At 35.9% G+C, this 72,089-nt stretch overlaps 4 protein-coding genes and 1 long non-coding RNA gene across 5 annotated transcripts in view; 3 read left to right on the forward strand and 2 right to left on the reverse strand.

Moving 5' to 3' along the window:
* The first annotated feature begins 11,874 nt into the window (after positions 1 to 11,874).
* On the forward strand, positions 11,875 to 17,826 carry LOC112021666 (DNA gyrase subunit A, chloroplastic/mitochondrial). Its single transcript, XM_024054219.2, has 4 exons — positions 11,875 to 12,515; positions 14,195 to 14,264; positions 14,416 to 14,481; positions 17,279 to 17,826. The coding sequence occupies exons 1-4, from the start codon at positions 12,058 to 12,060 to the stop codon at positions 17,396 to 17,398; spliced, it is 714 nt and encodes a 237-aa protein (XP_023909987.1). The 5' UTR covers positions 11,875 to 12,057; the 3' UTR covers positions 17,399 to 17,826.
* An 8,118-nt stretch (positions 17,827 to 25,944) lies between these two features.
* On the reverse strand, positions 25,945 to 26,776 carry LOC136062409 (uncharacterized). Its single transcript, XR_010624158.1, has 3 exons — positions 26,692 to 26,776; positions 26,507 to 26,603; positions 25,945 to 26,396 (listed from the first exon to the last, which is right to left on the reverse strand). It is a non-coding gene; the product is annotated as an uncharacterized LOC136062409 (long non-coding RNA).
* A 3,813-nt stretch (positions 26,777 to 30,589) lies between these two features.
* Positions 30,590 to 56,015, forward strand: LOC111992684 (DNA gyrase subunit A, chloroplastic/mitochondrial). Its single transcript, XM_065761422.1, has 20 exons — positions 30,590 to 30,688; positions 35,591 to 35,699; positions 35,804 to 35,866; positions 36,175 to 36,240; positions 36,386 to 36,474; positions 43,380 to 43,428; positions 44,228 to 44,314; positions 44,995 to 45,088; positions 46,071 to 46,141; positions 46,439 to 46,528; positions 48,137 to 48,262; positions 48,507 to 48,664; positions 49,556 to 49,637; positions 49,734 to 49,898; positions 49,999 to 50,100; positions 52,517 to 52,653; positions 54,430 to 54,550; positions 54,646 to 54,700; positions 54,819 to 54,918; positions 55,643 to 56,015. Exons 1-20 carry the CDS (start codon positions 30,639 to 30,641, stop codon positions 55,755 to 55,757), a joined length of 1,929 nt encoding a protein of 642 aa, XP_065617494.1. The 5' UTR covers positions 30,590 to 30,638; the 3' UTR covers positions 55,758 to 56,015.
* Positions 56,016 to 62,780: 6,765 nt separating this feature from the next.
* LOC111992683 (uncharacterized) lies at positions 62,781 to 67,217 on the reverse strand. Its single transcript, XM_065761406.1, has 2 exons — positions 67,087 to 67,217; positions 62,781 to 64,498 (listed from the first exon to the last, which is right to left on the reverse strand). The coding sequence occupies exon 2, from the start codon at positions 64,464 to 64,466 to the stop codon at positions 63,249 to 63,251; it is 1,218 nt and encodes a 405-aa protein (XP_065617478.1). The 5' UTR covers positions 64,467 to 64,498; positions 67,087 to 67,217; the 3' UTR covers positions 62,781 to 63,248.
* Positions 67,218 to 70,587: 3,370 nt separating this feature from the next.
* LOC111992671 (uncharacterized) overlaps positions 70,588 to 72,089 on the forward strand; it is a 5,079-nt gene continuing 3,577 nt past the window's right edge. The window contains exons 1-3 of the mRNA XM_065761419.1: positions 70,588 to 70,721; positions 71,469 to 71,625; positions 71,761 to 72,017. Coding sequence (XP_065617491.1) covers positions 71,601 to 71,625; positions 71,761 to 72,017 — 282 coding nt within the window. The 5' untranslated portion in view covers positions 70,588 to 70,721; positions 71,469 to 71,600. The remainder of the gene's footprint in view (positions 70,722 to 71,468; positions 71,626 to 71,760; positions 72,018 to 72,089) is intronic.

Genomic DNA, 72,089 nt, shown 5'->3' on the forward strand with positions numbered 1-72,089 from the left:
CACAAACAGAACAAAACACTTTCTTCCAACTTCCCATGCCCTTTTAACAGCCCCGCCGGAATTGTTCCCGGGACTGACAAAAACCGGTATGGCCGCAGCCCCCACTGGGCTTTTGGTGTGGCAGAGTCTAGGCGTAACCCTGATGGTGCCCTTCGAGGTATCCCAGAGGGATGTTGCTAGAGAACCTAACGTCTTTCCTCGGAGCGCACCCCCGACGAGGAAGGCGTGCGAATTCACCTCATGGGCGGTGCTCGAGTGTTGCCGTTCCCAACGGCCAACACTTGAGAGGAACGGAGAGAATTGAGGGAACATCATGGGGGAGGGTATCCCGGAGCCCCTGCATCTGCTCCTCTCTTTGTTCCAGCTCCGCCTAGCCGAGGAGGGAGTGGTTGGGGGCCTGAGAGCATGATTGTCCTTCACCTCCTCCGCCGCGTGTCAAGCTCTCCCATTCTCTTGGTGCCAAATAAAAGCACGAGTTGACACTTCCCTCCGGCTAGCTTCTCCTTAGGGCGGCTCCACCTGGGCCTCTGATTGTAGGAATAGCAGGTGGCTATTAGCTCGTAAATTTGCTTGTAGAACAGGCCTACCTGAGCCTCTGATTGTAATATGTAATTTTTCTATGTATGAAATACTAATATCAAGATCTTTCTTTGTTTGTTTTGTTTTCTCTTTTTTTTTTACTGCCAAATCTTTCATATACCTTCTTTTTTTTTTTAACTTACTCTAAAACCAATACTTAGAACTTAGAACACTTATCTTTTTTAACCTACTGTAAAACGAATACTTAGAACTTAGAACACTTATCTGGTGCGCCGGCCAGCACCCCAATCCTTTCCCACAGACGGCGCCAATTGTAAGGACTCAATTTGGATGGACCCTGAGTGATGGGTTTTCAGCCCAAAAAGCCCAAACAATAAATTTATAGAGAGTGGGTTGAAAGGTTTAGGCGCTGGCCGTCGATCACCATGCATCAACTTTTCTTATAAAAAGTGCTAAGAGTTTCTTTACAATTGGGGGGATGCTCCTCGGCCACAGGCCGAGGAGGCCTTATTGTTCTCCCTTTCTCCCCCCTCCTTTTTTACTTTACTAACTTTTCTTTTATAGTTTTCATCTTCCTATCCCCTCCTTCCATCTGTTGATCATCTATTTGCCTTCTTTTCTGGCCGTCCGTCTCATCAGAGGCCTTATCGGTACTCAAGTGGTTCACTCTGATCAACGTTATCCTGTCAAGGGGTTACCTCCCCATTAATGCGGCCAGGGGGAGTTAGTTGAATGCATTAAATGTGAGAGTGACAGCTTACTTTGGGATTAGTCTCTCTCCCCAAAATCACCTTCGTCAGGCCGAGGATAAAGTGGTCCTCGGTGTGGATTGGGAAAAAAGGCTCTCCCTCACCTTGGCCCTGAATAGCCTGTGCTCCTCGGCCTGGGCCTCGGGCCTGCTACATGATGGGCCGAGGCCATCAGGCCCATGGGCCCCACAATACCTATATGAAGTATTTTTGCAGTGAATGAATAGTTTAGTTTCAAAATTTTTATACTTATTTTCTAATTGCATCGTATCTGTTCTTGTAAAATTCTTGCATTTACTTTTGCCTTTGGAAGTAAAAAATATGTGATTGTAAATCTTTGGATCCAGTTCCTTAAAAAATAAAAACAAATAGGACACAGTCCCAAGCTACTTCATGTCCCATAAGAGAGCTGAATATGCAAAATAGTCCGGGCCCACGGTAGGTAATATAATACATATATGTCTACTTTAGGACAATAATAATACATAACTGACAATCACATACACAGTGACACTTACACAACATTACCACTGTATGATATCTCTTTTTTTTTTTTTGAGAAGCAGTATGATATCTCTTTCTTCAACAAAAGTAGGGGAAGGGAAGTTGTCACGGATGCTCATAATATTTTTTACATTCATCCTCTATATAGTGAAGCTTAATGGCATCACTCGGATAAAGTTGACATGTACTTCACTGGCGAGAAACAACTTTTTTGAATTAAATATAACAGCATCTGGAAATGCCTGCATAAAAATAACCCAAATCATTATTTTGAATACAAGTCAAATAAATAATTTTATAACTAACCATTTTAACTATTTTTTTAACTAAAAAAATTAAATAATAGTAAAACTTTATTAACTTACCAACTTTTGGACCACTTTAACAAAATTCAACCCAAAAAATAAAAACCACAAAGAAGTCAGGTGTACCAATATGACATTTTACCCACCTATTCTACAATACCGTTTATATCACACTCACCACACATTTTGCAAAACGTGTATTTGTTTCATATGTGAGTTTTGTATTTGTTTTAAGCTATGAAAAAATTGGTTAGGGATTCCAATATTATATTGCACACAGGGTTTATGTTTTGACTCAAATTTTCATTTATATCAAAAATATTTTTTATTATACAAAGTTTGTCTACCAAATTGGGGCCAAAATGACCAAATACCACATTTATTCGAAATTTTAGCAAAAAACCACTGTTTCATAAATAAATGGTAATTTATCACTTTTTCTAGTACTCGAGTTTGGTGAACTCGAGTACCCTATTTTATAGTTCCACTGTGGCACTGCTGAGCTGAAATTGAGCAATTAAAAAAAAATAATGTGGTACTCGAGTTTGGTAAACTCGAGTACCATGCAACACAATACTCAAGTATACCAGGTTCGAGTACCTTTTATAAATAAAATACAGAAAATTTTTATTATACAGTACTTGAGTTTACCAAACTTGAGTACCGTGTAATTTTTTTTTTTTTTGTTTTTTTTTTTTTTTTTTTTTTTTTGTTTGAGGATAATAGACAAATAAACATAAAGATAAAAATAAGTAGTTTTTTTTTATATTTTTATTTATTTAAATAGAAGCATTGTAAAATATAGAGATTTTAATTATGAAATATAAATTGAATTTCTACATTGATTAAAATTGTTCATTGTTTTTTCATAAAAATTGTTCACTTTTTTCTGTATAAACTATTTCTACGATTTTGCATAAAATTATTTTCTGTTCAGCATTATTTAAGAAATTGTTCACTCTCTTTTTTGCATAAATTATTTTTTGTTCACTATTTAAAAAATTATTCACTGTTTTCTCATAAAACACTTAGTGAAATCGTGTTTTTTAAATTTAAACGCCAAATCTGAATGCTTTTTCATGTTTGAATTTCCCAATAATCAAATATATTTTCTGCATTGATAAAATCTGTTTCTACATTAATGAAATTTTCTCTCTGCACATCAGATTTACTATATATTTGAATTTGTTTACTGCATTCATAAAATCTGTTTTTTGTATTAATTAAAAATATTCACTGTTTTGTCATAAAAATTGTTCATTGTTTTCTGCATAAACTATTTTTAGCATGAGCGCAGTTATTGCACTTAAATGGTTTTTGTGTTTTTTTAAATATGTAACCATATGAATAATGGACAAACTCCATAAAAGAAAATGAATGATTCATATAAATCACCTAATGGTAAATGCCTCGAAAAATTCGAATTTGTAAAAATGTTCGAATTAGTTGAATGTAGAAATTCGAGAAAAATCGATGGAAAATCAATGAACGTACCAAATCGTGAAGGTGTACATAAGATGTACAGATAGTCTAGACTTGCTGAGAAATTTGATTTCGTTGAAAGTACAAAATGATGAAAATTCAATGGAAAAGTATGTACGTTAGATGTATAGATTGTATGAATTTGTTTAAAAATTTGAATTCGTTGAATGTACAAAACTGTGAAAACTTAAGGGAAAAATTGTATATATTAGATGTACAGATAGTACGAATTTATGAAAATTTGAATTCGTTAAACGTGTAAAATCGTCAAAATTCAAATGAAAATTGAAAAACATACCAAATTGAGTAAACTTAATGGAAAATTAATTACATTAGATGTACAGGTCATCCAAATTTGAAGTCGTCAAATGTACAAAATTGCAAAATCTTAATGGAAAATCGAAATTGTTGAACGTACCAAATCGTGAAGATTCAATGAAAAGTTGTGTACATTAAATGTACAAATATTCTGGACTTGTTGAGAAATTTGATTTCGTTGAAAGTAGAAAATCGTGAAAATTCAAGAGAAAATTGTGTACATTAGATGTACAGATCGTTTAAATTTGTAAAAACAAAATTTAGATGTACAGATCGTTCGAATTTGTTGATTGTATAAAATCTTGAAAGTACAAAATAAAATTGTGTAAATTAGATGTACAGATAGTCCGAATTTGTTGAAAAGTTTGAATTTGTTGAATGTACAAAATCGTGAAAATTAAATGGAAAACTGTGTACTAATGTATTGATCATCCGAATTTGTTGAAAATTCAAAATCGTTGAATGAACAAGATCGTGTAAACTCAACAGTTAATGAACAGTTAATCTTTAGATTTGCAAAAGTTTAATGTACATAATCATCAGTTGCCAGACATTAACAACATTTTGTATTGCACAGAACGTATAGACATTAACAATAACGTCTAATGTTCGTAGGTAGAAATTTTTGGAAATCATCATTACTTGAATCTGAGAAGTCTGAAATATCTTTTTCATCATCTAACGCAGTAACTTCATTAATAGAATTGATGGCTCGCTCTTGCGCCTTCCCCTTTAGATGCCGTAGGAACTTGTAACCCATGCCATCAACAATACACCTCCAACTCACACCTCTTCTTGTATAGGGTAAACCATGGTGGTTCTGCTATGGTGAACTCTATTGCGGTGGTATACAAAAAAAAGTGAACAATCTTTATGAGAAAACAATGAACAATTTTAATCAATGTAGATATTAAATTCATATTTCTAAATTAAAATCTCTATATTTTACAATGCTTCTATTTAAATAAATAAAAACATTAAAAAAAAACTACTTATTTTTATCTTTATGTTTATTCGTCGATTATCCTCAAATAAAAAAAAAAAAAAACAAACACAAAAAAAAAATAATAATAATAATTTACATGGTACTCGAGTTTGGTAAACTCGAGTACTGTAGAAATAAAATTTTTTGCATTTTATTTATAGAAGGTACTCGAGCTTGATATACTCAAGTATTGTGTTGCATGGTACTCGAGTTTACCAAGCTTGAGTACCACATTATTTTTTTTTATCACCCAATTTCCAGCTCAGCAGTTCCATGGTGGAACTATAAAATAGGGTACTCGAGTTCACCAAACTCGAGTATTAGGAAAAGTGGTAGATTGCCATTTATTTCTGAAACAGTGGTTTTTTGCTAAATTTTTTGAAAAAATGTGGTATTTGGCCATTTTGGCCACCAAATTGGTTACAGTTTTATGTCGCAACCTTACTCAATATCCCTTCGTGCTTGCAAAATTTCTAAAAAATTAAATGTCAATAGCTATGTCATCAATAAATTGTTTAAATTGAGTTTTTGTAGTTTATAATTATGTATAAAATATAAGTTTATAGATCATATAATAAATATTCGATTGATATAAAATTTGACATGTATATTAAGAGCATAAAGAACATGCAATTCAACGATTAGATTTTCAAAATATGTAGTAATATTATTTTATTCGGCTATTACGAATTTTGCTGCTAAACTTTGTCCTTTTTTATTTTGTCCTATAATCAAGTTAGTATTTTTCATCTAAAACTTGATGGTATAGACTATTTTAATATTTGAACCTTTTTTTTTTTTGAGAAGGAACATAATGCATATTATTAAGAAAAGCTGAAAATGTCAGTGTTAAGAATGCTATAAGCATATGAATAATAATTGTTGTATTGAGATTTAGTTAGTTAGTTAGTTACAATTTCAAACATGTTAATCACATTTAGCACATGATATAATTATTAATGCACTGGGGAATAATAGAACCAATAGGATGAGGCCTTGTTGGTCAACGAGATTAGAGTTAGTCTTTTATAAATACATGATTGTAATTCAACATTAGATATCAATGAAGAATTAATCAATTCCTTAGTGTATTAGTGCATCTCTCTCTCTCTCTCTCTCTTTCTCTATGGAGGGTAACTACCTCGAATTAAATCAATTTCCCTACAATTTCTATCAATTCCCCTATAATTCCTATCCATCTCCATTAGGAACCACTGGATTTTTAACAGTTAGCAAGGACAACATAAAGAAAATGTGGTGGAATATCCTCCATCTACACAACAAAATTCAAAACACTATGTCTAGCCAAATTATGAGCAACGTTATTACATTCTCTCTTTACATGAGAGTAACGTAATTGATCAAAAAAACCTAACATTAAAACGTACATCATCAATAAGCAAATCAGAGGGAAAAAAATACACTTTGATTAGAGCTGTTATAAGGACCTGAGAATCTCCTTCTAGAATCACATGTTTAAAACCCAAATCTACAGCAAAACAAGAGCTGCTGCTACTATAGCTTCAATCTCCAAAGGGCTATAGACCTGTGACACTTTCTGAGATAAGGAGGCCAACACTAACCTGTGGTCATCTCTGAGCACCACACCAATTCCAGATTTATGCTCCTTATTGAAGATAGCTTCATCAAAGTTTGCTTTTATCATACCCATCGGTGGAGGGCGCCACGGACCTCGAGGCACAAGGGATCAAACTCAAAGGGTTGGCTACACTGCTAGAAATTCTGCAAGTCATTCTTTTGCCAAGGAAGCGAGATGATGGGGACTACAACTAGGCTAGTGCATGCGAACTTGGTTTCGTTGATGCCATATGGACAACACCGTGATAGAGAAAACGTCTAGATGTTGTTGTTTCTTAATAAGCTATAAGAGCAAATCCTTAAAGTTGAGGAACACATGCAAGTCGCATTTGATTTTGTAGGTTCAGAAGGACTGGTTACATGTTTTATCAAGCAACAATTGGTGGGATTGGAATTTTTATATGTTTGAATGTCCATAAGTGTAAATGCAAGATTAGGTGTCCCCTAATGGCATCACAATTTGAAAATTGTTACACTTGTAAGGAATGAAGATACTCTCTTCACATATCAATAATCGAATACCATATCTTCCACGGGTTATTTATGTATATGCTTGTATGTAGCAAACAGTTTGCCTAAAATCTTTTAGGAATAAAATATAGCCTATTCATTGTCAAACATTGATATTCTTCTATTTATTAATTGCCCACATCAGATGTACCTGACCAAATTAACAGATCAACTAAAATCAGTCAACATATGAACCTCAACCATGTAACCACAAAGCAGGTCAAATAGCTATCAGACTTCCATGCTTTTCTTCTTTCATTGTTGCATTTACTTGTGGAAATCCTCTTTCGTTCATCAAGTTTCTTATCAAAATAAGGGGTGCAAGCAATCGATTGATGTTTCTTCCTAAAAAGAACCATTTACATTAATTTGACACATCGTATGAAATCAACTAACACATTGATGAAATTTTCTCCTTCTAGTCCAGGAAGGAGTTTCTTACAAACAAGTTAGAAACTATAATTTAGGAACGAATTCTTTCTGTGCTCTCTGTAGCACCCCTAACCCAGAGCTAGTCTCTGTCGTCCACCTGGCCTCTCATCCATAGGAGCAATACATTACATTGATACACACATAATAAACAACTTGGAATTCTGCGCTGAGACTTTCTTCTTCTTCTCCTTCTATTTCTCTTTTTCCCAACTTCTTTTACTTCTTTTTATCTCATTCCCAGTCAACAATTTCGGGATCCAATCCTATCAGAACTCTCTATGACCAACCAACAAACAAAACCATCTTCACTGTAGAGAGAGAGAGAGAGAGAGAGAGAGAGAGAGAGAGAGAGAGAGAGAGAGATTTGCTTTTTTGATAATACTGTGATTGCTTTATTCCATGTTAGTACTTAGTAAACAACTACCCTTGGTTATTGCAAAAGCAAATGCATAGCAGATTCCATTCTCTTAAAAAATAATAATCCCATTAGAATTACAATAATGGCATAATAATAATCATAATAAGCAATAATGACAAATTAGACTTAGGCTATGGATGATATTCCTAAAAGATTTTAGGCAAACTGTTTGCTACATACAAGCATATACACAAATAACCCGTGGAAGATATAGTATTGGATTATTGATATGTGAAGAGAGCATCTTCATTCCTTACAAGTGTAACAATTTTCAAATTGTGATGCCATTGGGGGACACCTAATCTTGCATCTACACTTATGGACATTCAACCATATAACAATTCCAATCCCACCAATTGTTGCTTGATAAAACATGTAACCAATCCTTCCGAACCTACAAAATCAAATGTAACCAGTCCATTCAAAATCATAAGCCATATGGACTATCTGACTCAAGCCTCCTAAATGAACCCTTCGACCCCTGCATAGAGGAATCGAGATATCTATCATCACCCTTATACGCATGAAGTTTCCAAGACAAAACCCCTTTTTCATTCACGTTTACTTTTTCCACAGTTCCAAGAGTAGCTCCAATGCTATACCCCACCTTCTTGGTTTGGTACATGGTTGGGATGCCGTGAATTTGAATCCAAAATGATATTTTGTCGAATTTGACCTTGCTCACTGCCTCCCCTGCTTCCAACTTATGCGAGGCAAGGAGGTATTTTTCAAAAGACCACAGACTGAGCAACTAGACTTTATCTACATCATCATCATTCTAGAAAAGAAAAAGAGCCCTGCTATCTCCTAAATCACTAACCTCAAAATTCTGAGTCATTTTCCAAACTGATCTTAGAACTTGCGCCACCGATTCCAAATTAACTAGTCGTTTCGTAAAGAACTTCCTAGCCAACACTCTACGACTGTCTATCACCGGAGTGCCTATAACAATCTATGTTTCCTCCTTCTTTGATAACTATAAACCCGCATATCTATTCAAAATATCATCCATAGCCTCCTTGAGAAGTGTTTAACAACCGTTTTTACTGTAAAGCGGAGAGAGCCGTTCGTACTAAGACGATAGAGTTTTTCACCTCTTGGGCTCTACATAGAACCTAGAGAGAAGATCTACTATGAATTTTTTTTCTTCATTTAAGGGTTCAAATAGGTCGCAAATGCGACTTGCATGTGTTACCATACTTTATAATTACTTACTAAAGATTTAGACTAACAAATAGGTCACCGACCAAATCCCTTATAGTTGGACTAGGTAATTGAGCTCCCTCAAAATCAAATGTAACCAGTCCTTCTGAACCTACAAAATCATCATCCCCCTCCTTCGATGCCACTAGAGATGGCAAAGACACCAGTTCCGACACACTCGAGTCATTAAGGGTCAAGACTGGTTCCGATAACGTGGCCGGTGACACCTCCGGCACCCACCTAGACCCACTCGGAGCACTAATCGGCAATATCTGCTCGTGGGAGTCTTGAGCCACCTCCGCTGGTCCTATCGGCACCATGGGTGGCTGATCTATGCCTATCAGTGACATCACATGTTGCTTCGATGCAATGGGTGGCTGAGTTAAGAAAGAAAATCCCTTCGGCGACGTCACTTGTTGCTCCAATGTGATGGGTGAGACCCTTGAACACTCAAACTCCTTTGTGGCAGTGAGTTCACTCCTACTTGAGCTCGACATAGTGAACCTCGTCAGGTAAGAAGACTCCAGCTCCTTTTGTCCACTTAAAGAACTCTCGCCAGCCTCAAAACTTAATGGGCTTGACAAACCAAGGCCCAAAATGGGTGCTTTATTTGCTAACAAGGGCATTCTGCTTGGATGGGCCCAGACCCTTATGGACCTTATTCAACATAACCCATTTGCCAACTTGTTTCCCACCTTTAGCACCATCCCAAGATACCCTTTCTTTCCATATTCATTTACATACACAGTCAACCCTCTCCCTAGCCAACGTGCCTTCCTACTATCACTAGCTTTCCAAACTCAACCATTTTTGAATTCAAATTGGGCTTTAGAGGAATATTGACATTATTTCCTTTTGAGATTTTCTCCTTAATTTTATTCTTACCATTAATACCACCCTTACCACCTCCCATGGCTGATTGTGGAAAACTTCTGGCCTGAGTTTCAGAAACTACTACCTGTGTGCAATAATTGTCACTCAGAAACTCCATAATATTCTTCACGCTACCAACTTTAACCTTTTCGTTGATAAGGGGCTGTTGAACATGCTTTTCCGCATAGGACCTGACATGATGAGATTTTGGGATCTGCTTAGACCTGTATGGTACAAACTTCAATCCACCCAACGCATATTGAGAAGGTTCCAATATCCTTCTTAATTCAATCCCAAAAGATCTCCATCCTTGTTGTGATTTTTCGGTAGGAATAATGATAGTTCGCTATAGCCCACCTACCTTAAGCACTATCACTGCTAAGTACTACCCAAGGGAGTTGCACCCTCGTTGCAAAGTGTAAGCAGCAGCACCATCCCTTAACGTGAAAAATTGCTTAGGACTAGCCCCAATCACGGTGTGTTCCAAACTTCTCATTGTTCAAAGAGCTGCATTCTTGCCCATAAACACCGATTGCATGTAGTATTTTCCCCGTTCAAAAATCTTAAGGGAGAAAAAATTCCCTCCTTCCTCAACCACCAATTGAAACAACTTAGATTCAATAAAGAAACTTTGAAATCCCCCCATACTGATCCTAGAAAATGCAAACTAAAACAGGATTTCTGGCTAATTCAAGGTAGCTGGGCCTCCTCTCATCCTAGGCAGAGAGAGAGAGAGAGAGAGAGAGAGAGAGAGAGAGCATTTAAATTCAAAATTGCTGCTTTAGTTTTTTGACTTCTTGTTGTTGAAATTTAATACATCCAAACATGGAACCTCCCCTGCAGTGGAAACATCCAATCAAGGTTACTTCATTCTATTCAATTTCATTATTTTCCATTCCTTTCCCTTACTTAAATACATTCTATTACATTCCATTCTATTCCCTTATGAACTCCCAAACGGAGCCTAAAAGATTGTTTTTAAAATCCAAAACTCTATTTTGCAACCACGACTCTTAGTAGTTTTTTTTTCTTCCTAAAATTGCTTAATTTAAACTCAAAATACAGTTTTCTAACAGCTTATACAAATACACCCTTGGTTTGAGAGTATTTAAATTTTATTTTCAAACAGTGCGGCACATGACAAAATTTCATACTTTTCCGAATGCAGTCTTACAGAGAGAGAGAGAGAGAGAGAGAGAGAGAGATTTCTGTTGTCAATTTTGGTGTGCCTCTATACTTAGATGCCTTATAAGTAGGAGTGTGCATGATGCAGTTAGTGTGGTTATTGGGCAAATATGCCACTGCACTATAAGGTTCAGTTATCCCTTCACCGTCTCTGCTCAACACCATTGGAAGTCGGTTCTCCAGCCTCTATCTATGTGATTTTCCTACATTGGGGTGGGGTGGGTCAATCAGTTTGAAATATTTGAGTTGGGGTTGAGTTGAGAACCATATCAAACAACATAGCAAACCACAACCACAACAAAAATCAAACAACCCACAAATTGTACCTCACAACCACAAACAATCAAAAACATCGAAATCCATAAACGAAATCAAAACCTAAAGATCAAAAACCCACAATTCAAAAAATTTACCCACAAATCACAACTACTATACCTAGAACAAATCAAAATCCACAAATCTCAAACTCAAATCCAAAAATGAAAAAAACATACCTTTAGATCATGAACAAATCACAAGCACACTACGCCAATGCTAGAACCAACCTCATTCTTTGATAACCGACTTCAAGTTAGTCAGTTGACCTATTGAACGGTGCGACTTCATTCGTATCGTGGCGGAGCATTGGTTCGAATAGGTGCTTGCCCAACCCTACCATAAGTAAGAAAATTATTGAAAAAAATATAATCAGTAAAAACTATAAACACGTGAGATGCACGTGCACTCATAATTAAGAAATAAACAAAATTGCTACATAAAAATAAAATCTCCAACTTGGCGCGCAACCACAGCACCTACATTTAGGGTTTTTCACTCCACTCCACTCCACTCAATCCATTCCATTTTCCCCCCAAAAGCTTAAACCCTATCTTACTCTTATTCACACCCAAAAAAAAACCAAAGAAGGAGAAGAAGATAAAACAAGTCCCGCCGGCAAATGCCACCGCCACCTCTATGAAACCATCCTTTCCTCCTCCTTCTTCTTCTTCTTCTTATCCTTCCACAATGGCTTTCTCTTCAGGACTCCGCTTCTCCACAATCCTCCTCCGCCACCGCCCTTACTCTCTCTTAACCGCTCCGACCCGCTTCTCCTCATCCTCAAGGCTCCGCCACAGCCTCTCGGACCTCCGTTTTCTCTCCACCGCCTCCTCCTCCTCCTCTTCTAAGTCGGTGGTGAAAGCAGCCAGACGCAGCGGCGACGACGACGACGGCGGCGGGAACGGCAGCGTCTGGGTGAAGGGCAGAGTCGGAAATGACGACGGCGGCGATGGAGATGGCGGAGGGAGAATCGTGCCTTTTGAGCTACACAAGGAGGCCACCGAGGCGTACATGTCCTACGCCATGTCAGTCCTCCTCGGCCGTGCTCTGCCCGACGTTCGCGACGGTCTTAAACCCGTCCATCGCCGAATCCTGTCAGTTTTTCTACTTTTCTGTATCTTAATCAGAAACGAATTTCAAAATTTTTGATTCTAAAAATATGAATTTCTACAATTTGTTACTGAATTTTAAGTAAATAGAGGACTAAGTACACTATAAAATGTAAATATACGTTACTAGCAAGGAGTCAATTTCTTACCGAGTCTGTTTCGGTACCGTTTGATACAGGATCGCCGCTATATATATATATATTATATTATTTATGTAAGTATGAATTTTAATTTTTAATTTTTATGTTTATCTACATAAAATTTAAAATCCACATATTATAAGCCTACTAAATAGCTTAACTACATTAACCAATATATTAGATTAAATAATTTTTTTTAATAATTTAAAATGTTTTTTTTATTTCGTATCCATGTTGTACCGGTTGTTTCATGTTATAATTTTTCAGAAATTCTTGTGTTGTAACCCCCAAACCAGTGTTAGTATCCGTGATTTCTAGTGCGTACTATAAAAAAAAAATCTACTAAACAAAACAAATTTTGTAAATATTGGTAAAAAGATTTGATATTTTCAACCATACAAAAGCTAAGTGTGTTTATTTAAAATATAAGCCATTAAAGTGTAAGGACTAGAACCTCTATTTGTTTTTCTTTTACTATTTGAGAGCTGTGTGTTCATTATAATTTAATGGGTGTCCAATTAATTTATGTAATTGATGTATACAACTTATCAATAATGAGGCTGTGGCTCTCTCTATATATAAAACAATGTACTTTTTATTATCTTTTTATTTTATTTTTTATAAAGAGATTAAATTCTATAAGGATGTGGTGTGAAACCCAAGTTTTACATCTTCCAATCCTAACATGCTACATTATCTTATTACATATTTAAGAATAAGCACAACCACAATCAATCAATTCTAATACCCATCTATAAATCCAACCAAATTGAGAGTTTATTGATATGTTATTAGGTGTGGTAGGATGTATTGAATTTTAAGTAAAAATTTGATGTGGAAATCTTTTATTGGATGGTGTAAAACGTGGGTTTTTTTATCCCATCCTTATCAAATTCAGACTCTTTTTTAAGTAGGGTTATAAGCCTAGCTACTTTGCCATTTCATATGTATAAGATTTGGGTGAGCTATGGCCCTAATGTAGCTCCACCAATGCCTAATGGATTATTTCAAGTTCATGCATGATTAAGGTATTAGTTGTAAAGCATGTTTTATAAATGTATGTAATTTTTAATACCTACTCTGATTTGTTAAGTAATTTATGTTGTTGCATGTAATGTGTGCTATGGTGATGTTTGTGCATTTTTTTATTTATTACTCATTTACTCATATTCTAAATTCTGTAATTTTGAGCTAGCTGATGGCATATGTAATCTGTGTTTGTGCTTAATTGTGTCATTTTTATTTTAATTTAATATATGTATCATCACATATATGTTTTAATTATCTGTTATTTTAGCTGCTGCATGTGATATGTGCTATGGTAAAACCTGGGCAGGGCAGTCATTTTTTATATTGTTCTAATTTTAGATTTTGTAATTTAGAGTAAGTTGTTGTCATATGATGATTGTGTGAATGTATTTATATTTTTATCCTTACATGTTTTATTTTTCATGCATGGATATTATACATCATTTATTTGGGTAAACAGTGTGACTGATATGTTCTCAAAAATTATGGCTACAGATTTGCAATGCATGAATTGGGCCTTTCATCTCGGAAACCATTCAAGAAATGTGCTAGAGTTGTTGGAGAGGTTAAATTTTGACTATGATGTACTGTTTCACTTTATTTGAGGCAATGCATATGTTTTCTTTTCCTAAAAATATTGTTATTGCGGTTTGTTCTTTTGTCTATCATTGTTTGCATAATTTGATGATTAAAATTTGTAGTTCCTTTTATTGTAGGTTCTAGGAAAATTTCACCCGCATGGAGACTCTGCTGTCTACGATTCCTTAGTGCGAATGGCACAGGTAAATTGGGATTGTAATTTGTATTCATGGAGGGGTAAAAAGAAGTTGATTTGTGAATTGCAGGTCAAAGCTGTCCATCTAGTATTGGGTGCGTATTTTATGTTTTATTTGCATATATAAACTAGCATCATAATGAAGTAACAAAATAACTATATTCACACACACACACACACACACACACACACATATAAATTGTGTCACAGTTACCCTTTTTACTAATTTATATGACTACCTCTTGAAGGCCATTGAATCATCAAAAACTTGACAAACATAAACTTGTAACGTAAATATAGTGTGTTTTGGTGTGTTTGAAGTTGTGCATTTTAGGAAACTGTTCTTTTATACTGACTGGAGTAGTGGTTGTGTTAAAGCCAACAAAGAGCCCAAGAAAATAAAAAAAGATCAAATACAAAAATATTCTAGAATTGTGGTCTAGTTTTGCTAGAATCTCCCCTTCCCCCTCCACTTGGGGCCAAAGCTTGCTTACAAAAAAAGGGGATTGTGGTCTAGTTTCAATGTGGGGCCACGTTCTTGGCACCTTCCATAGGCTACTTCAATTATTATTGAGTCTTTAGTATTAAGTTTCTCGGCACATTCAATTTGTTCAAGCTTTCAACAATTGGGAATCAAATAGTTGATGAGCATTCCTAGAGTAGGGCTCAAATCATTTGAGGTGTGGAGCGTGGAGGTTGAATAGCAATGGTAAGTCTGATGTTCAGTCTTATTATGAGGCGTTACAAGGTTCCATGGGAGTGAACTTCCTTGGAAGAGGATTTAGTGTACTAAGGCTTTAAAAAGGTGGCATTTGTTGTGTGAGCAGCAAAATGGGATAATAATTAACAAAAAATTAACAGGTGGATAATCATGTTAGGAGAATCACAATATTGGTGGATTGATGTTGCATGTGTGAATGCCCTGGTGAAACTGTGGATAATTAGTGCATTGTGCTGTTGCTCAGGAATTGTGGTTTTTTGGGTTTTCATTGATTAAAGTTCCTTGGGTGATGCCTAAGTGAGTTGCGGATATACTCTTTAGATGGAAGAACTTGTTTGGTAAATTTGCCAAGAGCTACTTCGCTTGGAATGGAGGCTCTTAGTAGAATGTTGGAGAAAGCGAGGAGAGGTAAATTATATATTGGGTTTTGCAGTAGGTTATCATCCTGCTAGCTGGCTAGTTATCTCTCACCTCCTATTTGCAGAAGACACTTTGATTTTCTGAGGGGCGGATTGAGAGCAAATTTGGTATTTGAAAGCTGTGTTTATATGGTTTCAGATTATCTCTGGGTTGAAGATAACTTGGGAAGTCCGAATTGGTTCCAGTTGGTAATGTGCCAAATATGGATGAGCTGGCTATTGTAATGAGCTGCAGGGTTGGTCAGTTACCCATGACATACCTGGGTCTCCCTCTCAGCTCCACTTTCATGGAGAGACAATTGTCTGGTTGGAAAATAATGTATCTATTCAAAGGGGGCTGTCTTATGCTGATGAAGAGCACCTTATCAAACTTACCTACTTATTATCTCTCTTTTCCTATCCCTATGAGTGTTGCTCTGTATATTAAAAAGCTTCAACAAGACTTCCTTTGGGGTGATTTACGGGATGAGTTTAAGTATCATTTGGTGGGTTGGAGAGAGGTATGCATACCAATTCCAAGTGGGGGTCTGGGCATCTGTGATTTGGCCCTATTTAATCAAGGTTTACTAGGTAAATGGCTATGGAGGTTTGCAATGGAGAGAGATGCTTTGTGGGGGAGGGTGGTGGTTGCTAAATATGGCAGTGTGTGGGCTGGAGCTCTATCACTGTACAGAGGCCTTATGGAGTTTGCCTTTGGAAAAGTATTAGGAAGGGGTGGGACACTTATCAGTATTTTGTTAGATTTAAGGTGGGAGATGGATCCTCTATTAAATTTTGGCATGATCCATGGTTTAGGGGGCTCTCTTTAAAGGATAACTTCCCTGAATTGTATATCATTGCTTGTAACAGGGATGCTTCAGTGGCTGAATTGTTAGCTTTAAGCTGGCCTAGTAAATTCAACAGGCAGGCACAGATCTGGAGTGATTTGGGCCATGATCCCTCATTGTCTCATGTGGGGTATTTGGTGGGAACAAATGCTCGTACTTTCGAAGGAAATGAGAGATCAATCCATGACGTGATACTGCTTTTCCTCCAGACCTTACTCGAGTGGTCAAATGCCTCAAGCTTATATTTTTGTTTCTTTAGTTGATTTGCTTGAGTGTTGTAATTTTTATGTTTTGTTTTTGCTGTATCCTTTGCACACTGCCTGTGTGCTTTGGTTCTTTTGTTACTCTCTTTCTTCAATGAAGTCTTTTTTATTTATAAAAAAAAAAAAGGTAGTTCCTCTATGACTAATGAGGGCAATGAGGTGTAAGATAAGCAGTCGCACAATTAATGGTATGGAGGTCTTAGTTATTGAGCTAAAATCGTTGTTTTTAAGATCTCAGTTTTAATGGTTACTTACTCTTGGAACTAGCAATATTCATTTGATTGTAGTTTCTATAGAGTCTCTTGCCTTTAAATTGTATTTCTTTTATGATATTTTTTTAGGAGAGCTTGCGTAGACATCTTGTGTACGTAGAGTCTCTCCTCCATTTCAATAAAGGTTATTAGTTATAAAAAAAGTGAAGCTTAATTTTGATTTATTACCATGTTCTCAATTTCATCTACTGTTTGCTTTTCCATTCCTATATATATGTACACACACATTGTAGTTATTTTCTTGCCTTTTGAGTATCTTGTAGTCTTATTTTTATTTTTATTTATTTTTAATTTTTTTTCAGGATTTCTCCTTACGATGTCCACTTATAAATGGGCATGGGAATTTTGGTTCAATAGATGCAGATCCAGCTGCTGCCATGCGTTACACAGAGTGTAGATTGGAAGTAAGTTCCAATTCTTAGTTTCTCTTTACAAGTCATCTTGTTTTTACAAGCTATGCTTGCATGGGATTGGTTATATTCTAGAACATCTGGATGTTGTGAATTAGGCAGTTAGTGAACTTTTTGGTTTCTTTTGAAATAAAAATAAATGATCAATGTTAATATTTTTTTACTTATAAAAGAATTGAAATAAAAAAAATGATATTCCAGCCTCTGTGGTTTATCTTTGATGGATGCTATTTACCTAAATTTTTGTAATAAAAATATGAAAAGAAGAAAGGATCCAAGGACTTAGGTGATGTTTGTATTTCAGCAGAATGCAGTCTTAAGAATACATTATGGCAGAACATATTTTTCTAAAAAATTGTGTTTGGTATTATGCTGAAACTTATGCTGAAAAATATTTATACTATATGTAATTGTGTTTGATTATGAATTCTGGTGGAATGAATTTTTTGCCAATAAGGTAATGGTCCCAAATTTAAAAAAAAAGAAAAAAAAAAAGAACTTAATTGTACATGCATATAGCCCTATTCGAAATACATATAAAGAGTAAAGTATAAAAAGTAATATTCCTGCACAAACAAATTTTAAATTAAACAATTTCTATAATTTCACTTATCAAAAAAAGTTCCACAATTTCCTATTACAAGCAAAATTTTTTAGTTTATGTTTAAATTGATAATTTTGTTCACAAGGAAATTGCTAATAAAAAACAATATATCTAGTAAAAATTTTCTTCATTTCTTCAAAAAATTCAACCAGTTTATACAAATTTTCTATAATTCTTTGCATTTCTCTACTAATTTTCCATGATTTCTACAATTTTCAATCATATGCACAAACAAATTTCCACATTCAAAACCCCAAAAAATTAGTGACAGGGCCACCGTGCACAAATTTCTAACTTAAGAAAAAAAGTTTGCCTCATTGCCAATAGTTGACACAGCCACTGTGCATAGCCCCAAATCTTCACCAATTGAACCTAATTGATGAATCGCAACTAAGCCCAGTCACTCCATCGAACCTAATCAAATCCATTGAATGAATCTACCACCATTGGTAGCTTTGGTCTTGAACCATATTGGTGACCTCAACACCATGTGGACTTGCTACAAGAATGCCCCTAAGCACTGTTGATATCATAAGATTTATAGTTGAGTAAACTGAGAAAAATAAAATGAATTAAGAGATTTTCTTGTAGTTCCTTGGGAAAAAAACAAACTATCTGATATTTGAAAATTATTCAAGTCATTGAAAAAAATGATTTATGATATATATATATACATATCTATCAATCTATCTATCTATCTATAAATTGATTTAGAGCATAGAGAGTGAGTTGAATCAGGTCTGAGGTGCGGCTGAAGGGGAAGGGTTGAAGTAATTATCTGAGTGCTAAGAGTGAGAGTGATGAAAACGCTGAAGGCACGTTTGGTTGCTGTGGATCATAGAGAAACCCAAGGGAGAAGAAGAAAGGGGAGGAGCATAAAACAAGAATAAAAGAAATGGGCTGGAAAGTGATATTGGGTCTAATTTGATGTGCAAGAAGTGGGCCCCACAGTCTTTGGCAAAAATTAGAAAGATAATGCAAAATGAGAATCTTCAGTTTTGGCTTAAAAAATTGAGAAATGCAAAATGTGTTATTCATAAAATGCATTTCACAGGATTAAAAAAACTTGTCAAACACACTCAGAAATTATAAAATGCATTTTGCTTTATAGAAACCTGTGAAATGCATTTGGAGAAGAGATACCAAACAGGGGCTTGGTAACTTAAGTGAAAAGATTAGCAAATAAATTGCAGGTGCTATGTAGCTAATCCGGTAGAAAATATTAAGGTGGCTACAAATAAATTGGAAAACAATTAGCTCTTAATTAATATTCTCTACTATTCTTAATTAAGATTACTCTATCGAGCTTGCTTACCTATTTCCTTTCTTTATTTCCTATCCCGGTAGATGTGGCTAACCATAATGAAAAATTGCAGCGAAAATTTTTAAGGGGTGGTACGGGGGAAGTGACTAAACTTCATTTGGATTCTAGTTAAATGGGCAGACGTTTGTACTCCTCTTTCTGCAGGTGGTTGGGGTATTAGAAGATTTATGCTTTTTAATGAATCTTTGTTAGGGAAATGGTTGTGGCGTTATAGTCATGAGAGGAATGCATTATGGAGAAGAGTGATAGAAGGGAAGTATGGTAGCGAATGGGGGGATGGCTAGGAAGCACGTGTGCTGATTCGAGTTTGGGTGTGGGTGCGGTGTGGCGACTCGGCAATTTTTGAAAAAGTAGGGTGCAGGGGATACATTTATTAATAAATTTTTAAATATATTTTTATTTATATTTTCTATATGTTTCTAAGTATATTTTTTTCATATAATTCTAAACATATACCAATTTAAGAGAAATAGTAGATAATAAAGTGACAAAATTTAGGGTTTGTTTTTTTTGATAGGCAATCAGAAAACTATTATAAAAGAGAGAAAAATGAAAAATACAAGAAGTTCATGATGATGAACAACAAGAAATAAAAGAAACAAACAGTACAACAACACAACAAACAGAGGATAGTTAGGAAACTAAGCTAAGGGAGGACAAAAACTCAGAGAGAGAAGAACAATCAGTAAAACCCCAGCAACGAGACCACTCCAAAAGACCACGATGGTATAAAACCTTTAACTCATCCAACGTCTTCTCTTTGTCCTCAAATGATTGACGATTTCGTTCCAACCACACAATCCACATTAAGCACCCTGGAACCAAGTTCCAAATGTTCGAATTATGCTTCCCAAGCCACTGATGCCAACAAGATAACAAACCCACCATCGATCCTGGCATAACCCAATGAATACCAAAGGCCTGAAGTGTAAAAGTCCATAGGGAATGGGTAACAGGACAATGAAGAAGAAGGTGGTTTACTGTCTCCCCAACATAGTAGCACATACAACACCTATTAGCCAAAGGGCGACTCTTAAGCATTAGATTATCCAAAGTGAGGATCTGACCATGTACAGTTGTCCACAAAAAGAACGCCATGTGCTTAGGAATCTTTGGTTTCCAAACAGCTTTCCAAGGAAACAAAGAATTTAAAGCACCCTGAATCGCATGGTAGTGTCAAACTTACCATCACCTTTTAGCCGCCAGTAAAGAGTATCTCTTCTATCACCCCGACGAATACGAGTTTGGATAAGCTAAAGTAGAGAATAAGATGCAGCCAACTCCCAATCTTCAAAAGCTCTATAAAACCTTAAATTCCACTCTAACAGAACCCCTTCTGGAATCCACAAAACCTCAGAGATACAAGCATCCTTGATCACTGGGCACACATAGAGTTTAGGATAGAGATCTTTTAGAGTATTGTCACCAATCCACCTATCATGCCAACAGCAGATACGAGTGCCTTCACACACTACAAAGTCAGATGCTTAGAAAAGCTCTCCCACCCTTCATTAATGCTTTTCCATAGGCCACACCCATGAGTCCTCTTGCAAACATTAGTACTCCACCCCCCTTGACCCTCACCATATTTATTGGAGATAACTCGCCGCCAGAGATGGGTAACTTTGTGACCATATCTCCACAGCCATTTCCCTAATAAAGCTTGATTAAAAGGCACCACACTTCTTATCCCCAAACCACCCATCTCAACGGGTAAACACACATTTTCTCAATCCACCAAAGGATATTTGAAACTCCCTTCAGAAGACCCCAAAGGAAATTCCTCTGAATACTTTCCAATGTAGCAGCCATAGCTTTAGGAATAGTAAAAAGAGATAAAAAGTACGTTGGGAGACTTGAGAGAGTACTCTTAAGTAACATGAGCCTACCACCCTTAGATAAATAGAGACGCTTCCACCCAGATAGCTTCTTTTCCATTTTCTCCGAAATAGGATTCCAAATCGAGGCTATCTTAAAAGAAGTTCCCAACGGCATCCACAAATATTTCATAGGCAAACAACCCACTCTACATTGAAGAATATTAGCCAGAGCATCTAGATTATTCACCTCCCCAACAGGAACAATCTCACTTTTCCCTACATTGACCTTCAAACCCGTAAAAGCCTGAAAACAAGACAACACCAACCTTATGGACAACAGTTGTTCCCTAGAGGCATCACAAAATAAGATAGTGTCATTAGCAAATAACAGATAGGAAATACGCACACTAACAGAGTTCACAGCTCCCACATGAAAACCCCGAATAAGATTACACTCCTTTGTCTTCTTCAACAGTCTACTTAAGACCTCTATTCTCAAAAGAAACAAAAGCGGGGATAGTGGGTCCCCTTGTCTCAACCCACGAGAGGTCCCAAAAAAACCTTCAGGGGATCCATTTACCAAGATTGAAAAACGGGCAGACGAAACACAAGCCTTAATCCACCCCCTCCATTTCAACCCAAAATCCATCTAGCCTAACAAATAAAACAAGGCCTCCCAGTTCACATGGATATCCAGCTTGCAAACCACACTCGATATTCTGCTCTTCAACCTACTATCCAGGCATTCATTAGCAATAAGTTTGAATACTGAATTTTTTTTTTTTTTTTTTTTTTGATAGGTAAGAAAAAATATATAAAAAACTGCTAGATGCAAAAAAAGCACCAGCAAAGCATAAGTACAAAAAAGAAGTAAAAGCAAAGACATAAAAAACCTAAATTACAAAGAAAGAGAGCTAAGGAAAAGAGGAAGAGAGTCACTAGAATGTGAGTTCCAAGCCCTAGCCCAATCAAACAGAGAACTAGAAAAGAAAGCATGATTCAGTCCTCAGATCTATCCAAATCCTCAAATGTATGCTGATTGCGTTCCTTCCAAATACACCACATCAAATACAACGGAACTAAGTTCCAATGTAAGATGAATGCTTCCCCAACCAATTCCACCAACTAAATAGAAAATTTGACACCGTAAATGAGGAAACCCATGAGATCCCAAAATCCTAAAGATAAAGCACACAGCCGATAAGCTTTCCATAATGTAACAACAAATGATCCCTGTCTCACCACAGCAACGACACATAACGCAAGTTATCAACCTGAGGATTCTATTCCATGCGGCTGTCCAAACAAAGAAAGAACACGCTGGGGTGCCTTAACTTTCCAAATACCTTTCCATGAAAAAACAGCAGAAGAAGGGCTATGTAACTTATGATAATATGAGCGGATGGTAAATCCCCGTTTTTGGTAACTTCCATCTCAACTGATCACCATCAGTCCCTGAAGGTAAATTGGCTGCCAAGAATCGAAAGAAATCAGCCACCACAGCTGCCTCCCAATCATTAGGACCTCGATTAAAACGAACATCCCAAGTTCTCCCTTCCCCTGCTCCTTGACTTATCAAAGATGATTCTATGGAAGCCTCTCTGTTTGCAGCAAAATTGTATAAGATTGGAAAAGCCAATTGGAGAGAAAGATCTCCACACCACCTGTCTGTCTAAAATTTCACTCTATCCCCCACCCAACCTTGTACTGGACATATTTGTTGAAAACTTCCCAACCTTTCCGGATACTTCTCCACAAACCACAACCATGAGCTCCCCTATCCAACTTAGAGGTCCACCCCCCCATTCTTCCCCAATTTCAAAGCTATCACCCTCCTTCAAAGCCTATTCTCCTCAATCCCAAAACGCCAAAACCACTTTCCTAGCAAAGTTTTATTGAAAGTAGTCAATTTCCTAATACCCAAGCCACCATTAGCAATAGGTAAACACACCTTATGCCATCTCAATAAATGATTCTTAGGTCTTCTCACAAGAAATCCCTTTGGAACTTCTCAATTTTGTTTGCCACATGTGTAGGGATGGTGAAAAGAGATAAAAAATATGTGGGAAGGCTGGATAGTGTGCTTTTAAAGCAATGTCATTCTACCTCCTTTCGACAAATACAACTTCTTCCACCTAGCTAGCTTCTATTCGATTTTTTCCAAAATAAGGTTCCAAATAGAGGGGGACTTATGAGACGCCCCCAACGGCATATCAAGATAAGTCATTGGCAAAGCCCCAACCCTACAACCCAATATCTCTGCCAAAGCATGCACATTCTTTACCTCCCCTATAAGAACCATTTCGCTTTAGCTACATTAACCTTTAAGCCAGTCAAGCTGAAAACAAAGTAACAGCAATCGAACATGTAGGACTTGCTCAGAATTTGCCTTCCGCCAACAAACGAAGTTTGAGTCTCAGAGATGAGATTATCCAAAACCACCCTCAACCTATTAGCCAACACCTGGACAGCAGCTTGTACACACTACCCACCAAACTGATGGGCGAAAGTCCTTAATGTTAACGGCATTACACTTCTTAGGAATTTAAGTGAGGAACGAAGCATTCATAGACCGTTCAAACACAGAGTGCCGATGAAAGTTATCAAAAAAATCCATGACATCCTTTTCCACAACACTCCAACATTTTTGAAAGTAGCCATGGTGAAATCAACAGGACATGAGTTTAGGGTGTTTTTTTTTTTTTTTTTTTTTTTTTTTTTTTTTTTTTTTTTTTTTTTTTTAAACTAGGATGTCAAAATGGTGTGTTTTGGCAAATTTTTTTACTTTTTTTTTTTTTAAAAAAACACTTATTTCGGCCCATATTGGACTGATTCAGGGCTTGTTTCAGCCTGTTTTGGACCGAATTGGATAGAATCGGACTGTATCATCCCAAATCAGACTGTATCAGGCTGAATTGGAAAACGAAAAAAAAAAAGGGTTCATGGATGCCTGTGCAGCCGCATCCATGGCCGCATGGCGCATTCGTGCGTATCATACTTGGGTGCGCCGACCCAATTAGCGAACCCATGCTTTCCAGGGGGATGGTGTTCTAATTCAGTTCTTGATCCTTATGGAGTTGGTATGTGGAGAACTATTAGATAGGGATGGCCATCTGTGTCAAGCCACCATTATGTATGAAGTTGGGGATGTAACACAGGTGAACTTTTGGCAAGATTGATGGAGTGGGGAGAGTTCTCTTGTTGTTTGCTACCTTGAGTTATTTTGGATCTGTCGTAATAAGGAGGCAAGTGTGGCAGATTTAATGCATTTCACCAATGGAATTCTTCATTGGAGTCTATACTTTGTATGGGCCATACAAGATTAGGAATTGGAGACTTTGATGACCTTTATGAATACCATTTATGGTTTGGGCATTTAGGGGGATTGGGGAGGATAAGATGTGCTGGAAACCCAATGAGAAAAAGGGCTTCAAGGTTGGTACTCACTGCCATCTTTTGGATGCCGTTGCAATCACCAGTGAGCAGCCATTCCCTTGGAAAAGAGATCAAAAGCCCCTTTGAGAGTAGCCTTCTTTGTATGGACTACAGCTTTGGGTTAAATTTTGACAATTGACAACTTAAGGAAGAGAAAGGGAAGGTTGTTTTGGTTGTCATCTAAATGGTCATGTTTGGATGGTTATCCCCCATTGCTTGATGTGGTGCATCTAGAGGGAAAGAAATGGTAGGATTTTTGAAGAACCCAAAGTTCTATGCCTGGTCTTAAGTTTATCTTTTTTAGAACTTTGTTGGATTGGCTGTCAGTCATGAGAAACCTCTGTTAACTTTCTATTATTGATTAATCAGATTTATGCAATTTTTTTAACTGATTGTCTACCCCAGTATATTTCTGTATACTTGGGTACTCATTTTCTGATTTATATAATCTTATTGCTTATTAAAAAAAAATTACCTACTAATTTAGAAGTCAGTGGAGGCTTAGCTTTATGTAATCAAAGGTCATTCAAGTGTCAAAAATTGGGGCCCATTCATTTCTAGTTTACAAATTTTGCATGAACAAATGCCATTAATGTTCCTAAAGATTTGCAGATGAGCTCCAACACTAGATGTCTGTGGATGAGATGATAGGTTCAAGATCCACTGGGTGCATTTAATTTCCAACAATAAAAAAATGTTCCTGAAGATTGTCTCTGAATGTCAAAGTGTCTTCTGTAATTGTGAAACTTGATCATGAACTAGAAAAGAAACATTGCTGGTAGCTCTATTCTGCTCAAAACCTGTCTCTTGTAAAAGAGGGAGGTGGGTAGGGAATGAGCCTCTGACCTCAGTCTTTAGTAATTCCCAGAGAAGACAGCAACTGGTCCAAATGAGAAGGAAACAAAGCCCTCTTTCAACTCTTTTGTCAGTCAGGGTGGTAACCCATTTCAAGAAATAGACATGATTGTGTGCATTTCATCTCTTTCTGATACAGAGAGCTTTGGGTATATTTTCGGTGCCCTTCTTATTTTTCAACAATCCAAAAAGAATCATTCTTCCTAATTTAGATAAAGTTTTGAACACTGCCCGTTTGACTAATGGAAATGGGTTCTTCATATGGTTGCAAATAAGCTACTTCTTTGCCTTCCTTTATTGCCATTTGATAAAGGGAGAAAAGGAAAAATTAACCGGACAAGATCTATATGTGTTCTTGTCTCATAGTCTCTTGAACCGTTCATTCAAGTTCCATGTAAAATGATTCAACCTTAGCGCGCTTCATCTGATATTTACCTTGTGAGATGTGTAACTGGTATTAGGAAAAATCTTATTGATTGTTCACTCTGTCCATTACTTGTTTTGTGGGTGTCTCCAAAAAAATTGGGGGTAACATTGCCTACCATACATCTCTCCAAACCTCGCAAAAGTGGAAGTTGTTGTGCACTGGGGTATGATTTTTTATAATATTTCAATTGAAATGGTGAGCATCAAATTCATTACAATATATTCATTCCAAGTATATTGTAAGAAGAATATATATATACACACACACTCACACATATAGAGCAGCAATTTGGCCACATGTATAAATACCATGCTGGTGAGGGTCACTATCCCTACAGTTATTGTTGTTTGAAACACAACAATAATAAACAATACTTGAGTAAAAAAAATGAAATACCTTTGAACATTGGTCATGTATTCTAATTTAATGTAAAACAAGGACTAAAAATTTTGGGTGCTTACTGTAGCTTCAGGATTATGAATCAGTGCACGGAGCACATCTACCAACTCCCAAGATTATGAGGAGGTGTTGGTTGCCATGCCAACCTGCAAATGATTACCCACATTTAAGCATAAAGAACACGCTATTGTTGACAAAGAAAGTTTTTTTTTTTTTTTTTTTCTTGGGGGTGGGGGGTGGGGGCAGGAAAGTTCACCGCAATCCCAGAAGCACCATTCAACAATAAAGTTGGAAGCCGAGCAGAAGAAGGGATGGTTCTTTTTGTGAATTATCAAAGTTGGAACAAAGTCAACCTGCAAATAGGTGAAGCATATGATACAAAATTACATTAATGATGAAAACATGCTGACTACAAATCACAATGTATGGAATGGCACTAACGGTGTCTTGTTCTAGATCTGCCAATAACATTGCTTCTGTGAGTGCCTGCAAAAATAAACCTGAAATACATGAATATCCTCAAAAATGCTTATTTCTTTACAATAAATTGTGAAAACCAGACTTAATTGGATTATCTAATGCACTACAGAACAATCACACCAGCAACAAGTTTACACCATTAAAATTACATTGCATACAGTTAATCAAGAATTTGGCAACAGAGTCCAGAACACAATCAACAAGAAACACACTTTAAAGCAGGATCCAACACAGCTGGCTTAGGCTGTTTCTAGCATCTGGGAGATTATCTAGAAATTATTTTCCAGGCAGAAGGCATCAAGACAATTTAAATTGCCAAAGCCAACACAGCACAGGGGTCAGGCATGGCTTCTAAAAGAAAGGGCTTCAAATCTTTAGCATAGACCCCAGAAAACTAAAAATCCCAACTAAGACACAGAATCATTCGCATACTCGCCAACAAGTAAGGGACAACACGAACACTAGACAAGATTTTTTTTTTTTTACATTTATTTTTTTGATAAGTAACGAAACTTTATTGAAACCAAAGCAAGTACACTGAGGATGTACTATGGGGCAATAGAATAATTAAAACAGTTAACATAGAAACTATTATACTTTAGACACATATCAATAAAAGAGCGACAAAAGGGAAGTTCCCCCCCCCCCCCCACACAAAACAAGTAATGGACAGAGTGNATTTTTTTTTTTTTTTTTTTTTTTTTTTTTTTTTTGAGTCTAAGGCTTTGTGGTTGTAAGAAAGCTTATCTTTCCTCTTGACACAATGAGGACATATGCAGAAATGTCTTTGGCATGTCCATGGGCAGCACATGTCCAACACGGATGCATTGGAAGTTGAAAATTTTGGAGTGTTCGTGCTTCTTAGGTTGACAATGTGCATGTGTGGGAGGAGGATATGAGAGGGAGGTGATGCTGGTCTGAGGGATGAAAAGAGGGAGATGTTGTCAACACGAAAGAGTGGGAGAGGGAGAGGTGGCGGTGGTGGTGTGGCATGGTGTGGGGGAATGGGGAGGTGGAGGTGGTGGTAGAAGGGTGAGGGAGTAGAGAAGATGGAGGTGGTGGTGGCAGCATGAGGGAGAAGAGGAAGGTGGTGGTGGCGGCGGCATAGGGGAGGGGGAGTGAGGTGACAGTTGGACATGGAGGAGTGGAGGATAAGGGATGTGGAAGGGTCACATGGTCTAGGAAATGGTTTATGCTGTTCAAAGCCATTATCTGCCATTTTGGTGTAAATTTTTGTTGACTATGAAAATGTTTTTCTTTGACTAATGATTTTTGGTTGCACAACATCGGAAGTATGGTCCTTCATTCTGTTTCAAATTCTGTTGATCATGAAATTGTTTGCCATTGACAAACAATTGTTGCTTTCACCAAATGTTCGAACCTATGTTTTTGACTGCTTTTATGGATTTAATCTACCAAAAATTTACCATTTTGGAGAAATTTTTTCAAAAAATTACCCATAATAAGGAGATTTCTGTAGCGGGGGTCATGCATTTCCATAATGGGATACTTCACTGGGATGTTCAGTTCTCTAGACTAGACAAAGAATGGGGGTTGGAGTCTTCGACTGCTTTTATGGATTTAATATACTCTAGATTAGTGAAGGGTGACGGGCTAGATAAACTCTATTGGAGGCTTGCTAAGAGTCGGGGTTTTGAGGTGTGTAGTTACTACTACTCCGTATCCTTGCCTAGGAAAATATCATTTCCTTGGAAGGTAGGGTGGTGATCTAAGGTTCCTCCTTGGGTGGCTTTCTTTTCGTGAACTGTTGCCTTAGGGAAGATTTGTCTACAGATAATTTAAGGAAGCAAGGCATTATTGTTATTGATTGGTGCTATATATGTAAAATGAGTGGGGAATCGGTGTTTCATTTACTTCTTCACTGTCCTATAGTGTATGAATTGTGGACAATGGTACGGAGTTTGGTTGGTCTTATACGGGTTATGCTGCAGAGGGTTATTGATTTGTTAGCAGCATGGCAAGGTCCCTTTGGTTGACATCAAAATATAGCCCTCTAGAGGGCTGTACCACATTACATTATGTTGTGTCTTTGGCGGGAAAGGAATGCAAGATGCTTTGAGGGTAGTGAATGGTCTATTCTTGAGATTAAAATTTTCTTCTTTCACACTCTATTGTATTGGAATGTTGCTTTCAACCTCTTCACTGTTCTCCTTTGCTAGATTTGCTTGAGCATTGTAATTTGAGTGATTGATTTTAAACCCCAAGTATACCCCATGTACATTGGAAGCTCTTTTTTTTATCAATAAAATTTTTGTTACTTATAATTTTTTTTTGGCAAGAAACCTCTTCAAGAAAGGACAGCTTCGTGTACTTTAAAAAAAAAAATGCAGGACCTTTTTGTGTACCCACCCCTATTGAGTAAAACCCTGGACACGTGACCCTGCATGCAAGAACCTTGTCTTTTGTAATTCTAGGACTTAAGCTTTAGACCTTGTTAGAAATATGTGGTTAAATGATTAAATTTACCATATCCTAATAGCTTAAGCTTTTGGAACAATCGGTAATTTAACATAGTATCAGAGCATGAGATCCTGGGATCGATCTATGTCTCTTCCACTCTACCTCTCATTTAAATTCTCACGTGTTGGGCCTCACCTATTAAAAGGTAGTTTTGGCCCACACGTGAGAGGGAGTGTTAAAAATATACGGTTAAATGATTAAATTTACTATATCGCAATAGTTTAAGCTTTTTGGACAATCGGTAATTTAACAGACCTCATGGGGGTTCTCATGAGGCCAATGAATTGAGCTACCCTCTGGGAGCTTGGAAAACATTTTACATAGAAACAAATGGAGCCTAAAGGTAAAAAAATGCAGCATAATTTTGGTATCCTACTAGCTTTCGATTTTGTAGGCCTGCTATGTTGAGAAATGCATGTAGGCAGAAACTAAAAGGCCATTTTCTTCCTATTTGGTGGGGGGGGGGGTTGTGGGGGTGGGTGTAAACGAACAATTTTGATGCAGCTAGCAAAGAGCTTAAGGGGAAAAAAAGATCAAATGCCTATAGATTCTATAAATTGTGGTTTAGATTTGATGTGGGACCTAATTGGAATTTTTTAGATTACTGTAATTAATATTGACTGCTAGTATTGATTTTCTTTTGATTAGAAAGTTCCTGGTTTAGCTTTAATATGGTTTTAGTAAGTGTGGTTGATCTGGTGATTTGTAGATTTTCTACAATGGCTTTATGGTAGCCCATGAGTCTTCATATATGTTTTTGAGCCCTTTTTCAATTGTTTATTAGTTTTCTATGTGATGTAGAAGTTCTTTTAATTACTTTTCTCTGTCATTTGAGAGTCCTAGTCTTTCCTATGTCATGGCCGTATGTAATCAATCAAATACATAGAGAGATTTAGTTCAATTATTTCCAGAAGCATTTTTTATCTTCTCCCCCCTTCCTTTCATTTAATTCTTTCTTCTTCTTTTTTTATTTTTCATTTCAAAAGGCCATCAAATTTTTTCTAGATCAAAATTCAGTCTTTTTCATTAATTAACTGTGCATAAATCCTTAGACATCAAACCACTTCCAAAAAACCTAATCTAGTGTTGAATTCTTGAAATTCCTGGCATCATGCATCAAATTGATATCAAAGTACTTTAAATTCTCTATCTTGTGTCAACTTGGTCAGCTTTAATTGGCATTAGTAAAATAATTGGTTAGTCAAATATTTCTCATTTATGCAACTAGATCAGAATACACGATAGTTTATTGCGATTTGATTGTCATCATTGCTCTGGTTCAGTTAGAAGTAACTATATTAATATTAAACTCATTGCGTTGGTAAGTTAGAACTAACTATATTGACATTAAAACTGGAAGGTATATAGTACTTTAAGTTGTGTAATTTGTTATTGCTTCGTCTTAGTTGCAAGAATTGTTGGAATACATGCCTGGACCTGACTTTCCAACTGGTGGACTCATTATGGGAAACATTGGGTAAGTATAATTTTATCCTTCCACTTTACAAACATAAGCATCATGCTGAGTAGTTCAGATAGAATTGATCGTTGATTTTCTCCTTTACAAACTTTAGTTGGTATTCTCTTCCCCCCCTGATTTCTTAAATTATTTTAAGTTACAGAATTCATCTCATTTTTTTATAAGATAAATTTTATTATTGAAGATGCACTGCCTCATGTACACAGGATGTGCAGTCCTAAAGGATTACAAAGAATGATTTTTATGATAAATAAACAAATTCATTAAGAACAGAAAGAGATGTAATCGTTGTGCAATGGGAGTATACAAGATATGCCCCAGAAATGAAGAAAAAATAAAAACATCAAAAAATTCTAACAAATTAAAACACCACTAGTATGCATCTAATCAGAAGGGGTTTTCAATAGTAGGAGCTTTGATTCCAAAGTCATTTTCTCACTATCATGTAAGCCTCTCTATTCCATGATACAATTCTCTTCTTTGTTGGATAAAATTTGAACCCCTTCTCTTCTTTTCCCTTATGGTGGTTTTGCATTTAGCCTCATAATTCAAAGACCACTCTAAATTCTTCAGTTCTCTTTTGCCTTTGGTGGCCCAATTAACTGATCTATTTTGAGAAAAGCCACGTGCCGTGTTCTGTTTCTATTTTGCCTCAGTTGCTACAAAAAGCTCACAACTGCTCCTCAAAGTCTTCGAAGTCTTCACAAGACACCCCATATATCTAGTGAACCTGTTGATCTTTTGTCTAACCCACTCTGAAATCAATGGTTTAGTGGACTTGAGGTAGCTTGGATTGGGGGGCTTTTGGGTTCATTATGCCAAAAAATTGTAATGGCTCATTTGGCCTGACAGGTCTCCAATTTGCCTGACTTGAACGTCTTACAGCCCACTTAAACCACCTGGTTTTCATTGACCCTTAAATGACTCTTCGTGTTTTTGTTTTTTCACAGTGACTGACATTACCAAGTCTTCAGTAAAAATCTGAAGATGTAATATTCTGCAGGAATCTTGTTGTCTTTCTATTTTGTCCCCTTCTCTGTAATCTACGCTGCTTACCTTTCAGGACTGTTTTGCATACGAGATACACACCTCCTCATCTATAGTCTGTTTGGTTTCTAAGGTCATATTTGGCAACTTCAAGGTATTTTTCGTGCGTGTTGGTGCTTTTTTGGGCCATGAAAGCTTTTTTACCCTCCTTGGTTGTTTTGATGAACTGTCTAAAGCAATTGACGCCAACCAAATCCTCTAAAGTGGTTAAGAGCCATTTTCAGCCTTTTGTCCCTCACCCTCTTTCAAAGACTCGTAAAGTGAGTACAAAATCCCTTGCATTGTGACTTCTAAACTTTGATTCATTAAAGAGAATCTCAAAGCAGCTACTGTTCCCGCACAAAATTGTTGCACAGAAAAGAATTAGGATGAAAAATAAAAGAATCTAAAAGAAAAGAAACAAATTGTGGAATAAAGATCAACTTGGAATTCTGTGAGATTGGTTCCCAAAGATTACTGCTCCCAACAACTTTGATATTTGCCATCAAATGGTGGCGGAGGAGGTAATGAGTTCATGGGCTCAAGCTATTCCTCTCTTTGACTCTGGGTTTTTACAAAAAATGAAAGTAACAATTGAAATCACTAATGGACTTGATGGCATCCTTAGCAGCTGTAATTGCATACAACTCTGGGTATGCCTATTTCAAAGATTGCTCTCCACACCCCTGGTTGTGCCAAAACCTTGCTCAAGCTATTCTGCTCTCTTTGACTATTGGGTTTTTACAGAGAATAAAAGTTACAATTTAAATCACGAATTAACATGATGGCATACTTAGCAGCTTTAATTGCATACAACTTTGGGTATCTCTCTTTCAAAGATTGCTCTCCACACCATTGGTTGTGCCAAAACCTTATTCGACTGCCATCCTTTACCTCAAACTGCATACAACCCCCAAATATATCCTTAGGCGTGCTAATACTCCTCCATAAACATCCATGGGTGCCTCTAACCCCATCATTGACTATTGACCTCAATACTCTGTATATTTAAAAAGGATTCTCTTGGGATGTTGGAGTACAAAGTAAACAACGAGTACAAACTCCATTCCTCAATTTTTAAAATCACGAACGAACTTGATTGCATCCTTAGCATCTGTAATTGCGTATAACCCTGGGTATGTCTCTTACCTTACCTGACTGCAATCCTTTACCTCAAACTGCAATCAATCCACAAATCTATTTTTACCTGTGCTTATACTCCTCCATAAACATTATCCATGGGTGCATCGAACCCCCTTTGTTGATCATTGACCTCAATCCTTTGTATATTTAAAAGCATTCTCTTGGTATGTTGGGAGTACAAAGTATCAAAGGAGTCTATCGGCTCCAATTCTCAGTTAAAATCACGAATGAACGTGATGGCACTCTTAGCAGTTGTAATTAAATACAACTCTAGGTACGTCTCTTGCAAAGACTGCTCTCCACACCACTGGTTGTGCCAAAATCTCACTTGGTTTTCATCCCTTACCACAAACTTCATACAATCCACAGTCTGGTGAAAAGGGGAGAGAAAATAGGAAATTAAAGGGGGGTGGGGGGTGTCTGGTTGGGGTGATTTTGGAGGGGAGAAAATGGGGGTTGGGGGAGTTTTCTCCTTGGGCTCGCCACTTTTCTATACCCCCAAATTGGAGAAAATTGTGGGGGAAAGAGGGGGGACTTATGGTAATTACCATTCTACCCCAATTATTTGTCATCAATTTTTTATACCCCAATCTACTTTTTCCATCCTCTTACTTTTCTTCTCAACCAAACAAATGAGTTTTCTATTCCTCCACTTTTCACCCTCCCAACCAAACACCTTGAGAACTAAAAAAATCTCTTCTATCCTCACTTTTCCATTCCCCCCAACTAAACATACCCTAATAGCTGTAATTGCACTCTAGGTACGTCATTTTTAGAGATTCCTCTCCACACCACTAGTTGTGCCAAAACCTTACTCGACTGCCATCCTTTACCTCAAATTGCATACAATTGATGATGGGTTGTGGTGTTGCACATTATTATTATTATTTTTTTGATAAGTAATAAAAAAGTATTTTAAAAAACACTACCTTATGCGGAAAAACATAAGGCAAAGAGAAAAATACATAGAGATAAGAAACACAAGAGAGGAAAAGAGAAGGAAAAGAAACTAATTATAAAGGAGAGAGCTAATTAACATGGGGAGAGAATCACTAGAGGTGAGTCCCCAAGCCCTAGACCAGTCAAACAGAGAGCCACTGAAAGAAGCCAATAACTGGTCATCTGAACTTTCTATGTCCTCAAACGTCCTCCTATTTCGCTCTCTCCAAAGACACCACATTAAGCACAACGGAGCTAAATTCCAAATGCTAGACGAATGCTTTTCAAGCCAATTCCGCCAGCCAAAAAGCGTATCCGCAACCGATCTTGGCAAGACCTAAGAAATCCCAAACAATCTAAAGACCAAACTCCACAACCGATAAGCCTTACCACAATGAAGTAGCAAATGATCCACCGTCTCCCCATTACAACGGCACATAATGCGCCAGTCAACAAAATCCATCCCTTTACCCCTCAAATTGTCACATGTAAGGATCTTATCCCATACAGTAGTCCACACAAAGAAGGAGACACGCCGAGGAGCCTTAACTTTCCAGACTCCTTTCCAAGGAAAAATTATGGGTAAGGGACTTCGTAACTCATTATAGAACGATTGGACATCAAAATCCCAATTCTTTGTCAACTTCCATCGCAAATGATCACCATTCTCGTTGGGAGGTAAATTTGAAGCTAATGTACAGAGAAATTCCTCCACTCCACCCATTTCCCAATCATTTGGTCTCCGAATAAACCAAACACCCCAACTTCTCCGTTCCTCTATCCCCAACTGATCAAGAGAAGAGGCCACCGATGCCTCTTTATTGGAGGCAATCCCATACACATTCGGATAAATCAAATGAAGTGGAGAATCCCCACACCATTGATCTGTCCAAAACTTAACTCTATCTCCCGCCCCTACCTCAAACTGAATATTTTTGCTAAATTCCTCCCAACCCATATGTATACTTCTCCACAAACCGCACCCATGAACCCCTCTATCTAGCTTGGAGGTCTATCCCCCCCATTCTACCCCAAACTTTAGAGCTACAACCCTTCTCCAAAGCCTTGTCTTCTCAATCCCAAACTGCCAGAACCACTTCCCTAGTAGGGCTTTATTAAAAGTAGTTAATTTTCTTACTCCTAACCCACCATTTTCCAAAGGTGCACACACCTTGTTCCATCCCACCAAATGTGTCTTGGAATCCCCCCACAAAAATTCCCTTTGCAGCCTCTCAATTTTATTGGCCACATGCGTAGGGATGGTAAAAAGAGATAGAAAATAAGTGGGAAGACTCGCTAATGTACTTTTAAGCAACGTCAGTCTTCCACCTTTTGACAAATACATCTTCTTCCATCCGGCCAACTTACGCTCAATTTTCTCGAAGATAGGATTCCAAATAGTAGGAGACTTATGGGATGCCACCAATGGCATATATGCATATGTTATATTAATGCTGTAATGCATGTACAAACTGGGTGGCATTCCCTGCTTTATGATTTATGTAATTAGAAGCACAGGAGATACAACGTAGATGAAGAGAGTTTTAAGAGCAAACCATAATGAATGCTGGGGCTAAAACTACCCATTATTATTATGGAGACTCCATTGTTTGTATGTATACATGTTTGTGTGTATGCAAATGCAGACTCATTACATAATCTGCTACACATGTATATGTGCAATGTGTACGTCAATTGTTTCTCACAAAATTGCTTAGCCTTCCTTATGGATCTTATTGAATTTATCCAATTATTTGCAATGAATGATCTGATATTTGTTCCTTTGTCAAGCATCTTAGAGGCATATCGTAGTGGGCGTGGACGTGTAACAGTCAGAGGGAAAACTGATGTTGAATTGCTTGATTCAAAAACAAAACGTACTGCCATTATCATAAAAGAGGTGATGATCTTGGACTCTTTTGTATGATTTGGCATTAAGCATGCACATTTATTGTCATTAAATTGTTGGAGCGGTAGTTTCATTGTTGGTATTGAATGAAACAGGTCCCTTATCAGACAAACAAATCTGCCCTTGTGGAGAAGATAGCTGAACTTGTGGAAAACAAGGTAATGTTATGGTGAAAAGTAGACAACGGAATTTGGAAAATGTCAATTTGTATGTGCTTATGAAACACAACCTGTTATTGGTGAGTTTTCAGTTTTTAGATGATTGACAACCATTTCTAGTTTTGGATCAACCATTTCTAGTTTTGGATTATTATGTTCTATGTTCCACATGGTTTTACTATGTTGTTTGCCTGCAGTGCTATCACACACTATTGTAATAATCTTAATTAATTCCAAGTTGAACTGTACTGTTCACCGCAACTACAGATTTTAAATTTCTTGTTTGTAATTGTTTTATTTGTATACAGAGTTTAGACGGAATAAGTGATATTCGGGATGAGAGTGATCGATCCGGAATGCGTATAGTCATTGAGGTATAAAAATGTCAAAGTGCTAATATATCTGAATATTTACTAATAGATACTGGAAATTATTCTTAACAACTCAAACACTATGGAAAGATCTATTACTTAAAAATATGTGCATATTAGATATGACTCATTTTTATCCATTTTTCAGCTAAAACGGGGATCAGACCCATCAATTGTCCTGAATAATCTTTATCGTCTCACATCACTTCAGTCTGGTTTCAGCTGCAACATGGTTGGGTGAGTATTTTCACTGCTCACTATAAAATATGGACAGAAAGTAAAGATGCTGATTTTCCATTACATTTCTATGAAGTGAAGCAAATATGATATCACTCAGTTTTTTCTACTTTTTTTTTTTGATAGATAATAAGAGTTTTATTGATGAAAAGGAACAATGTGTTTACGATAGTAAACTCACTGCCCTTGGAACAAATACAATCAAATTATAAGGAAAGTCTAATAGAAATAAGAAAATTAGACAATGAACTACTTTGCGTAAGACCCCAAATACGGGACTACTCAAACAAAGTCCTAGCAAGCAAGTTCTTCAACATATCTATAGGTCTCTCAATGTCCTCAAAAGTTCGGGCATTGCGTTCCTTCCATACTAACCACATAAGGCATGCTGGTACCATATTCCAAACCTTTGAAGAGTAAGTTCCCAACCAATTCCTCCAAGCAAAAAGAAGAGAAACAATAGTATCCGGCATCACCCACTGAACCCCAAACATAATAAGGACCTCACTCCACAAAGCAGATGCAAACTTACAGTGAAGCAAAAGGTGATCCACAGTTTCCTCATCACACCTACATAGACAACACCAATTAACAAGGGGCAAGTCCTTCTTAACAAGGTTATCTATTGTAAGAATCCCACCCCTAGCAGCAGTCCATAAAAAGAAAGATACCCTTTTAGGTACCTTTACACACCAAATGCTCTGCCAAGGGAAAGAAATAGAAGGGGCTTTCAATAGAGCAATGTAAAAGGATCGCACATCAAAAACACCATTGAAGCGATTGTATTTGTCAAAAGGAGGTAAGCTTACTTTATTGAAGAGTACTTTGTCGAGTCTCCCAGCTTATTATCTATCGTTGTTTATATTCTCTTCCGCATCACATAGAGATAGACTAGAGAGGATTCAGAGGAATTTCCTTTTGGGGGAGTTCTAATGAAGTTTTCAGATATCGCTAGTTGCTTGGGATAAGGTTGTTTGGCCGGTGGAGATAGGGGTTTGGGGATTCGGAAGATTGGGCTTTTTAAGCAAGCTCTTCTTGGGAAGTGGCTTTGGCGGTATGGGAAGGAAGCTACCCGTTTATGGCGTCAGGTGATAGCCACCAAATATGGAGAGGGTAGTGGAGGTTGGTGCACTAGAGTTGTGAGAGGGACTCATGGTTGTGGTTATGGAAGAATATTAGGAAAGGTGCAGATAAATTTTTCGATCATGTGGTGTATGTAGTGGGAGAGGGCAATCATATTCGGTTTTGGCATGACCCTTGGAGTGGTCCTATTCCTTTGAAAGAATTATACCCGGATTTGTTTGCCTGTGCCGTGGGTCAGGAAGCTCTGATTTCTGACATGGTTATTTCTGCACCAGACGGGGGTGGTAGGAGTTGGAACTTCATTTTCCGTCGCTATCTTAATGAATGGGAATTGCAAAGATTTTATTTTTTCTATAAGCATGTCTCAGCCAGGATTCCTAGTGGGGAGGGTGAGGATAGGTTGAGTTGGCAGTTGAATCACAATGGTGTTTTTGATGTGCGATCCTTTTACATTGCTCTATTGAAAGCCCCTTCTATTTCTTTCCCTTGGCAGAGCATTTGGTGTGTAAAGGTACCTAAAAGGGTATCTTTCTTTTTATGGACTGCTGCTAGGGGTGGGATTCTTACAATAGATAACCTTGTTAAGAAGGACTTGCCCCTTGTTAATTGGTGTTGTCTATGTAGGTGTGATGAGGAAACTGTGGATCACCTTTTGCTTCACTGTAAGTTTGCATCTGCTTTGTGGAGTGAGGTCCTTATTATGTTTGGGGTTCAGTGGGTGATGCCGGATACTATTGTTTCTCTTCTTTTTGCTTGGAGGAATTGGTTGGGAACTTACTCTTCAAAGGTTTGGAATATGGTACCAGCATGCCTTATGTGGTTAGTATGGAAGGAACGCAATGCCCGAACTTTTGAGGACATTGAGAGACCTATAGATATGTTGAAGAACTTGCTTGCTAGGACTTTGTTTGAGTGGTCCCGTATTTGGGGTCTTACGCAAAGTAGTTCNTTTTTTTTTTTAATAAATATGGTGTAAGGTTTAAATAGACAAAAATTATGCACATAAGAAACTGCAACATGATAAAATGAGCTTTTCAAATCTAAAAAGAACTTTGTTATAATCCATGCACTGGTACATACCATCTTGAAGAGGCAAGATATTTACATCTGTCCGAGCCATAATTCATACTACAAGCTTATTTGCATTTCCATACATACAGATGCACAGCAGTACACCACATGTAGACACGTGCATACAGCCATACACACACACACACACACACACCCAGTCATGTAAAGTTGTAAACAAATAACAACAAAACTCAGGAGAACTAAGTCATTGACCACAGAAGTCCACAGACACATAATACGAAAATTAAAACTCCTTTTTTTTTGGAAGCACATCCACAAGAGATTCCAAATTACAGGGAAAAATAAACACAAAAATCATTTTTTTCATCATCTTAGACTTTGTTTTCTTGCTCTTTGTAGGAAGCCTGCGATCTATATGATTAATAAAAAGATATGCCTCTCTAACTAGGGGCTTCCATGAAAAACAACACAACAGTCACATACTGTCCATCTTTTCACTGTCAGATAGTGAACAATCATAATGATTATCCAAGACACCACCCTGATAAGTGAAACAGGAATTTAGGAAAACCAATAGACAGCAAACAGCCAGAGCAGCAAATAACCCAATGCCAGAGCCACATTTGTGACATTCAACAGGCCATAGATTTCATCCCAAGCGCAACCCTCCCAAATCAGCTTCAATATTACAGGACACTGAGTTGGATGAACTTCATCGAAAGGGTTTTGTTCATCAGAGTTAGTCCATGTGCAATGCCTATAATGGATTGGCCTGAACCAAAAAACATCTAAGATATTCAAAGTTTTCATGGGCTCTCTACTTTTTGTTGGCGATTCGTACAATGACTTAGTACACTCATGGCTTCCATTACATATTGTATGTAACAAGGTGAGGTTAAGTTGTCAAATGCTAGTCTTAAGAAGTGCTCTTTCTATACTAATAAAGTCATCTAAGATTCCGTAGTCTCCTCAAAGGGAGGGTTCACCGACCTACAAAAGGTTCAGGCAATAGCGGCCTAAGCCATTGAACATCCATGATATTCAAAGTAGTCATGGGCTCACTGCTTTTTATTAGCTACTCATTCAATAATTTAGTACTATCATGGCCCCCATTACATATTGTATGAAACAACGTGAGTTTAAGTGGTCAAATGCTATATCAAAGGCAATCACGGAAATCAATAAAAAGAAGTCTGAAGGTCTGGTCATGTACCTACGCATTTCACAAAGGTTTTGAAGAGTGCAGTGACGTGTCTGGTATTGGTACAGGTGAGGTGCCAAGAGCATCACCCAATCAGCTATTTTAGTGAAAATTTGAATGAGGCTTACCAAAGTACGACAATGAACTTTACACACCCAACAAAACTTCCACCTATTCCTCATGCCTTTTAACTAACCGCAATTATCACTAAATTTCGCTCTAAGAACCTGTCTCCATAAATATCTCACTCCACATTGAAAAAAGATACTTTCACTTTTCACTATATACATACATATACCAAATATGCTCTCTTCAATGTTATATTGGGTTTTGAAGTTATAACATCCATTGAAACCACTGAATTCCAGAGAAACTATTGTTTCTTTTAAGGCTCAAACTACATCAAGTTCTAATTCCAACTAAGAATGGTATGCCTCAAAAACATTATTTTTATAAATAAATAAATAAAATTTAAAAAAAAAAAAAAGTAACAAAAAATTTTGATGCAAAAAATAATTTAAACTAAGTACCATTTGTAAAACCCACCGGATTTCCAAGGAACCAAGTTTGGAAAGAAGTTAATGGTCACGTGAAATTAGGAAGTGATTTAGATTTGGAGAAGAAGTTTCCTAAACTTCCTGGTACATTAAATCAGAAGGAGGGATTTGGGGGATTTGATTTTATTCCAAAAACAAATATCTCAAATCACCCTGTATCTGGACGGCCAATGCGTGCATCTACTTTTAAGTGGACTAAGGCCCATTTTTCTTTAAATATATATGTTGATTTTGAAGGAAGGGGCCAACGTGTGGTGAAGTGGGCCAAGTTTGCTCAGCCCAAGTCTGTTAAGGATGTTATAACAGCTACTGAACTTAGGTCTGTTAAGCAAGTACTTGGTGGGCCTATTACTCAAGCCCAAGATGACCTTCTGGCCAAAACTAAGCAGACCCATACCGGTGAGTTAACCCATTTGAAATCACAAGACTTTTCACGATTGTGTGAGCGAGGTGAAGGATCGGGCTCCCATGTTAGTGCCGACAAGTCAACGCTATGTACCGGCGAGATGGGAGGAGATCTTCCAACTTCCGATGGAGGTTCCGATACGGCGGTGCAGAAGGTTCCTGTTCCGATGGGTTGCACCGGCGAGATGGGTGGGGTTCTTTCCACTTCCGATGGGGGTTCTGATTGGGCAGTGCAGGAGGTTTTTGCTCCGATGGGTTGTATAGGTAGTGGCGCCGAGGTGGGGGCTCCTTCCACTGCCTCAGTTGCCGACGACCCAGCAACGGGCTGTCCGATCAGTGGGGCGGTGGAGGTTTCGCATGTTTCGAACACTATTGGTCATCCCAGCTTCACTGATGCTGTGGTGGAGGGTGCGACGACATCAGTTAAGAGGGCCGAGGTGTCTTGCCACCAGTCTTTACTAGAACAAAACAGGTTTTCTCCTATTTCTGAGTTGGTTTCGGATTCCATCGAAGAAGAGACGCTGTTGTTGAATTGGGTCAATAAAATTTTTTGTTACTTTTTTTTTTTTTTTAAATTTTATTTATTTATTTATAAAAATAATGTTTTTGAGGCATACCATTCTTAGTTGGAATTAGAACTTGATGTAGTTTGAGCCTTAAAAGAAACAATAGTTTCTCTGGAATTCAGTGGTTTCAATGGATGTTATAACTTCAAAACCCAATATAACATTGAAGAGAGCATATTTGGTATATGTATGTATATAGTGAAAAGTGAAAGTATCTTTTTTCAATGTGGAGTGAGATATTTATGGAGACAGGTTCTTAGAGCGAAATTTAGTGATAATTGCGGTTAGTTAAAAGGCATGAGGAATAGGTGGAAGTTTTGTTGGGTGTGTAAAGTTCATTGTCGTACTTTGGTAAGCCTCATTCAAATTTTCACTAAAATAGCTGATTGGGTGATGCTCTTGGCACCTCACCTGTACCAATACCAGACACGTCACAGCACTCTTCAAAACCTTTGTGAAATGCGTAGGTACATGACCAGACCTTCAGACTTCTTTTTCTTGATTTCCGTGATTGCCTTTGCTATAGCATTTGACCACTTAAACTCACGTTGTTTCATACAATATGTAATGGGGGCCATGATAGTACTAAATTATTGAATGAGTAGCTAATAAAAAGCAGTGAGCCCATGAATACTTTGAATATCATGGATGTTCAATGGCTTAGGCCGCTATTGCCTGAACCTTTTGTAGGTCGGTGAACACTCCCTTTGAGGAGACTACGGAATCTTAGATGACTTTATTAGTATAGAAAGAGCACTTCTTAAGACTAGCATTTGACGACTTAACCTCACCTTGTTACATACAATATGTAATGGAAGCCGTGAGTGTACTAAGTCATTGTACGAATCGCCAACAAAAAGTAGAGAGCCCATGAAAACTTTGAATATCTTAGATGTTTTTTGGTTCAGGCCAATCCATTATAGGCATTGCACATGGACTAACTCTGATGAACAAAACCCTTTCGATGAAGTTCATCCAACTCAGTGTCCTGTAATATTGAAGCTGATTTGGGAGGGTTGCGCTTGGGATGAAATCTATGGCCTGTTGAATGTCACAAATGTGGCTCTGGCATTGGGTTATTTGCTGCTCTGGCTGTTTGCTGTCTATTGGTTTTCCTAAATTCCTGTTTCACTTATCAGGGTGGTGTCTTGGATAATCATTATGATTGTTCACTATCTGACAGTGAAAAGATGGACAGTATGTGACTGTTGTGTTGTTTTTCATGGAAGCCCCTAGTTAGAGAGGCATATCTTTTTATTAATCATATAGATCGCAGGCTTCCTACAAAGAGCAAGAAAACAAAGTCTAAGATGATGAAAAAAATGATTTTTGTGTTTATTTTTCCCTGTAATTTGGAATCTCTTGTGGATGTGCTTCCAAAAAAAAAGGAGTTTTAATTTTCGTATTATGTGTCTGTGGACTTCTGTGGTCAATGACTTAGTTCTCCTGAGTTTTGTTGTTATTTGTTTACAACTTTACATGACTGGGTGTGTGTGTGTGTGTGTGTGTATGGCTGTATGCACGTGTCTACATGTGGTGTACTGCTGTGCATCTGTATGTATGGAAATGCAAATAAGCTTGTAGTATGAATTATGGCTCAGACAGATGTAAATATCTTGCCTCTTCAAGATGGTATGTACCAGTGCATGGATTATAACAAAGTTCTTTTTAGATTTGAAAAGCTCATTTTATCATGTTGCAGTTTCTTATGTGCATAATTTTTGTCTATTTAAACCTTACACCATATTTATTAAAAAAAAAAAAACACTTGGAGGAGAATAAAATATTTTTATGGGGCATCTGATGTTGAAATCTGTTTAAAAAAAGGTTGTCTGAAATTGGCTAAAGCAAGTTGAGAAAGTTTCAGGCTGTTAAAAAAATGGACCCTCATGATTTTGTTAAAACATGTGATAGGTTGTATTCCTCCTCAGAAATGATACTGTGTTGCTGCATCCTACTTACACTGTCACTTATTTGTACTACTTTCTGTTTATTATGCCTTTCTCAAAAGATGTATCATAATACTTTTTTTGGATTTCCTTGATGATAAACTTTTGACAGAATTCTTGATGGACAACCGAAACAGATGGGTCTAAAGGAACTGCTACAGGTTCTCTCTCTCTCTCTCTCTCTCTCTCTCTCTCTATATATATATATATATATGTATATATCATTTAGTTTGTATTTGTTTTTTAAAACTTGGTTGTGACATACAAGTTAGTAGTTTCTTAAACTTATTTATTTGTTTCCTTTTCCTCATAAATTTTATCTCTTTTTTCTGATCTTCTGTGGGATGTCTGCCCTGGTTTTTGACTTTATTAGGTTCTGTTTGTGGGAAGGATAGTGGAATGGGTGGAAAGAAGTAGGGAGATGATGATTTCCCATCATATGTTTTAGTAAGAGGGATGTAAAAAAAGGAGGATGAAATATGAATCTCACCTTTCATTGTTTTTCTCAAAGAATAGAAATGATGGAAAAAGGAATTTTTATTTTTATAATACCTATTCTGAAGAGGATGAGAGGTAAATTTGTGAAAACATAGCATCCTTCATTATCCATTTTAGTTTCCCTCCAAATTGGGGAGGATTGAAAAGTATGGGCCCATATGGAGTATTATGATCCTTTTCTCTCTCCGTTCCTCCCATTTCAATCCGTCCATTTCCTTCATGCCAAACAGACCATAAATTTTAGATGCTGTCTTGCTCATATGAAGATAAAAGTAGAATTTTCTTGTTTTCACAATTCTATTTTTCTGAAAATGACCTGTAGTCATTCATAAATTCAAATCACTCTGAACAGATCATGAGGACTCTATAAACACTGTTCCACACAAAGCAGTGCTATAAAATGTGTTGGATCCAGCTCAAGAACTCCAATCATTACTGTTTTTATGGTGTAATTCTTAACAGGCATTCTTAGATTTTAGATGCTCTGTTGTTGAGAGACGTGCTAGGTTTAAGCTTTCACAAGCACAGGAAAGACGACATATTGTTGAGGTATGTTGAACTTACAAAGTTGCTTAAATTGTCTTGGTAACAAATTTTAATGTATTTAGGCTTGTGTTTGTGCATGTCTGCTTGTTTGTGTACATGTGCCTGTATTTTCCTTAAATGGAGCTGAGAACATGAGATGAATCAATTCTTTTTCATGGTGCATTTGAAATGAATCTAACTCTTTATTATGTATATGTGGTGAATACCATATCTATTTTTACTATATATTTGTTCCATGTACAAAATAACTTTTGTATATATTTGACTTATAAACAGTTTTTTTTTTTGTTGTTGAGAAGATGCCTTATAAACAGTTGAGAACATGAGATGAGTTCTTTATTTTTCTTTTGACTGGTCAGTTACACATGTTCCTAATGGGTTTTAAACCAACAACCTTGCCCTCCATCCTTCTTATGGGAGAAGGTAGTGTCTTTGAGCCAGTGCTCATTGGCAGTTCATTACTCTCAACACTGCATATCGAATGATCTGTCCATTTGTAATGTACATTTTAAAAATCTCTGCTGGTCCATTTGTGTCATGTATTAGCACCAATCCATGATCATGTGGTCCTTCAAACTTAGTGTTCTGAAATTGATTTGGCTAAGTTCTTTATGTTTGAAACATCTAATTTTTCAAGTGATGCCTGTGCCTTCTTGTATTAATATTTCTGTGTGTACCCTTAGGGTATTGTTGTGGGGCTTGATAATTTGGATGGAGTGATTCGTATAATAAGGGAAGCTTCAAGCAATGCAATTGCATCAGTTGGTTTAAGGAATGGTGAGTTCAACATTCTTTTCTCTCCTCTCTTCATCTTGGCCTTCCAATTGTAGATTTATTCCCCCCCTACCCCTCTTTGGTAAGCATAACTTAATGTATAATGAAACTGACTTTATGCTTCTTTTAATAGTCTTGACGTCTTCCCTAGACTTCCATATAGTGTTTTACTGTAGTACTGAAAAGACAAGAAAAATAAAAATAAAATCATTGTTGTTGTTTTCCTTTTGGCTCTTCCTATGTATATTTCTTGAGTATAATGGTTGAGACGTGTTTGTGACCTATCAATTAATTTCTTCTACGTATCCCAAAAAAGATGAATAGCCAATAAAGAATAGCCACTCTACCATACACTGTATTTTTAACAAGAATCTCTGTACTTTGTGGGTCTTCTATACCATATATGACGAATATCATGCGCAATTTTGGCAACCCTTTACTCATCTATACCCTATATGTAAGTCCTTGAGACAAGTCGTAAGCGACCGGAATACCCTTAATGAGGAGTTGAACTTTTATGAAGGGTACTATTTTTATTAAAAAATGAGATGGGGTCTACAAAAGCACACTTCATTTGAGCCACTAAAAAATATTTAGATTGAAAAGTTAATTTCGTCCTTTAAGTAGAGGTCCATTTTTATTTTGGTCCCTGATGTTTACAAATTTAATTTTAGTCCCTAATGTTTGACGTTGTTTTTAATGTTGTCTTTCTGTCAGTTTCTGTGAATGACATGGCCATTAAATACCATGTAAGCTCTAATGAATGTCATAATCAATACTAATCTGAACACTAGAAGGATAATGCCTTGTGAAATCTTGGGAAACTACTGCTGAAAATAACTTGTGAACCTTTAAATTGTTCTGTAGCAAGCTATGAAGAATCAAGCTTAGCTAGATTTATCTTTTGGTTTATCAATCGTACAATTTTCTATTTTCTTGGTTTCTGCTAATTGCTCAAGTTGTATCCTTTATGGTTATGGTGCAGAGTTTAATCTTTCGGAGAAACAAGCAGAGGCTATTCTTGACATTAGCCTAAGAAGACTTACCCTACTTGAGGTGTGAGGCAATTATACTCGTTAATAATTAATTTCCTGTTTGTTAGAGTTTTAGCAGATCTTATTAAGTTTGGATGGTTACTGTTATCTTTGGCTGTACTCTCTTGTATTCCACTAGTGTACAAGACCTGTGCCCCTTTTTGAATTTTTCTATTATAAATTTATAAAATATTTTTCCTGTTTGCTCAATATGATTTCTTAGGTTATTTATCATCACAATTGTTATAATTACTGCAATTTTATTATTTTTATTATTATGTGAAATTGTTACATATATTTTATTCTCTTTATTGTGCAGGGGAAAAAGTTTGTTGATGAAAGTAAATCCTTGATGGAACAAATATCCAAATTAGAGGAGCTTTTATCAAGCAAGAGGCACATATTACAGGTATACATTATGCTAAATGCCTATTTAAATTTTGCTTCATTATTATATAAGATTTTAAGCACTAGGTTATCAAGACGTGTCTCCTATGTTTTTTCAATTACCATTACCTGCTATGTCTCCTATGTTTTTTCAATTTATATATGTTTTTTTGGAGGATACATCAGCCATAGAACCCGGTTTAGCATCAGTGAAAAAATTCCTCAACTCTCTCTGAAATAGAGACCAACCTGCACGATTGGAGCTTGCTGGTATCATAACACACCCTGGGCGAGCCCCACCATAGTATTCAACTATGACCACAAAAAACACCAGCCTTATTCGACCTCCCACAAAATTCCAACAACTTATTATTTTCCCGGAAACGTTTGCAAATGGAAACATTCCCCGGAACCCAATAACAAATATCAGCAAAACAAGAAAGGATCCATTCCAATCCTTTACGTCCTACCCAAATAGTGTGCTTTACATGTTGGCTGCTTTCATGTACAGCATACAAATCATGTCGCCCACCATTGAAAGAAAAAGAGAAAAGTTTTGCATCAATACGGAAAGGAGACTTTCTACCCCTATGATTCGATAAAGTAGGAGAGGTATTAAGGTTTGAAACTGGTTTGATATCAGTTTTAGGTAGAGAGATAACGGGTAACAGTGGAGTTGTAAGCACAGAAGGTTTGATAGGCAATGTGGATGGTTGAAAAGGGTGTGACGGTGGGCATAAACTAGAAGGGATGGAGGGGTGACAAAAGGTGTATGTTGGCAATCCAAAAGGTTCCCGTTGAGGCGGAAATAGAAAAGGATAGGGAGGGAGGGAAGGAATATGAGGGACAGCCGATGGTAGGAAGGGGAAGAGAGAGGAGTTGGGGGAGGTTGGTGGTGAGGATGAGGGTGGGGGAGGGGTGGGGGAGGTTGGTGGTGACAAAAGGTGCTTTTCTCGTGTCTTTTTCAACTATATATTATTTTCTACAATAGGGTATGGATGGCCTTATAGTGGTTAGAAAAATTTTCTTCAAAATTGATAATCATTGTCGACTATACAATAATCAAGTAATTTCTGTTAATCATCTTATTTTGATGCTTCGTCATCTAACTCTCTAGTCTGGCTATAAATATATTCCTTATAGTCCATCCCTTAATCCCGTCCCCCCTTTCTCTCCCATTGTTGGTAAAAATGCACTTAAGCCTGAAGTTCTAGAAGCTTAATGGTTTTTGCCTTTAAAGTGAGGCAATTTTTATTAACCATCATATTTTGATGCTAATGAGTTCTACCTCAAATGGCACCTCCTTCCCTTGACAACATGTCGGGGTAAGGTCATGTGTTCAAAACCCATTGAATGTGTGTGTAAACAATAAAAGAAAAAGATGTTCTACTTACGTATTATTTTTGTTTGGATATTCTCAAGTCTTCCTCTATCTTCCCTTTATTTTATTTATTCAGTAATCAAATGTTATTTATTTATTTTTTTTCAGTAGTCAAATGTTATAACTGTTTTGTCAATTCATGGGACAAATAATAATCTTATCAAATAAAGATCTTGATTAATTTTGAAATATTGTGCTGATGCCCCCTTTCCCCTTCCACATGTTTCTCTTTTTTATTTCTTCATTTAGGTAATTGAGCAAGAAGCAATTGAGCTGAAAAACAAGTTTTCTAGTCCAAGGCGTTCAATGTTGGAGGACACTGATAGTGGCCAGCTTGAAGACATAGATGTTATTCCAAATGAAGAAATGCTATTGGTACATGAGAAAATTATATTCATGACTGAATTTTCTTGTCTAGCTTGTTCAGAATTTACTTAAAAAACCAATTTCCACTGAACTATAATCAACTGGGACTTCCTCCCATATTAATGGGAAGAAGGGTGACATTGGGTGTTAAGATTCACTGGGGGTGTGTGTGTAACTTACTGCCCCCTCCACACCAAAGAAAAGAAAAAATAGAACACTACATTCATGTGTAATTTTTTCATATAATTTTCAGGTGCTTAGTGAAAAGGGTTATGTTAAGCGGATGAAGCCTAATACCTTTAATCTTCAAAATCGTGGAACAATTGGTAAATCCATTGGAAAGCTGAGAGTAAATGATGCAACATCAGAGTTTATTGTTTGTCATGCACATGACCATATCCTGTATTTCAGGTATTTCTAATCTGTCTTGACTTACTATGTAAAGTACTCACTCTGATGAATTAAATTAGTTTGTTTCTTCAACCAGAACATGTGCTCAATTTCTCTTTCTGTTATTATGTTTGAAAAAACCCTTCTGATTTTTATCTTGCAAGGTTTGGATTGTCATATACATGATGAAGGGAAATTTACTGGACTAGAGAAAATAGTTTTTGTTTGATTGTTTCCTATGATTATTGTTCTGTTTTGGTTGCATAATAGTCATCAGGTACAGTTGTTTGTTTTTGATAGATAATAAGAACTGAGTTAAGTTGTAATCTATGCACATTAGGGTTAAAGAGAAGTAAGATGAAGAGTAAAATGGATGGAGAGAGAGACAGAAAAGAGAGAAAATAAGATTGTGGGCGTAATCGGTCAGACCCATGCCTTAACTTATATTTATATTTGGGTTTATAGAATGATTACAAAAACACCCTTATTAACATGCTAATAAAAAATAAAAAAGCAACATTAGCAAACTATTTGAAAAAAAAAACTAAAAGATACAAGAGCTCCCCATGTACATAGGAAGTGTACTGACTACCGAGGGAAGCTTAATACTTTAACAAAAAGTACATAAATCTAAAATGTACAATTAGAATGATCATTTCCATAATTGCTAATGCTCAACAGGGAGAAAATAAATACATTGCGCATATATAGGTTCCCCTTCTGGTTTCAATTTTAAGACAGTATGATGGTTAAAATTTATAGTTTGGACTTTTCTTTGTACCATAAAGTTGGTCTCTTGAGAGCCATCCAGTCTCTGGAATCCTGCCATTAGGATTGTGAATCTTTGCTTTGGCACCTCATTTACTTACTTTCAGCTGTAGAAAGTCCCGTTAATTATTTTACATTGGGCAGTGATAAGGGAATAGTGTACTCAGCTCGTGCATATAAAATTCCAGAATGCACCCGAACTGCTGCTGGCACCCCACTTGTTCAGGTGTTCACCTTGTCAATCTCATTTTATATCGATTCTTTCTGGTAATTGCTGAAGGTTTTATTTATTTATAAGTATTTTTTTTTTCTCTGGATGCAGATCTTATCAATATCTGATGGTGAACGAATAACATCCGTTATTCCTGTGAGTGAATTTTCTGGAGATCAATTCTTACTGATGCTTACAATGAATGGCTATGTCAAGAAAGTATCTTTGAATTCGTTCTCATCCATCAGGTCAACAGGAATCATTGCAATTCAATTGGTTTGTCCTCTTCTTTCATTTATTTATTTATTTATTTTTGGCTTGTTCAACAATGTCTTATGGTAGTATTATTTCCAAGCCTCATCTATACACTTGACAGGTTCCTGGTGATGAGCTAAAGTGGGTCCGTTGTTGTACAAATGATAACCTTGTGGCCATGGCTTCACAGAATGGATTGGTCAATCTATGTTCCTGTGAGAATGTATGTTAATACACGTTCTTTTCTTTTTCAATTAATAAGCTGGATTTCTGTTCAAACCCATATAACATTTGTGAGAATATAGTTAGGGCATTTAGTATAGGAGCTGTGGCATGAGCATAGGAAGAATTCTACCTTTGTTCAACATTTATTTTTAGTTAAGAAATTTTTTTCCCTTCATAATCAGCTGCTGTTGCAAAAGACAGTAGAAGATAAGTGTGATAGTTGGAACTAAACAATAGCTAAGTCTAACATCATTAGTGGAGGTCCTTTTGTGGTGTGAGTGGTTCTTGAAGCTAACTGGTTAGCAAGTGTTCATTTTCCTAGTTAGAGGGCTAGGGCAGATAGACTTCCTATTGCTGTGTTGGAATTCTCATAATTTATTGATGGGATGAACCTGGTTGGTTTTCTCTTTGAAGGGAGTTCTTTTACATGGTCTAGTAATCAACATATTCAATCAATGTCCTTATTGATCAATTCTTGGTCTCAAATGATTCTGAAGAACATTTTGGTGATCCAATTCAAATACTATCACTTATACGTGTTTCATGTTACTGCCCTTGTTTGAGAATATGTGGCTAAAGGGTGCAAAGATTTATGGAGAGAGTACTAGATGGTGGAGAGATTAGAATTTTGAAGGCTCGCCTAAAAAAGTCTTGGTTAAAAAATTATGAGCTTTGATAGGGTATTTGAGTGTGTGGACTAGGGAAGTTTTTTGGGAATGTATCGTCGGGTTTAGAAATAAGAGGGTATTGGAGGAGATAAGGAAGCTGGATTTGAAGGAGGTTGAGGGTTTATCTCTGAGTGATTAATTGAAAAGAAGTCTCTTATATCTGAAGTAGAAAAGGTAGCTCATTTTTGTGGTGGTGTGTTGACTTCAAAATTCTAGAGCATTATGGCTTCTAGGAGGGTGATAATATACTAGTTGGTTAATTCAGATAGAACAGTAAATTTCATTGGTAATCTAGATGTTGATGATGTATTATTTTCTAAAGAGAGAATTGAAGGAAGAAGTAGTTCTTTTTTTAAAGGGAATTTAATCAATCAGTTGAGTGGAGACCTTAGGTAATTTTTTTTTTTTTTTTTTGGGTAAGTAAGAAAGAATTATATTAAAAAAGCTACTTATGCAGAAAAAGCACAAAGCAGTCCCAGAAAAATACGAGGAATAAGAAAAAAGAAGAAAATTTATTACAAAAAAGAAGAGAACTAGGAACAAAGGGAGGGAATCACTAAATGCGAGTCCCTAAGCCTAGACCAATCAAACAGAGAACCACTGAAGGAAGCAAGCAAGCAGCTGGTCACCCGAAGTATCCATATCCTCAAATGTCTGTCGATTACGCTCCCTTCAAATACACCACATTAAACACAATGGAAAGGTAATTAGCTTAAATCTCCCTTCTGTTGATGAAGATCTTACTGTACGATGGAGAGACTGTTTGAATGGGAAGATGTGTCTTGAAGGATATGAATGGTGATAGGGGTTTAGTTTTAGATTTTTTTACAATAGCTTTCTTTCAACACTGTCGGGGAATTTTAGAGCGTGATAGTTGCAGTTCTGTGATGAGATCTCTGCTAACTGTAAAATCTGAAGTCCATGATACTACTTTTATTATTCTGACTCCTAAGAAGAATGGGTGCTGTTAACCTTGAAGATATTTGTCCTATCAGTTTAGTGGGCAGTGTTTACAAGTTCTTGACAGAAGTGTCAATGTCAACTAATCATTTGAGTGTCTAATAGGTAGTCTCGTGTTGGGCACATAGAGTGCTAATGTTGATAGTCAACAAATTCTAAACTCGGTTATCATTGTGAATGACTGTCTTGATTGAAGAGTTTGTGGTTGTATTACCAGGGTTATTTGCAAGCTGGACATTGAAAAGTCATACAGACAAGTAAATAGGGATTCTTTGATTTATTTGTTGGGTAGATTTGGTTTTAGTAGAGAAAATGGCTATAGTTGTGTTTCAACAGTTTGGTTCTTTATTTTAGATTGACGGCTGCCTGGTTGGTTTTTTTGGTAGCTCAAGGGGGTTGTGACACCAAGCTCCCATATCATCTCTTCTTTTTCATCCTAGCTGTGGAGCTTCTCAGCAGGATGCTTCATAAAGTTGTGGGTGGTGGATCTATTGCTTGAATTCAAGTTGGGGGTTGAAGTAGAGGGTTATGGAAATTTCTCATCCCCTAAATTATGCTGATAATACTTTTCTGTTCTATGAGACAAATTTTGAACAACTTGGTGTTATTATTTTGGTCAGTCATTCATGCAGTCGGTGGTTCTTGGACTCATGATCTTACTTTCTGCCTTATGCTTATGAGAGGAGAGCGTGCCATTTGAGATAGAGGTCATTGGCATCACAAATCAAAATTATGTGTCCTTTATCACTCATCTTTATATATATTTTTCCCTCCTGTTGGACATAGATTCGAACACAAGGCAGAAATACTAGAGGCGCAGTGGCTATGAGACTAAAACAAGGGGATATGATGGCAAGCATGGACATTATACCTGCAGCTAAGCTAAATGACTTGAAAAAGGTGCCAGAAGGTAACACAAGCAGGTAATATTTCTTGTTATATGGATTTTTTTTTTCTCTGTAATTAGCAACATATAAGACTTATAGGTTGGTTGATTATTAACACAGGCAATTGTGACCTTAATCCATACCCTATGAGAATCAGTGGCTTTGAATTGGATTTGGGGATGACTTCGGGCAACTTGAACTAAAAAGAGTTTGTGTTTGGACAAGTCTTAAGTTCCCCTAGTGAAAGATATAATTTTTTACAAATCTAAAGTTGTGACCGGTGACACTTCATATAAAATTTAACAGTCACATGGTGGCACATCATTTTAAATCAAGTATCACTTCATATTTGGTGAAATGAGATTTTAAATGGTGTATCATCTATATTTGCCAACAAAATTGAGTCTCTGGGCTTCTAATACACTTGGAAATGCTAGTATAAAACCTTAAAAGCCTAAAGGATTGTGCAAAATAACTAATGCATTGCAGTCTATTAATTGAATCCTACTACAGTTCTGATTCCTTGTCTTGATTGGTTCTTGATTTCTTGTAGCATCTGAGCTTGATTTTGTTGCCTTCTAAATCCTCTCTGCAATTTTATTAATGATTAAACACTATCAATAACCATATTGCAATCATTACATATGGTCAATCAAAATCCTAACATAATCCTCAAAAACCCTAGGTTTCAACATTTACTTTCACATGTTTTCAATACAATTGTTAGGGTTTCTCCTTCAATCAAACCTAAACCCAAGCCGGAATTAGGGTTTACTCTCATCACTTTCTTTCCTATTTATATAAGTCTTTAACTGTTACCCTAGAGGTTTTATCCAGCCACCCTTGGGCTTGACCAAAAATTGTACAAATTACTTATTGGCTCCTAGTTTAAGCTTTAATCAAATATTAACCTTATTTGTTCACACAAAGACAACAAAGCTTATTTAAATATCTCCAAGATCCTAGTCAACTAGACTTCATTCACTTTTATCCCTTTTCTACATGTCACGGAAATATTAGAAAATAAATATCATAATGGAACACACTTGTCCCTATTCATATATTTAATCTCTGTTGTTTTTGGGAGAATTAATAAAGAATATGCATGGTCCTAGACCAATGACCTCTAGCTCAATTGGCCCCTGCTCTTCTTATAAGTTCTTAGATCGTGAGTTCAAGACCCACTAGGTGCATGCATAACTTACCAATAAAAAAAATGGTGCTACATTTATATATAATTCCCAAAAGAACAAAGGTCAGCACAGTTTTCCATTCTGGATTTTACTTTTATTGGATGACAAGTGTAAATTCCATCATTTGTTCTCTCCTTTCCTTTTTGAGCTCATGTTAGTTGTGAGAATTATGGTTAAGTGATTAAATTCACCATTTCCTAACAGCTTAAGCTTTTAGGACGATCGGTAGTTTAACATGGTATCAGAACAGGAGATCCTGAATTCGATCCCTGACTTTACTCTACCTCCCATTTAAAATGTTAAATTCCCACTTGTTGGGCCCTCACTTACTAAGGGGAAGTTTAGGCCCACAAGTGAGGGAGAGTGTGAGAATTATGGTTAAGTGATTAAATTCATCATTTCCTAACAACATAAGCTTTTGGGACGATCGGTAGTTTAACATTAGCTATACTCTAGTGTGAGCTTCTGAGAAATAGGTTGGATTTTGGCCTCCTTTGTTTTGGTATTGTTTTCATTACTGTTTTATTTATGATGACCATATGTTAATTAGCTGTTTGTTGTTTTGATCTCATAACAATTGGCGTTTTATCTCTTACATCTTTCATAAATATTTCCACAGTGCTAAAAGCCTCAATGGCCCGTGGCTGTTATTTGTGTCTGAAAGTGGTTTTGGAAAGCGTGTGCCCTTGAGCTCCTTTCGTGCATCACCTTTAAATAGAGTTGGTTTAATAGGATACAAGGTGTCTCCATATAAACTTCCCAACTCAAAAATATTACATTTAGTTCATTTGTCAATGTAGCTTGTCTTATGGCTATTCTGCTGCCCTATTTTCAGTTTTCGGCGGAGGACCGTTTGGCAGCAGTCTTTGTGGTTGGATTTTCTTTGTCAGGTAGTGCTATAGCTTGGAGCTGATTTTCTGATATGTATGATTCTTTTTTTGTCACACAATTCATGATGATGTTCCATTTTTATTTTGGGGTATATATATCTGTGATAATAATTAACAGATGATGGTGAAAGCGATGAACAAGTGGTTCTCGTTAGCCAAAGTGGTACAGTCAACAGAATTAAGGTTCGGGATGTTTCAATACAGTCTCGCTATGCAAGGTAAATATATTGTAAGGTTTATTTATATTCTGAAATACATGTGCCTTCTGCCTCTTGAGAAAGTTCTTTATTTCAAGTATGGTTTTTAATTGCAAGTTCACCATCTCCACTGAAACAATTTTCTTTCCTTAATTTATATTGATGGTGTTAATTTTTGAACTTAAATGATGTTATATTTCGAAGACATAGATGTAGCTGAAGAACATAGTAACAGACTTGTGCTTCAAAAGGGCAATAAGAAAATTATTACGAATAAGCCCCCCTTTCTATCCTTTATGCAATAATTTTGTATTTGTGTTCCATATGTTCTTACTAAATGCAGATCAACTTTAAGCATTAAGTTAACCCCATTTATTTAAAATGGTGCACAAAATTTCCATTTAGGTAAGAATTTACTGAAGGGGCTCCTTGTAGATAAAATCCATCTACAGATAACCAAAATATGCCAGGCCACTGGGGATGCATGCCTATCATAGTCTTCTCCTACTGATTTGAGATTTGAATTTTCCAGTTTTCATCACTGCATGTAGAAGAGCTGCCATACTTTGTTTGAAACAACTATGAAGATAATTAAGAAGCTTTAGCTTTATTATATAGTATTTAGGTGTCTTGATAGTACCAAGTCCCTTTGGATGTATGTGTTGTCGACGCATCTTTATTTTGGCTTTTAAGTAATAGATCATTGCTCTCCTGATCTAGTTTCTTCGACAAATATATTCTGCAGGGGAGTAATTTTAATGCGGCTGGATCATGCGGGAAAGATTCAGTCTGCATCACTAATCTCCGCAACAGAGGTTGAGCCTGAGGAAGAAGCTCAAGCTGCTGCAGTTCATGGCTGAGTTTAATTGGGAGCATCTGCTTTGTTCTAATGCCTGCTAAGCTCTCAACATGATATACATATGTTGTTTGTATCTACTTATGGCCATAGCGAGCATGTGTAGGGAAAGGGGGGTGGTTTAATCTTATGACATCTTCATATAGATGGCCCGTGGAAGTGAAATTTTCTTTTTGTAGCAATACCATTACTGGTAGTAGAACTACTCTGTAGAGGTTGTAATGATATTCCATTCATAGTTAATGACAAATATTTTTCTCAATTCCTCATGTTGGAAAAGATTTGCTAACGGTGGGGTGTAATTATTTATAGTTGAAAATTCTCCAAGTTTATCTATTAAACTATTCTGGCCCTAATTAAATATTTTACATTCTTTTCTCATACTGTTTTAGATAGAAAAACTTTCTTAACAAAAATTTGAACATTATGGGAATTAGTTTGGTGGGTGATCTTTTTTTGAGACCAAAGATAGAGTGGTGGGTGATCTTCTGAAAATCTTGGGTTGTTGCATTTCTCGTACATATGTATGGAACATGGATGACTTTATAATTTCATTGTGGGACAACAAAACACTCGATTCATTGCAATAAATTTCCTCTCTAATTACTCTGGACATGGAAAACTAAGACGAGTAACATATTAGTGTCACAAATCTCATACTTGAAAAATTGAACTTAATCAAGAAGACGAGAAAATAAGCTAGTACAAAATTGTACAAGTTTAGAGCATCTGCATTGGCATAGCTAAATCTTAGCCAAATCATAATTTAAAGAATTTATATTTTCTATTTTACATATTCTCTCTCTAATACATTTAACATCCCACTCTATTCCCTTCTCTGTTTAATTAAAGTATTGTTTTCTTAAATTTTTAAATCTCTCCCTAATTCTCTTCCCCTTCATGCCCTCACCGGTATTGTCATGGTCTCATGGATGTGAAGTTCAAGAAGGGTTTGTTACCTCATCGATGTTGTTGTCATGCAACCATAGATTTTGACGACACTGGAGATTTTGGTTCGACATGAGATTTGTTTTGATTGTTTGTGGATGAAGTTTGGGTGTTTAGATCATTCAATGATTAAAAAAATAGAAAAAATATGTTGCCTATGTTATAGTTTTATGTATTATTGGATAAGCACACTAGCAAAAATGCATTTTTGCTGATGGATTGCTAATACAATGTGGGTCATTTTCGGGTTTGTCAGCCATAATTTAGCTGGACTAGTTGAGTCTTTTGGCTGAATATTGTTGAATTTGGGATATTTTTGCGTTATAAGCACTGTTTGAATTTATTTAGGGGAATGAGGAGAGAGAGTGAATTTCGGCAACACCGTTTCTGAAATTCCAACAAAAGTATGAGAGAGAGTGAAAAAGGAGGAGAGAGAAAATTTGGAATTTTGGCAATGGTGTTACCAAAATTCCTGTTGCCCAAATAGCTGACCGTGTGTGTGTGTGTGTGTGTGTGTGAGAAGTGCTCGAAGTGTGGGCGCCCAAAAAAAATTTCCCTATTGTGGCAATCCCATTGCCGAAAATGGGTGGAAAGAAAAAAAAAAAAAAGGTGGTTGCCGAAATCTGGGGAAGAATTTAAAAAAATATAATGTTACGTACACAATATTTTTACAATAAATCAATAGTATTGCCACAATTGCCAAATTTTTTTTTCCCTATTTTAGCAATGCCATTACCACAAATCTATTCCACTTTTTTTTTTTTTTGAGAAATGATATGCGCACACAATTTTTATAATAAATCTTAAAATGACAGGTTGTTATTAGTTGTTATTGTTGGATTAAAAAAGTAATCTCAGTGTTAAATTTAAATTCAAACAGTGCCTATAACGCAAAGATACCCCAAATTCAGCAATATTCAGCCAAAAGACTCAGACTAGTCGGTTGTGCTATACCCATGCTAATGCTCTTAGGAGTTGGATTGAGTAGCTAACATGGTAACAATTTTGTCACTAGTGGTTGCTTCTTTCTAGGGTGTACAGCTAAAGCAATTAAAAATACTAGTAATGACAAGAGTTGGGTTTAAGGGAAAAAGCCCTAACTTAAATCCACAAAGAATTTGGTATATTATATTACTTTATTAAAATTTAGAAATTCTATCCCAAACATCTCTCAAATTTTAAAAACTCAAACCAATTTATTTATCTAATTTTAAGTCAAGTTGGAGGTTGGACAAGACAGGTGAATCTCAAATTAAAGTGAACATCTAAAATATTAGTATTTATCTAAATTTTAAGTAGTTGTAAGCATTTTAAAACTAAACAAAATAATATATGAAGAATAAAAGAGAGACATATTTGAAGTTTGTTTGGAAACAACTTATTTAGCTAATGCTAATGCTCTTAGGAGTTGGATTGAGTAGCTAACATGGTAACAATTTTGTCACTAGTGGTTGCTTCTTTCTAGGGTGTACAGCTAAAGCAATTAAAAATACTAGTAATGACAAGAGTTGGGTTTAAGGGAAAAAGCCTTAACTTAAATCCACAAAGAATTTGGTATATTATATTACTTTATTAAAATTTAGAAATTCTATCCCAAACATCTCTCAAATTTTAAAAACTCAAACCAATTTATTTATCTAATTTTAAGTCAAGTTGGAGGTTGGACAAGACAGGTGAATCTCAAATTAAAGTGAACATCTAAAATATTAGTATTTATCTAAATTTTAAGTAGTTGTAAGCATTTTAAAACTAAACAAAATAATATATGAAGAATAAAAGAGAGACATATTTGAAGTTTGTTTGGAAACAACTTATTTAGCTTAAACTGAAAACTTTCTGTTGAAGTATTGTTGATAAAGCTAAAAGGTAGTTGAAATAATACAGTGAAACCTATAAATAGTAATAAAAATAAGCTGAATAGTAACAAAAATAAGCTAAATAGTATTAAAAAAAAATCATTTTAACCAATACCAAACACAACCTTAATTCTATTATAGAAATCCTAGTTTTTAATGTAAGTTAAAGTGATAATGAGGGGATCTGAATAATAATATATATCATATTAAAGTGAAAGATGAGGAAAGTTTAATTGCCCTAGATAATTTGATGCTAAGTGTGTTTTTTTTTCATTTTTTGATAAGGATGCTAAGTGTTTTTAGATTTTAAATGTACCACAATTTCATTTTAAGTGTCCTTTCAACTATATTCTAATTTTTTATTATTTATATTTTCATGCAACTTCATGCATCTAAACTTAGAAAATAAAAATTTTCAAAAATGTGTATGCAACTAAATAAAAAATTCATCCAAATTTATCAAACTTTTATATAATAGTATGAAGGTTTATGGTCCATTATTTATTAGGTGTGTGTATATATATGCACGCGCAGGTGTGTGTGTTCCCAATTGTACCATGCATATACATCGGGTTAAAGTTTTTAAACATAAGAAAATATGGAGTTACATGGAAAAGTCTCTTTATCCTGATTGGGCCATGGAAAAACCATTTTAATGATCCAAGGGTTCAAAATCCCAAATTTGCCATTTTTAGCTAATATTGACCAACTTTGATTAACCCTAACCGGGATTCGTCAAAAAGTTGACCAAAATATTCGACTGTCTAGTTAAGATAAAATTTTGTCCATCTTAACAATCATACAATTTCCTTCAAAATGAGAGTTCATGGGTGATTTGGAGCTGCAATGGATGAAAATCAAGGAAACATCAATTCATTATTTTTCAGGTAAAAAAGCTATTTTTAGAGCATATTTGTGCAATTAACCATACTAATCTAGCCACAATGGGAGTATTTCTAGACCATGTTGAATTATGATGGATTAGCTACTCTATCTAAAAAGGACTCGAAGATATCCCTTTTGAATTATGAGGAATTGATTTTCCAAGAAGTGTTAAAATTTCTACACTACATCACCTCCCTTTTGAGCATGATATTTTGACAACCACACTTCCAAATTGAATGAGGTTAGAGCCTATGAAAACTAGACATCTAGACTTTTCCATAAATATCAAGTAGGGAGGATGAACACTATTACTATCTCATCATAGTTTGAGAGGCACCATAGGAAAACAAGGTGAAATAGAGAAATAGAGAAATAGAAACATTGAAATGAAAAAGATGAAAAAGGGTGTTGCATCTAACCCATTTCTTTTGCCTTTTTGTAATTAATAAAAAAAAAAAGGACTGTTTGAGAATGTAGAGACTATTTTCTCCACCGCCATTTCGTCTAGAAGATAATCCCATTCTAGACTATGCTCTACTTGCACAATGATCCTTTTTTATATCAATTTATTATTTACAAATATCGATGAGGGATAGTTGAATGCCCCTAATTTTTAAGAATGTGGTGAATTTAAAAATATATATTGTTTTAGGACCCAAAATGAAGAAAATAGAGCAAAACGGGTCAAATTGCAAAATTGAGCAAAATCAGGAGGCTTGGAGGAGTGTGCTGATCAGCACATGGGAATTGTCGATTGGCACATCTTTGTCAGCCCCCAATATATATATATATATATATATTTATGTGTTTTGATGTGTGTTCAGACTTTTTTTCTTGGATATTTTGCACTTAAAAATAAAAATTGAAAACCCTATCCTAGTGGAACTTGGACGCTAGGCAACTTGGAATCTTATTTAAGCATGATTAACAGTACAATCAAACATGGCAAATAATCAATCTACTTCTCATTCAATTGCTCAAGATGTGACGGATTGGTAGCGTTGATTTTTCAAACAAAATCCTTTTTCAAACAAAACCAACTTTTCAGCTTTCAAATTGGAGGGAATAAAATCCTTTGAGAGGTGTGAAGATTCATCATTAGTTTCTTCATGTTGCAATAAAGTTTTGGGATGTAGAAGACCATGTTTTTCAGATCTGGAACTGCTAAGCTCTATCCAAACATTCAGGAGTTTTCAGCCATCCTTGGTTATGAATTTGGCAAAAGATCTGTGGTCGTCTCTTGTAATCCCAAATATAGGGAGATTCTATTTGATGCCTCGAGTCTTCTAATTGTGATTGTAACATGATGGACGGCTATATGGTGAGCCTTCGTATGGTTGTTGAGAAGTTTATGTTTCGAAAAACTCACAATCTCTCTGAAAACATGGAAAATAATTTTGCCTTGGCTCTTCGCTTTATTGGAGAGTTCTTACCATCTCCTTAGAGACCAGTTTTATTGATGCACAGGCTATGGGAATAATTAAACAGATGAAAGATTGTGGCAGCCTGGTTCCTCTAATATTAGTAGAAACTATCCTTGGATTGGACTCTATTTGGAGGAATCACATCAATTCCGAGGGAGCCCGTTGAACTTGCAAATATGGTTGATGGAGAGAATGAATATATAGCTCCACCTTCTTCTTCTAGTTATGGTCATAGCAATTTTCTTAGCAAAGTTGTCACCAAGACTAAAGTTTGTGACTGAAAGAGATTTGGTCAAATGCTTCACCAAGAAGTCAAGCTGTACTGTCCGTTAGAATTGTTATTGGTGGAGATCTCCTCCAATTCTTCCAGGTGCAGACCATACTTTCTTGGTGGGTTTGACAGACTTCTAAGACAATTTTTGTTTTTGCAAGCGATGCCTAGAGGTAGAGGGAGGAAGACTTTTGCTCCAGTAGACACAACTCCAGCTTCTATAAGAAATATGCTTCTTGGGTTGGGTATAGCTGATCGAAGTGGATCAATGTTCAGTTTCGCAAGATGACTGGAGTATTCTAATTGGTTGGTGGACAAGATTACCAACTGAGGGAAGAATTTTTAACAAACAGCAAGAATGAGACAAGGGATGACAAGAGTCAGAAAGATGATAATTGCTAAGGTAGCAGTAAGAGCAACAAAGGAGATGATGACAGCAAAAGTAAGAGTGGCAGGCAGCAAGAAAAGGATAGATAGGATAACAAGAGTGATGATGGAAGCAAAGACGATAGCAATCAGCGTTTAAATTTAATTAGAAATCTCAATGTAAATGCAATGCACCTGAACCAATCAAAATTTCCCATACTTAATGGATGCAATTTTCAATTCAACCTTTTCTTTCTTATCAATATCAGACGCAAATTCAATTCTGACCACAATTTGATTTCTATACTTTTTTTGTTGCTCATTCTAAACAATTAAAAATTCAATTCAATTCCGGTCTACTTCAATGTTGGGCCTACTTTTTTTTTGGGTGGGTTCCTACAAATCCTTTTGTATTTTGGCCCATTTAGTGATTTGACTGTGTTTGGATCATCAAATTACTGTTTTTAAAATGACTCCAACTCACTAGTCACTACAATATTTCACCTTGTTCACTACATGCTCATACCCCAATCCCGGAACGAAATTGGGATTTAACCATAAAATCCCAACTATGTAGTTAATAGTCATTAGTTTCAAACTATATTTTTTACTAGCATCTCGAGTCTAAGAAACTCGATTTAGGAGCTATAAATCGAGTTTTTGAGAGTCGATTTTTATGTTTAGATCTGGTCTGAGTTGGCATTTTTTCCACGTGGTGTCCACATAGAAATCGAGTCTTTCATACTCGATTTACCAGCCTATATATAATATCTCCCCAACGCAGCAAATCAGAAATCAGAAATGACAGGCAGCAAGAAAAGGATAGATAGGATAACAAGAGTGATGATGGAAGCAAAGACGATAGCAATCAGCGTTTAAATTTAATTAGAAATCTCAATGTAAATGCAATGCACCTGAACCAATCAAAATTTCCCATACTTAATGGATGCAATTTTCAATTCAACCTTTTCTTTCTTATCAATATCAGACGCAAATTCAATTCTGACCACAATTTGATTTCTATACTTTTTTTGTTGCTCATTCTAAACAATTAAAAATTCAATTCAATTCCGGTCTACTTCAATGTTGGGCCTACTTTTTTTTGGGTGGGTTCCTACAAATCCTTTTGTATTTTGGCCCATTTAGTGATTTGACTGTGTTTGGATCATCAAATTACTGTTTTTAAAATGACTCCAACTCACTAGGCACTACAATATTTCACCTTGTTCACTAAATGCTCATACCCCAATCCCCAAACAACCCCAACAAAAAGGAAATAAAACGCAAAATATTCACAATGAAATTAAGAACAAATATATCCATACACTAAGAAAATGTTAATCAAAGCATTTCACTAAAGAGTATACAAAACTCGGTAATGCATACAACTTAGTCATCCAGCAATCAGGCCAAAAGATCCTTAACTTTGACTTCACCTCTTCAATCCCTTGAAACAAAAGGAATCATCAGTGTTTATTTCACCTCTAGAGTAGAAAAAGACTTGAAACTTCCAGCAATCCTTCCTCTGAAATGCAAAAAAAAAAAAAGAAAAAAAAAGAAGAAAAAGAAGCTTGTTCTATCCGCCCAATCCTCAAAAGATTACATGCTACTAAAGCAACGAAAGAAAAAGAAATTTATATATTACATGGAAAAAAAACGAGGATATGGATAACTTACAATTGGAACCTGACCCTATGATAAATCGGCCCACTTACAAAGTGACTTTGGTAACAATGTAATTGCAATCAGCGCCGGTTATTGTATGGTGACCATCTTTCACACCGCCAGTCATATGGTGACTGTCTTTCACCCCGCCAATGCAATCGTCGGGAATGGGGCATATTTTCGTTTAACTGCCTAGGATAACTCCGCATACTCCCAGATGCCTGTGCAGGCATTTGCCGGAAGCGGGGCCTACTGTAGGAGGGAATATAGGACCTACTCTGTGATGATGAAGAATGGGAGTTACTTTCTGATGACCACCCAGATGTTTGTTGTAGAAGAGGCACACGTGCTGATGTATTGCTGCCCCCCCTAATGGCACGACTGGAATAATCATGTGCCCGTCGAGCAATTTGCCGCGACTGTGGCATACTGTCTGACAACAAATTGTTGTTCCTTCCAGCAATAGGACTGGCCTCCAGATCATAATCATAGTCTACCCTTGACATTCTTCCTGATCTCCTATTATGCAACTGTTCTCCATCACTTGGATAATTGAGCAGAATGGATAATATAAGAAACTCAAAATGAAACACAGCAAAGTCATCAAGACCTGCTGAGAAAATGTGTTCTTCACTAGTCTCTTCCCCAAATTCTGGATGAAGTGAGCTAAGGACGTCCTCCCAGATCCTCTCACTTTCCAATCTTGTCCAATCACTTTGTCGCATAGGGTCCACCTCTGATGGCCGGACAGAAGGGTGTTCAGACCTTGCATGCTTCCGGAGTTCTGAATAGGTCCCAGTAAAATCACATGTCTCAGAAGAACAACTCCTTCCTTTGGAATTCATGAAGTTACGAGCTGGCTCTACTATAATGTATCCATGGATCTCTCCCCGACAAAGAGGGCAGACAAGCTTTGGTTGCAATGGGCTCCCACAATGCATTGTTTGCCCATGCTGCCACCCATCTTCCCCTCTCTGAGAGTCTGTGCTTGGGAGAGGAATTTCTTGCAGTAGTGTTATTGAGGCATGTGGTGCAAAAGACTTACAAAACTGATCGAGACAATTGGAGTGCCGGTAGCTGGTGTTGCACATGTAGGGCCGACAGCCCTTCTCATGGGAGGAACACATTAAAAGAACCGCATTATGAGGGTGTTCCATGCAGATTGGGCATCTAGCTTCTTCCCATTCTTTCACATCATTGCCTGATTCCAATTGTTCTTCTGGTATACATTGCTCAGGGTATGCAGATGCCCTAGGCTGATCAGCAGACAAGGAAGACTTTCTTCTAACCTTTGGCATTTTGGAAGTCGAGCTGTTACCACAACTAAAATCTGCCATATAACAGCACATCACAACAGTATCATATAAAACCAAATGTCATACATAATGCTTGTGTGTGTGACTGCAATTACTACTCACTATATTAGGGCAAAGAAACTACTTGCTATATTAGCATGTGCTTATAGACTGTATCTGTGTGAGCGCAGATATATTTCTAAAAAAAAATGTGGACATCATCATTGTTAACAAGCCATAAGTGTTGCAATAGAATTTGAAGTTGGAACCTAGAGCATAGAACTGTGGACAATAAAATTAGTTCAAACTTAGATCAATAAAATGTATAAATATAAATGATCTCCAGTACAAAACAATTAGTAAGTGCAAGCCATATCAAAGCCTTCTTTAATCTTTATCATACATATAATTCTCTCGACAAGATAATCAATCTTGACCAGCAAAGCTCCAGAGATTTAAATTGCAAGCTCTAGAGCATTTATCTTAATCAATGTTGCATACCCCAGTTTTCGTAAGTCCTGGAATCTATTTGATTAGGGAAAAATAAGAAGTCAAGAACAGCATTTTTTTTTTTTTTTAATGTTTTTATTTTATTTTTTATATACAAGTCAATAACAGTTTCAAGTACTAAAGATCTAAAAAGTTGAGTTTTCATGTCACTACTTAAAAGCTAAAAGTCCCACACAATAATGCAACAGCACCTCTACATTTTCTTTAGATCCAACGTAAGAATCCAAGGCCTTACTACCAACTAATAATGTATTTCCACAAGTCATTACATGTTTCATTTGTCTTATCAAAATATATTCCTTAGGTTTTAAATTGGCACTTCTCAACTACAAGAAATACCCACAAACAAGGGAGGAGGCAATCCACTTGATGGGAACTTCTAATGAATGGCACTAAAGGCAAGCTAATTAGATGTCACTAAAAGGAAGCTGTATCTACATGATTTAGGGAGAGTGAATCAAAAAGATAATTGTGGAATCTGACTCATTATTTGTCCTGAAGGGAGTGATAAAGATTCCAGCAAAAATGATCCAAACAAATTTTGATTTGAGTGTTAGGACTGGCCTTGCCTTGCAAGATTATACACCATCATAAAGTATTCAACCGTAGTGCAGATTGGCTTGCTATCACCACATGAGTCTTTCACTTGGTTTGGAAGCCATCGTAGATCCTCTGAAGAACTTGTTTCTCCTATGAAAAATGGTACCATGAAGGGCTTGCTTGGCTCCATCTCTGTTGTGCTTCAAACCAAAAAAGAAAACAAGTACTCTTGTCACAATCTGCTACTCCAGATTCTACAACTTAATGCCTCGGCCTATAATTATATATATCTAAGCAATTGCTGCAAGGATTGGTTTGCTAACTACTTTAAGAATCTTCCACTTAATCTAAAAGTCTGCATAGATCCCCTGGAACATTTTTTTCCTCTGTTAGAAAATGATTTCTTGATCACATCTCTGACATGCTTTGAAGTGTTCCCTTCCCCCACCCCCCTCCAAATCCAAAAAATAAAATCCAAGTCTATGACTTGAATTACACTTCCCTCAGACATTACAACTTACCATCACAAACCATATTACATAGATCTAATGAAAATTTCTAGAGGTGAGTGCATAAAATAGGGTTACTAATTTACACTTTCCAAAGAGAGGCAACTAGAAGAGGTCCTTTCAAAACAAATTAAACCTCCAATCCAGTCGTTAATCACTGTGATTTATCTATTCATACAGGAGTTGAAACACACAAATTTACCCTATTTGCAAGGAATCTCAATTAAAGAATCAACAACAATGCATCACGAAACAATCATTTACTACTGATTATCAACGTACAACTAAGCTTGTACACCCTGCATTGAAATAAAAAATAAAAAGATGGGGCAAAGTCCAACAAAGCCACAAGTCACTTTTCAACCCCCCCCCCCTTCCTTTCCCTTTCCCTTTTCCTTTTCTTCTTAAATTCTAAGCACAATACTCAAAAAAAAAAAAAAAAAAAATCACACCTTTTCACCATGAAAATATATATTTTCCACAAAAATCCGAATGACTAAAAGTTTATATATTGTCATCAGTATAGGGCACAAGATATGCCGATTGAAAATTCACACCCATATCTCCAAAAATCATAATAAGTTTATATCCACACATTCTGAATTCACAACCTATTATCTTGGATTAAATATGAAATCTTTCATATTTCCAATGAAAAAACACGGGTTCTTCTATAGTACTAGATCAGAAACGTTGTTTAAAGTGTTTTAATCTTAGTCTTTTATTTATATTCATGAAAAAAAAATGTTACAGATTAAAGCCCTTAAAATACATGGTCTAATAATCATAGTGAATACCAATACTAAACCCTCAAAAAACACATAGCTACCACAGACTTTATCCAAAAACACAAGTGCCGTTAAATCGATACTATACAAAAGAAAAAACTTAAGGGCAAAAAAAGGTAACAGAAAATTGAGAACCTTTTCATTTTTTTAATTTATGAGAAAATCAAGAAACTGGGTTCAAATCCTATTAACCCAAAAAGAAAAAAAAAACATTAAAGCTATGAAATTTTTCACAAAAAGAAAAAAGGGGTTGAAAGATCAAACCAGACTACTTACCCAGAAAGATCAAACCAACCCAGATAAAATAAAGGCCAAATAAACAGTAGTAACATATGTACGAGGAACATGTATTAACGTAGCATCGAAAAGAAAGAGGAATATAAAAAAACACAACTTTATTACAAAGAGAAAGAAAAAACAGAGAACGAATGAAAGTTTTTACCGTGAGTTTGGTGAGTTGAAGTTTTGAAAGCTTCTAGAAAATGAGTTGTAGCTTATAGGTAGAAGGAGATGAGAGGATGTGGCCTTATATGTGAAGTACACAATAAAAACAAGTAATGCTGTTTTCGGCAGATGGTGGATTTTTAAAAGTACGAAAATATCCCCATTGGCCCAATAAAAATTGATGTACAATAGTTTAATTTTAATGGCCCTTTTGATCAGGCCCACAAGTTGGGTTTTTTTCTTTTTGTTTTTGGTTGAGAATTTTGGGTGCCCTTTGGCTGTACTAAGACCTTTTTTTTTTTTTTTTTTTTTTTGAGGAACATTTGTACTTAGAACTGGTTAGAAGGCCAATTGAATTTTGTAGCACTTTTTTTTTGGAGAAGAGAATTTTGAAGCACTAAGTTTTGAAGAAACTAAAAAAATATATAGAGATAATTATACTTTGACTAAGCTTAAAATAATTGGATCATCATAATGATTCTTCTTTATTATTAGTTAACCGTGAATATATATAGGAGGTAAAACTTACATATAGTACCTATGTGTTGTTTCTTAGATTTTATTTTTAAAATTCGGCCATATGACTTTTTTTTTTATTGGATGAAAGTGTATTTTAAGTTAAGTACAATTACATGACTAAATCTTAAGATGGAGAACTTAAAAAACATCATTTAAATATTGTACCTAAATTTTGCCTATATATATATATGATTTTAGTAAAAACATTGAAGATAAATGTTATGATGAAACTTATGTATGTAAATAGGTAAATAAAGCATAGCATGGTGTGCATATAGGATATAGTATTAGCAAAAGTAAATTCTATCCCCAAAACAGGAAAAAAAGAAAAAAAGAAAAGAAAAGAAAAGAGAAGAGAGAGAGAGAGAGAGAGAGATTAGAATTGCAAAAGTAATTGAAAAGTAACACGACTATTAAAAGAAAATTCAAAATTCAGTCACTCTAACTAGTCAATCGTAAATATTGACGGCAGACTTGTAGTTGAGTGGAGAAGTTTTATCTCTCCTTCCCTTCGTAGACCCTGGTTGAAAACCATTCACGTCTAATTATTTTCACAATTTATTATTCTTTTAATATTTTTAACAGTATATAACTTTTTGGTATCCACTTACCTGTAATCTCCAAAACATTCATGATATTTACTTAAATTTGTTTATAAATTTGATGATGATGATGATGAATTGCTCACCATTAGGGGTGACAATTTTGTTTTTGTGTTGAGTTCAAGTTATGTCAATTTATGAATATTTGATTATATGTGTTAATATTAACCTAATACGTCTATTAAACGGATCAAGATTCTTCAACTCTAACATGATCTATTTATTAAATGAGTCAGTTGTGTCAACCTGTTAATAAGATTTTATAGATATCATGTCAATTATCAGAGATTTTACCAATTAAACTAACTGGAGTCTACTTAATCAAATTGATCTAAACTAGGAAAAACTAAACAAATAGATTTTTTTAAATATAAAATTCAAAATTAATGAGTAACTGTATCACAAATAATTATTCAAAACTAAAGTATATCTTAATATTACAAATAATCAATCACAAATATGTCAAACAAAATAAATCACAACAACTAATAAGTTTATATACTTAGGATATGTCAAACAAGTTCCATGAGTTGGACATGAACATGACACATTTATTAAATAGGTTAGATGTGTCAACTCAAATACGACATGAATTTATTAAGTCTCAACTTATAACCTACTAATTTCGTATCGTGTTGTGTATGTGGGTCGTGTCAAATTTTGCTACCCCTAATCATTAAGAGCAACCTAATATTGCTGAGTGAGTTGTAAGCACCTTAAACAAAGCAAGAGTCTACTAGAGCTTCCTTGGCCTTCTTTTTCAGTTATGTATTGCAATGAAAGGCAAATATAAGTCAAGGATGTCTAACATATACAAAATATTTAAGGGAAACAGTATTTGATGCAACCCATAAACATGACACAAAATTAATGAGTTAGAGCATGTTTGGTAGGCTGTAATGGTGATTAAATAGGATTAGGGATATGTATTACAAGAAATACAATATACTGTAATGTAATACTTATTACTATTTGTTTTTTTAGTGATAACACAAACAAATTGTCTAAAATATAACATTAGAATAAAAATTAAGATATATTTTAGGAATAATCTTACTTATATAATTATATTTTAGGAAATTTTCTAAATTGTTCAAATTTGAAAGAGAGATTAGATATTTTTTTTATGATTTCTTTTTATAATTGTTATGTGCATATGGAAAGTTTGTTTATTTGAAAATATATTAATTTTAGAAATTAATACACCTACTAAAGAATAGCTATTACTACCATTTTAGAGATGAATAGTTGCCATCGCACACCCTTGGTGTGGTGGTTAATCTACAAGTATAAGTGTTTGTGGGATGTGTGGGGCAAAGGCCGGGGTTTAAGTCTCTAGGAGGGAGTTTTACACACATATACACTTAGTTTAGGCTAGAGTAGAAATTCTATCTTGTAAAAAAAAAAAAAAAAAGAGAGAGAGGAATAGTTATTCTTCATTTTAAATAGCTATTCAATCGCCGCACACTTTAGTGTGATGATCACTCAACAAATATAAGTACTTGTACGGTGTGAGAGAGATTTATTACAGCGTACCAAACATACCCTTAGATCTTACAGTCTGCCAAACAATACAATACTTAGGTGCTGTTTTTTAAGGGCATATTTGGTAGATTGTAATGGACACTGTAATGTAATTGTTATTCCTATGGTATAGTTATTTTTTAGTTTGGTTATATTTTTATTATAAGGAATAATCATTCCTTATGAATAGCTATTCTTCAAAATGAGGAATAATTATTCCTCTTTAAAAGGTTGTATTAGCTATTCCTTAGTAAATGTAATAATTTCAAAACTTAATATATTTCCAAATAAACAAACTTTTCATATACATCTAACAATTATAAAAATAAAAAATAATAAAAAATAACACATATTTTTCTTAAATTTAAAAATAACAAATTTTAAGGAGATATAATTTATGAGTAAGAAATTTCTTAAAATAAATGTTATGTTTCATTTTAATATTATAACTTATAACTAAACTAATGAATATGTTTAGTTATTAGTATATTACAATACATTTTATTCATAATAATAAAAATTACAATTCCTATTATAATCTTCATTCGGTATACCAAACGTATCATAAGTCTTAGTTGATATCACCTAAGTTTTACCCTTAAATGAATTCAGATGAATAGAAATGATTAATAAATGCGTTAAATGGGTTTAACATGTATAACCCGCAATAACCCATATGACCCGATGAACTAAACGTATTTTGACCAATTTACCCTTGGATATATAAGACTCTTTTTCTCCTTCTCTTCCTTCTAACTTCCCCCCTCCCCACTCTCTCAATTCCCAACCCCATCGTTGCGGCCACCAGGATCTTCCACCACGGTAACTCATCCATCTCTTTCGTTTCCTTTTTCTTTGGTGGAATTTAGTGTTAACTGTTGTATGTACCGTTCAACTATATGGTAGACTATAATAAGCTTTATAGTAGTCAAATTTCTTACACACTTTTTTTTATTTTTTATTTATTTTTTGACTTATTAAAACATAAATCATTTGCACTGAACAAGCTGATAAGGCTCTTTGTTGATGATGAGTTTAAAGGTAGGGCTGTAGTGGAGCAACCAGCCTTGCTTTTTTCAAAATTATATTCGTGCCCATTAAGCTTTTATGGGAAAAAAAAAGCTTTGATTTTTGCTGAACAGTAATGTTTTGTGGGAAAATGAAGGATTCATTGTTGATGTATATCCCATTGTGAACCTTATACACACACACACACTCTCTGACGAATGGTTCATATTGATTTTGTGAGTTGTTTGAAATTGTTTGTTTAAACCCAGGTGCTTTTTAGTTTTAACAATTGAATTATTAAAAAAAAAAAGCCTTTTGGTAACTTTCTTTATTCTTAATGTGTTTGTGTATATTTGTTTTTTTGGAAGCATTCATATTCATTAGGATTGATGAACAGTGAGTGAAGTCCATTATGTTGATAATATCTGTTCTAATTTATATTGCAGTATGTAGTTGATGTGGTATCAATAATTTCAAAATATTAAACTAATTCTCCATGTTATAATAATCTTCTGAAACTCATCCATTTTTTTTTTTTCCAAAAACAAAAAATGAAAACAGAAATCTAAAACCCTAAAAAGGTGTACAAAATCCCAAATCCAAAACCCTAACCAAAAACGCATACAGCAGCAGCAGAAGAAGAAGAAGAAGAAGCTGTCCATTCTTGATCTTGGGCCTTTATATACCAATCCGATGCCATCTATCAAGAAGAAGAAAAGTAATCAGTCTCTCTGCTTTCTAATCAAGTTATATTCCTAGTAAATCATAGAAATTCAGAACTTTTTATATTTTTGCTTAAATGCTTATTAGTCAAAACTTTGTAGTTTCAGTCAAATTACTTTATTTTACACAGGTCGTGGAGAGGCTTCCGATGGAGTTTTGGTTAACAAGGACCCCATTGAGCCAACAATGGGAGAGAAGCTTGCAAGTATGAATCTTAATAACTTTGATGATGCCCAGAGCCATGTTGAGAAGCAGCAGCCAGAGCCTTCTCTAGTGACAGTGGCGCAGCCTCCGAGTGCAGATTCAGTTCAGGTGCTGCTTAGGCAGGCCTTACGTGCCGATGATCGTGTGCTCTTGTTAGATTGCTTGTACAACCAAGATGAGAAGGTTGGTTTCTGGCATTTCTGTTTTTGAGTGCTCTGTAGGTTTTGCTAATGGCTGACAATTGAAAGTTTGTGT

Source organism: Quercus suber, unplaced genomic scaffold (assembly GCF_002906115.3).
Source record: "Quercus suber isolate HL8 unplaced genomic scaffold, Cork oak 2.0 scaffold_411, whole genome shotgun sequence".
In the NCBI taxonomy this organism is placed as follows: Eukaryota; Viridiplantae; Streptophyta; class Magnoliopsida; order Fagales; family Fagaceae; genus Quercus; species Quercus suber.

Coding starts and splice junctions, on each gene's coding strand:
- LOC112021666 (XM_024054219.2), top strand. CDS start 12,058: ATGAAACCATCCTTTCCTCCTCCTTCTTCTTCTTCTTCTTATCCTTCC. Junction 12,516..14,194: donor CCCGTCCATCGCCGAATCCT/GTCAGTTTTTCT, acceptor TTATGGCTACAG/ATTTGCAATGCATGAATTGG. Junction 14,482..17,278: donor CCTTAGTGCGAATGGCACAG/GTAAATTGGGAT, acceptor ATTTTTTTTCAG/GATTTCTCCTTACGATGTCC.
- LOC111992684 (XM_065761422.1), top strand. CDS start 30,639: ATGCCTGGACCTGACTTTCCAACTGGTGGACTCATTATGGGAAACATT. Junction 49,638..49,733: donor CTGGCACCCCACTTGTTCAG/GTGTTCACCTTG, acceptor CTCTGGATGCAG/ATCTTATCAATATCTGATGG. Junction 49,899..49,998: donor GAATCATTGCAATTCAATTG/GTTTGTCCTCTT, acceptor TACACTTGACAG/GTTCCTGGTGATGAGCTAAA.
- LOC111992683 (XM_065761406.1), bottom strand. CDS start 64,466: ATGCCAAAGGTTAGAAGAAAGTCTTCCTTGTCTGCTGATCAGCCTAGG.